The sequence below is a fragment of the Lissotriton helveticus genome, chromosome 1_1 (assembly GCF_964261635.1).
Source record: "Lissotriton helveticus chromosome 1_1, aLisHel1.1, whole genome shotgun sequence".
Lineage (NCBI taxonomy): Eukaryota > Metazoa > Chordata > Amphibia > Caudata > Salamandridae > Lissotriton > Lissotriton helveticus.
The window spans coordinates 892,954,490-893,026,578 of NC_136057.1; the positions used below are offsets into that span (position 1 = coordinate 892,954,490).

At 46.2% G+C, this 72,089-nt stretch overlaps 1 protein-coding gene across 2 annotated transcripts; it reads right to left on the minus strand.

The window, feature by feature from the left end:
* Window positions 1-22,248: 22,248 nt before the first annotated feature.
* On the minus strand, window positions 22,249-41,200 carry SLC38A2 (solute carrier family 38 member 2). 2 transcript variants are annotated; one of them, XM_078675775.1, is made up of 16 exons: window positions 40,783-41,200; window positions 39,213-39,393; window positions 38,356-38,437; window positions 38,150-38,265; window positions 34,940-35,013; window positions 34,741-34,833; window positions 34,243-34,324; window positions 31,127-31,209; window positions 30,620-30,678; window positions 30,093-30,269; window positions 29,784-29,863; window positions 28,760-28,860; window positions 27,958-28,082; window positions 26,993-27,137; window positions 26,466-26,563; window positions 22,249-24,982 (listed from the first exon to the last, which is right to left on the minus strand). In XM_078675775.1, exons 2-16 carry the CDS (start codon window positions 39,332-39,334, stop codon window positions 24,881-24,883), a joined length of 1,539 nt encoding a protein of 512 aa, XP_078531901.1. In that variant the 5' UTR covers window positions 39,335-39,393; window positions 40,783-41,200; the 3' UTR covers window positions 22,249-24,880. The 2 variants fall into 2 exon arrangements, with proteins under 2 accessions (XP_078531901.1, XP_078531891.1); XM_078675765.1 differs by having other exon boundaries at window positions 38,356-38,440; window positions 40,783-41,100.
* Between the last annotated feature and the right edge of the window lie 30,889 nt (window positions 41,201-72,089).

Sequence of the window (72,089 nt, forward strand, 5' to 3'; positions counted from 1 at the left end):
AAAAAAGTTTGGTTTGGTCTTTAAATCACTTGAAAACATTCATGTGTACAGTCACACGCACTTCCAAAGCTTATTGTCACAGCGCTATGTATCAAAATGAAACTATACTGTTTAGTGACAAGGAGGAAAGTTATTTGGGGTTCGTTGTCTAGTCCAGAAGATGTTTGGCACTTATGGTTTTTGATGAGACTCTATTTTTAGCGGTATACATTTCACTTTTCATCAACAAAATGCTAACAGTCTTGATATTGAAGTGCCTGGTTGTATTAGAGTTTGAGGGGCAGATTTATGAGGCACTTGCGCCACGTTTACGCCGCTGTTTCGTCACGCAAGGCGGTGTAAACGTGGCGCATCCCTACGAACGATTTACAACGTGACGCATCTAGGCAGATGCGTCACGTTGTAAAGCCCTGCGCCGCTTGTGGGCGTTCCGGCGCAGGGTGGGCGTTCCGGGGCAGGTGCGCCTCGCAAAAGTGGCTGAGTGAAATCTATAAGATTTCACTCAGTCACTTTCAGTCCAATGCTGCGTCAAAAGCCTGCGCCTGCTTGAAGCAGGCGTAGGTCTTGACGCAGCATTGTGGAGATGGGGCACCCCATAGCCTTGCTGGAGCTGCGTCGCGCTTGCGACGCAACCCCAGCAATGCGTCACCTTTACGGCACAGATGCGTCACGCATCTGTGCCATTTTTGCCCCATGGTGCGCCGCATCATAAATGCGGCGCACCATGGGTGGCGGAGCTGTGGCGCACTGTGGCGCATGTTAACTGGCGCATCCCTGGGGATGCGCCAGTTGACATAAATCTGCCCCTGAGTGTCTGACATGACACAACCTCCTAGACTAAGCCTTGACTGCTTGACCGCTAACTCTGAAAAGGATGAGAGTTGAAATGGATTTCACGGCATGACACAGAGGCTAACATTATGTAAATCTCCTTTATTGCTCAGCTCACAGCAGCAACAATTAAAGAATATAGAACTTCAGTAACCTTCTACCAAGCTACAAAGTCCCCCCACACGCAGTCTTCTTCCTTCTTTGTTACTGCTGCTCACAAGATAAGTACCTTATTTTTTCTCTCTCAGGCATTAAATTATTTATACTCTGTGTACATTATGCCCGTCCCCTTCACCAGCATGGTTACTCATACCTTTCTACTACCTTTTACTTACTTATTTCTCTAACTGGAAGTCATGGAGGTCCTTTTTCCCCTGCTTTTTCCCCTCTGTGCCCAGAGGGATGTTTTGATTATGTTCCCTCATATAAGGTAGGGAATGGGGGCTCAACCTCTTGGATTAGGTAAACCACCCCCCCACACCTTCTCGCTCCCATTTTTTGTCTTTTTCAGGCCAAAAATGACTTATTAAATAGGACCGGCGTTCTCTGAAAGCAGGTCCTGCGATACGGTTACCTTGGAGACAGACACGTCTTCTCACCGCATTCTCGCTGGCCTCCGACTCGGGCAGCTTCATGTGCATGTTACTATAGCATCGGGTGACTGGGGGACGAACTCCACGGTCAACGTGGCCTCTCCCCCGCTGCCTTCCACTGAGGTGCGGAACATCGCGACCGCACAGCTTAATGAATAAACAAAAAAAAGGGAGAATTAACATAGAAGACAGGACACACGGGGCTACGGACCTTAGAGGAAAGACCCATGGAAGGTGGTCACTCAACCCTCGTAATTGCCAACCGCCATTTTATCTAGTTGGGAAACTATAACAAGAATAAATGCAGCAGCTGTTTTAGCCTGTTGGTCACCGTGTTAGATAAACTGTGACAGTTAGGCAGTTACAGCTGGGTTTACCGTGCTGGACATCTGATTGCCTCAAGTTGTCAAATTCCCTATTCCCCTTAAAAGGGCAAATACCCGCCTGACATTTACTAATTTGACTACTCCTTTCCCCTGACCATACAGTCATGTCTGTAGTACCTTTAGCGGGTAAGATGGAGGATAAATTAGAAAAACTAGTGAATAAGGCACTAGACAAATTGAAAGGGTCTCAAGATGAGACCATAAATAAAAAAAATTGGAAGCCTTCTCTAAGAAGGTATGGCCTATTGCAGGTGCACACCAGCCTAAATGAAAGGATGGGGTAACTCAGGGCAGAGAAAGAGGCGGCAGGAGGAACCCTACCAAAAGGGGCAAAAAGACAAAAACCACCAATGAGGGCTTTTCATGCATATTAGGCGGTGACAAGACCAGTGCCTTGGGCACTACAGATGGGCAATAAACAGGCCCTGAGATTCTAATTGCCATTGACAGCGATGAGGCCCTCGAACCAGAGATTGAACTTTCCTGCTCCTCTGAGTTCGATACAAATAAGGAGGAAGTGGAAGTAAGGAGAATGGGACATCTGATGAGGCGTGTAAGGTCTCAGGGTCTAAAATGGACATTGTGGACCCCTTCAGGGATTATATGTTTGACCCTCTACTCATCAAACACGCCATGTCTCCAGAATGGACACCTTCTCAGCATGGTGCTGAGTACCTTTCATTCTGGCTGAGAAAGGAGGTCAGATCTCTCAGAATGTCCACGACTCTCCCTCCCTGAAAAAGGTTGCGATGACCCCAGAACTAGATCCTAAGGTGGTGGCACTCATTGCTAAGGGTGGCAAGGACCCTAGAAAAGGACTTGATAAGGGCCTCACGTCCTGCCAGGATCGTCTAATTGGCATCACTGGACCCCTAACCGAAATCTTTGAGATGGCTGCGGTAGCCTGCCTTGGCTACACACCAATTGACCCCAAGAAGTTACGCCAATGGGTCCAAAGGACCATTTGCCTTCTAGGAAATGCAAACAAAGCAATTTTGAACGAGAGAAGGAAGGGAATTCTACCGAAAATAGACTCTAAACTAGTACAACTGGCCAACAAGGATGTGGCCCCCTTCTCCCAAGGACTCCTCTTCCGAGACGACTTAATAAGGGAAATGGCCAAATATGTAGGGGTGTTTAACTCCATTCAGAAGTCCCAAAAGGACATTAAAAAGTGTTCCAGGATAGGGTTTTTGGCAGGGCCAGGAGAACGCTGGGTAAGTTCCTCAGCCGTGGTCAAGCCTCAACAAGACCCTTCAAAGGCTGTGGCACAAGGTTCTCCCAACCAACCTTTGCCAGCCACCAAAACTTCTACCTACAAAGAAACATTGACTCCGTGGGAGATCCTTCAGCGGTGACCGATAGCAGAGAGGATTCTTCACAGGTAAGAGTCCTAAAAGACCTGTCAGGTACCCCTATAAAGGTTGGAGGGAGGCTGGCCCAATTTTGTGGGAACTGGAATCTAGTGGCACAGTGCCCCTGGGTTTTGAGCACAGTTAAAGGATACAGGATAGAGTTTGTGAATACCCCTATCCAAGTGCAGATACCATAGGAAATGGTGTTCTCGCAGCCGGACCAGACGCTGGTGTCACAGGAAGTAAAAGACCTGCTAGCCAAAGGGGCAATCCGAGATGGATATCGGTTAGGTTTTGTCAGCAATATCTTCCTTGTAAAGAAGAAGGACAAAGGTCTAAGACCAGTAATAAACCTGAAGGACCTAAACGAATAGGTAGTTTACCACCATTTCAAGATGGAAGGGGTTCACCTTCTAAGAGACGTGCTGAGAAAAGGGGACTAGTTGACAAGGCTCAAACTCAAGGATGCATATTTGACCGTTTCAATTTGGGCCCAACATCATATTTCTCCAATTCATTTAGGAGGCAAAACTCTGGCAGTTTTGCAGTCTCTCCTTCGGCCTGTCGTCGGCCACTTGGTGCTTCACTAAGGTTTTCCGACCCATAGTGGCCTAGCTCCGGGAAAGGGTAGCGAGAATGATAATATACCTGTACGATATTCTGTTAATGGCTCTGTCCAAAACTTATTAGAACACTTATTAGAGCACCTAGATTTTATCACAGACAAGAAAAAATCATGATTGGTGCGAGTCAAGAAACACAGTTCCTGCGTTTTGTTATAGAAACAGTAAGGGCAGAACTAAAGTTGCCAGGAGAGAACTTAAGGAAGCTTCGCAAGGAATTGAGGAAAATACTAAGAAAAAAGGAATTCCCCTTATTTTTTTTGCAAGAATACTGGGTCTCTTGTCCTCAATGATCCAAGCAATTTTCCCAGGTCTCTTATACTACCAGGCCCTCCAAAGACTCAAGGCAAGGACATTGAGAGCAGCACATTACTCCCAGATATTGTCTTTAGATGAAGACTCAAGGAAGGAACTTCTGTGGATGCTCAAGAATGCAGAAGCATAGAATATCAGAGCCATTTTTGGGGAGGAGCGAGAAATAATAAAATCAGACACAAGTTTAGAAGGAGATGTTGCAACTCAACAACAGGGGGATGCTGGACAGATCAAGAGAAGGGATTGCACATCAACTGCTTATAATTACTAGCAAGTTTGTTTGTAATTCATTGCTTTACCAAGAAATTGCTGGAGTGCTGTGTGATGCTACGCATGGATAATGTATCACATTGTTAACCCTTATTTGTCACACAATGCTAAAGGGAGTTGTGGGTGCTTTGTTATATACCGGGCTGGTACCAATTAGTTTGTACACCCGATCGTACCCAACATTGCACATCTGATAAATGGACCGCAGCACATGTTTAAACCCTCCTCCTTCTTTTAGGTACCGATTGGAGGATAGTAGTACCTACTTTTCAATTGGAATTTATTTCAAGCGCCTGGCGGATTTGGTGTAGGACAGTGCAATTGATTGACTGATGGGATGCCATATATGGCCAACAATTTAAACTATTCGACACTGTCTCCCACTGCACCCTAAGTACGGGACTCCAAGACACCGGGATCCATGACAAAGCCCTGGATTGAATCTGCACCTTCCTCACCGGTAGAACACAGTGAGTCAGACTACCACTGTTCCTCTCAGAACCCATGGAGATCATCTGCGGTGTCCTCCAGGGATCCTCCCTGAGCCCCACCCTCTTCAACGTCTACATGGCCCCGCTCGCAGCCATAGCCAGGAACCACGCACATTGTCTCCTATGCCGACGACACCCAGCGATCCTCTCCCCCACCAACGAGGCCACAATTGCCAGAAACACCTCCGACAATGGAATGAAGGCCGTCGCTACATGGATGAGATACAGCTGCCTCAAGCTCAACTCGGACAAGACCAAAGTCATATTCCTGGGGCCCAACACCTCTGCTTGGGAAGACTCCTGGTGGCCCACCGTGTTACCCCTACACCCTTGGATGACGCATGAAACCTCAGCATCATACTGGCCTCCTCGCTCACGATGAACCGCCAGATCAATGCCATCTCCTCATCATGCTTCCACACTCTTCGCCTGCTTCGTTGGACCTTCAGATGGATTCCCATCAAAGCCCGGAAAACGGTCATCCATGCCCTCATCAGCAGCAGACAGCAAAGCACTCTATTCAGGCGACCCCCCAGAAACTCCTCAGGAAACTATATAACATTCATAATGCCACAGCCAGACTGGTCCTCAACATCCCCCACCGCAGCCACATCTCTGAACACCTGAGAGAACTCCACTGCCTCCCAGTCAATGAAAGATTCATGTTTCAACTCCTCAAATACACCTACAAAGCCCGCAACAACACCGGACCAGCATACCTGAAAGACTGCCTCTCACTCCAGGTATCCATAAGACATCTCCGCTACGCCAAACTGGCCCTGGCCACCGTTCCTCAGATCCGTAAATCCAGTACCAGAGGAAGATCCTTCTACCTCGCCAACAAGACCTGGATCACCCTGCCTCTCCGCATCTGGCTATCTCCGTCGCAGTCTCAATTCAGGAAAGCACTCAAGACCTGGCCCTTCGACTGAACCTCAGTGCCCAGAAGGACTTGCAGGCTCCTCCCCCCAGCACTTTGAGACCCTAGATGGAGAGTAGTCACGCTTAACAGATACTGGTTGATTGACATTTAAACTATTGATAATCAATGCTGAAAAAGACATATGGTATGCTTGCTGTGTACATATATGAGAGGGCAATTGCAGATCACATGTATATGACAATCATTAACATATAAACCGAATGCATTATTAGTCACATATGAATGATGGGTGGAACGCTCCAAATGTAATAAGAAGTGTGCAATTATATGATGCAGTCCCCTATATAGAGGCTATAGGGATTGTGAATATTAATCCTTACAGGCCCTATCCTCAATAAGGTTCTCTCACATATATTGTAGTCATATGTGTCAAACGCCTGGGTCCATGACATCATATAGATAAACTGGATGCCTTTTCCTCTCTTTGATGATTCTTCTTACAGACCTCCTTGTTGGCGATGTGGTTCTGCAAAAATGCTTTTGTATGGATGATCCTGTTTTTCTGTCATGGTACATTGTATTAAGAGTGTAACGCTGTGTTATTTTTAAAACATCTATAATAAGTGATATTCATGTTTCCCCTTACTAATTCACCACTAATCCTGTTTGGGTTCCGGAGCAGTGTGCTACTCGAAAAGCGATATGATGCCTCATAAGGGGTACCAATTGCTATATGAATGCAAACCCCTCCCTCTTCTATCCCTCCACTATCCTTTTCAAACCAAATAATAGACACACATGTCCGCCGCTTTCATATTTCCTTTTAGAAATGGGATTTCTGGCTAGCTGAGACTTGCGCCAAAGCAAGGGAGAAACCACCACTCTAGTCAGGATAAGGGAGTTACACTTCTAAAATAACCCCTACTCACCCCCTTGGTAGCTTGGCACGAGCATCCAGGCTTATCTTAGAGGCAGTGTGTAAAGCATTTGCACATAACCAACAGTAAAACAGGGTACGCACTACAAAAGGACACCACACCAGTTTAGAAAAATATCCAATTTTTATATAATTAAGACAAGACCAAAAACAATAAAAATCTACACTACTACATTTTAAAGTTCACAGTTCCAAAAATACACCGATTAAAAAGGGTTCCTTGTTGGGATAGCTCCGTCCGAGCTACCACGGCGTTGTGAACAACAAAATCCAACAGTTCTGGCTGGTCGCGGGGTCGCGGGCCAGCTATGGTGTCGGGAAGACCTGCAAACAGTACCTGGGAGAAATGCAGAGCACTGAGACCCTTGAAGTCACTCGAGTTGCAGGTCTAGCTCCTCTCTGGTGGAATCAGGAGAGCTGGCGCGGCAGGCGTCGGGTGCTGCGGTGTGAAGTGCAGGAATGCGGTACCCCCAGGTTGTGGTGCGAGCAGCGGCTCGGTGGCGGCGTCAGATGGGGTCATCAGTGAGACCAGGGTCGCAGTGCAAGGTGAAGGCGATGCTCACCACGGTGCTAGAAGTCCACGGTGCATGCAGCAGCGTTGTCGTTGCTGAAGCACTGTTGTCGGATAAAGAACTGGAGTCGATGGCGCCGATGTCGGTAGGCCAAGGCTGCGGTGCGGGATAAGGGCGGTGCGTCGTGTGACTTACAAACAGTGCCCTCGAACCACGGTGCAAACAGTGGGGTCGATTTCGGCAGGAAGTGGCGGCATCAGGTAGGCCAAGGCGTCCTCGTGAAGCAAAGCGGTGCAGAGTGCGGTGTCCACAGGTCGCGGTGCGAGCAGCGGCTTGGTGGTGGCATCAACAGGTGTCGTCGGTGAGACTAAGGTCGCGGTGCAGCATTATGGTGGTGCTCTCTGCGGTGCCAAACCTTTGGCGTGAAGCGAGGCGGTGCGGGGTGCGGTGCCCCCAGGTCACGGTGGAAGCAGTGGCTCGGTGGCGGCATCAACAGGCGGCGTCGGTGAGACCAAGGTTGCGGTGCAGCGGTGCCCTCTGCGGAGCCTTCAGGACACGGAGTCGGCAGCGGCGTCGTAGACGTCGTCGAGTTGCTTTTTCTCTGTTTGCAGCACAAAACACACAGTCCCCAGAGCTGCAGGCAGAAGAGCTTGAAGTCTTTGATGTTCCTCAGACTTCGTGAACAGGGGGCAAGTTCTACTGCAAGCCCTTGGAGAGACTCACAAATTGGATTGCAGAAAGTCCAGTCCAGGCCTTTCACTGCCCAAGACAGAAGCAGCCACTGCAGGTCAGCCCAGCAAAGCGCTCAGCAAAGCAGTCATTCCTTTTCACAGTTCTCCAGCTCTCCTCCTTGGGAGTCTTCTTATTCCAGACAAGTTCTAAAGTTCAGGGGTCTGGGACACAGTATTTATGTCCACAAATCCTTTGATCTTTCAGGCAGAGGGTGTTTGTGCCCGGCCAGAATTCTCCGGTGTGAATTCCTGGCAGGAGGTGGAGACGGCATTTGTCAGAGGCAGACCAGGCCCTTTGAGGTACAAGGAAATCTCCTCCCCCTTCCCCCATCGTAACCCAGGTCTATTCAGCCCTTTCCTGACCTACCTAGACTATCTGGAGCCCCTCCGGCGCCCCAGCCTTCTGTCATCCAAAACCCAGACTGGAAATCCACATTCCAGCAGAGGCACACGAGATGACTGAGCAAGAAAATACCAACTTTCTAAAAGTGGTATTTTCAAACGCAGAATGTAAAAGTCACCTTCACTAAAAGATGCATCTTTAGATTCTGAGTTCAGGCATACTACATTTTATTTTCTTACAGAATTCCCTGGGCCACTCATGTTTATAAGATGTTATAAACAACCCTCTTTTCTATCCTATGGGGAACTGGTAGCCTTGCAAAAGTTAAAAACGAAATTGGCTGTAATTGGCTATTAGGACATGCCACACACACACCAGGGCATGTCCTACTTTTCACATACATTGCACCCTGCCCACAGGGGTACCTTGGGCCTCTCCGAGGGATGTCTGACATGTAAGCAAAGGGAAGGTTAGGGACCGGCCAGTGTGTGCACTGGCCTAGTCAACATGCAGTTACAAACTGTGCGCAGGCTCTGCAATGGCAGGTCTGAGTTACCGTTTTCAGGGCTACTTACGGGGGTGGCACAACCAGTGCTGCAGGCCCTCGGGTAGCATTGGATTCACCTGCCCTGGCACACGCAGTGCTCTTTACTAGGGGCTAACAGGTATCAAATATCCAATCATGGAAACACCAATCCATAACACAATTGACACAGAGAGCACCTGCACTTTACCACTGATCAGCAGTGCGAAAAGTGCGCAGAAACATTATGCCAGCAAAAACAGGTCAACACCAGGAGGTCATAAGGCAAAAACTCAGGGGAAATACGCCAAAAGATGCCAAGTCTAACACATGTCCCCTCCAGCTGAAAGTAGGGAGAACTACCCACTCGCCTGGGAGTTCTCTTTACTAAGGCGGAAGAAACTGGACAGGCCATCTGCATTGGCGTGCTCTGTGCCAGGGCAGTGTTCCACCGTAAAGACCATTCTCTTTAGGGAGATGGACCACCTCAGCAGTTTTGGATTCTTTCCCCTCATCTGCATTAACCATCTGAGGGGCCTGTGGTCGGTCTGAACCCGGAAGTGAGTTCCAAACAGGTAGGGCCTCAGCTTCTTCAGTGCCCAGACCACAGCGAAAGCTTCCCTTTCTATGGCACTCCAACTCTGTTCCCTGGGGAGTAGTCTCCGGCTAAGGAAGACTATAGGCTGGCCTAGACCTCTTCGTTCAGCTGTGAGAGCACTGCTCCCACTACATGCTCTGATGCGTCAGTCTGCACGACAAATTCCTTTGAGAAGTCGAGGGCCTTGAGCACAGGGCCCATGCACATGGCGGCCTTCAGGGCATCAAATGCCTTCTGGCAGGACTCCGTCCAGATCACCTTTTTTGGATGCTTCTTGGAAGTCAGGTCCATAAAGGGGGCAACAATGGTGCCATATCCCTTAACAAACCTCCTGTAGTACCAGGTAAGTCTTAAGACGGCCCTCACCTCTGTCTGGGTCTTGGGAGGTACCCAAGCCAGGATGGTGTCAATCTTGGGGTGCAGGGGTGCCACCTCACCGCTCCCTACCTGGTGTCCCAAGTACACCACCGAACCCTGCCCTATCTGGCACATACAGGCCTTAATCGTGAGGCCTGCTTTCTTCAGCGCCTTCAACACTTCCCCGAGTTGCTGCAGGTGTTCGTCCCAACTGGAACTGAATACCGCAATGTCGTCCAGGTGCGCAGCTCTGAATTCCTCCAGCCCGGCCAACACCTGGTTGACCAACCTCTACAAGGTTGCAGGGGCATTCTTCAACCTGAAGGGCATCACGCGGAACTGGTAATGTCCTTCCGGGGTTGAGAATACAGATCTTTCCTTGGCCCCCTCGGTTAGAGCAATCTGCCAGTACCGCGATGTTAAATCAAACGTACTAAGGAATTTGGCAGCTCCCAACCTATCGATGAGCTCATCAGCTCGGGGGATGGGGTTTGCGTCCGTCCGAGTGACGGCATTGAGCCCCCGGTAGTCCACACAGAACCGTAGTTCTGGTGTGGCACCGGGTGCTGTAGCCTTCGGGACCAACACCACGGGGCTAGCCCATGGACTGCTGGACGGCTCAAACACCCCTAACGCCAACATCTTCGAGACCTCCTACTTGATACTGGCTTTGACTCGCTCAGCCAACCTGTAAATCTTATGTTTCACAGGGGGGCTGTCACCGGTGTCCACATCGTGGTTACACCAGTGAGTAACACCCGGGGTGGAGGAGAACAGCGGGGCACACTGCCCCAGCAACTGGGGACACTCGCTCTGTTGCTCAGCGGTCAGGGAAAAGGGAAGGTTAGGGACCGGCCAGTGTGTGCACTGGCCTAGTCGACATGGGGGTGGCACAACTAGTGCTGCAGGCCCCCAGGTAGCATTTGATTCACCGGCCCTGGCACATATAGTGCACTTTACTAGGGGCTAACAGGTCCCAACCAGGCACACCATTTTGCTTTCTTGCATCGCGAGAAGCAGAAACATAAAATAGCATTTAAATACCATTTTATGTTTCTGCTTCTCGCCCCTGTATACGAAACTGCTGGGAAGGCCATAAAATCAAGCTCAAGCGTTCCTTCAAGGACAGGACCCTGGGCATAAGATAAAAAATTAGCTAGCCACTTCCCACTGCCAGGGGAGCAGTTGGTGATATACTGCCTTTCCCTAAGTTGTCAGACTGAGATTTATCATATGACCTTATGCTTCTGAAACATCAAGCACTTGGGACAAGGATGATCCAGCCGTCCTCTCAGTAGTGAAAGGCACCTGAAGAACTTAAATAAGATCTCTGCCTATTAATGAGATAAAAGTGGTCTTTTTAGGTAGAGCATTCGGGACCTATTGTATATACTTATATGTGTATGTACTTTGTGGGCTCTGGAGATCAGCCCTAGGACTTGTATGCTTCAGCTTAGGGACTTTCTTTTCTGTTCAACTGCCTCTAGTTAACTGTCTTGCTAGAAAACGACCAGCAGAGGTCAGTAAAATACCAGAATCACTTTAGCATTCTCTAGATTCCAGTCCATAGAAATTGTTTTCCACGAGAACCCGTAGACAATAATATTTTTTACAAATATTGTATTTTCAGTGATATTACCACAGAAGGCCCCAATTTTATATTAAAAACAGAACTTAGGGCTACACCATTTCCAGCTGAAAGGCAATATTTCTCTCCATGTGTTCCCATACCTGGCATGTCACGCAGTTTGGAGCTTACTTTCCCTCCATGTTAAAGAACAGTATATGTTTCAGCACTTGGGCTAATGTGCTGCATAGCTAAATACATAAAGGTCCCAAAGGCGAGACCGATTGCATTGCAAATGGTCATTGTAATTAGCTAGCACTTTGTTGGAAATGCTCTAACCATTGAATGTAAACTCCCAAACCTTGCACTGAACCTCCATGTGTAATAAGGTACCAAGCCAGGTTTGTACCTAAAAGCAGGCTCTGGGAGACTATGATTTCGATGCAGTGCTAGCATGGTCATTCACAGATCTGGATTATGTTGGCCGCTGGAAGAACATCATCCCAGCCCAGGTCTTAATGTTTGCACCTGGCAAGAGGAATTCTCGTTGGCCTGTCTGAAGCACCATCTAAGGGGATTGATGTGGCTACTTCTGCCCGTTTATGGAGTTTAAAGCTGCACAGACCGACGCAAGATTGGAAGGCCAACTTAAGCACCTCCGATTTATGCTGTAAACCTAATGTGCAGGTCTTTATTCATTACCAGTCCTGAAAACGAAACTAGATTTTGAAAACCCTCCAGTTGACTAGAGGCCGCCAAGCTCCTCTCCTCAGGAGACAGGTGAGATCCTGTGAACCTTCGTTCTTAGACAGGGAGAGAATTCAACTCCAATGATACATCTCTTAATAATGTTAAAAGTCTCACATTTTTGACAGAATGCAATTTCCAGCCTATTGTCCTTTGTTTAATGAACGTACGTTCTTCCATGCAGCCTTAGGTTTAGTGCTTGAGGGGACGACCAAGATTACCAAGTAGCTTTAGGATGGATCATTTGCCATCAGACCTTCCCTGTGGAAACATATGCCCCATATGGAAGGCCACCCTAATATCATTGCTCCCAAGCTCTGCAAGACTGATTCCCTGGTGGAGGGCAGCATCTACTGAAGATTACAATAGGTGCAAATAATCCAATGTTGTTCTTAAGTACGGAAGAATGGGTCCAATGAAGAATACAGGGCCAGGGAACTACTCATTATTGGGGGTCCTTTAAAGTACAAGGGCGTCAGGGACCTCATACATGTAGAGTCGTAGGTGACTCAATGACCACGCGGACAACTGTTATAATAGGGAGCTTCTTTATTCATGTCTTGCAGGCATGGTGGTCAGCAGTGAACTGCCCTTTCGTCCCCCAGCTCCTCCCTTTCCTCCCGCCCTCGTCCTTCCCTCGGGCTGGTCCTAGTGCCTGACCAGTGTGGTCACTGGGCACTGTCCATTGGCTACATTAGATCTCCCCCCCGGTGGATGACGATACAGTGACATGTCCCTGGTCAAGTCACGAGTTCGTTTCTTTACGGTTCTTCAATCAGACGCGACGGTTTCTTGATCACGCGTCTGGGGCGTGCTTGATGGTCAGAGTTGTCACTCGTATTCTCGTCAGCGATCCCCATGGGTAATGAGCTGTTGGTTGTCAGTGTCTCGAGGTCTTCTGGCTCCAGTTTGGGATCGGCCAGTCGTTCGGTGACAGTGGGTCCGCACTTTTTGAAGTATGTCACATATCTGGTGAGTCTCTTCCCTTCGGTCTCCGCTGTGATCATTGTTCCTTTTTGTTGGATCACTTTGAGAGGAACCTCGTTGTATCGACAGTCCGTCTTCCGGTGCTGCTCTTGTCTTGCCAGCACCCAGTCTCCTTCTTTTATTTGCGGGGGGGCCGCATGACGTCGCTCATCAGCATAGTCTTTCATCTTTTCCTTCTTTTCTTTGTCTCTTGCCGCGATCACTTCGTGATCAGAGTCAGTATCCAGTTCTGTCGCGGTCAGGTTCATCATTGGTAGTCTGGTGCGCACTGGGCGTCCTAGCATGATGTTAGCGGGATATTTGCCCGTGGTGGAGTGAGGCGTGTTTCGATAGGCCCACAGCATCTCGTCAAGTGCTGTCTGCAGGCGCTTTCCAGTGAGTTCTGCTTGCTGGAGGGTCCTCTTGATCGTGGCCATGAAGCGTTCAATCATTCCGTTGGCCTGTGGCCAAAATGGTGTGATCTTGCGGTGTGTGAAGTTGAGGTGTTGGGCGAACTCAGCAAAGTCGTGGCTATTGAAAGGTGGTCCATTGTCCGACTTCACCACTAGGGGAATTCCCCATGCTGCAAAGACCTCTTCTAGGATGGGTATGGCACTTGATGCTTTCGTGGAGGCGCACAGCTGGGCGATGGGGAATCTGGAGTATTCGTCCATGATGACCAGGACATATTGGCCCGATTTGATTGGTCCGAAGAAATCGATGGCAATGTGTTGCCAGACGTCCTCCGGTAGTGGGGACATTTGTAGCGGTGCAGGGGGGTCTGGACGACTTACAAGTTGACATTGCAGACAGTCCTTCAATGTCGCCTCCACCATCTGATCTAGGGTGGGGAACCAGAACCTTTCGGGGAGTGCTCTTTTTGTAGCTACCACACCCCGATGTCCCTCATGCGCTAAGTCGATGACCCCTTGTCTGAGTTGTCGTGGTATTACTATTCTCGTGTTTCGTAAAATGAGTCCATTGGCGGCTATCGACAGTTCGTCATGGACATGTTTAAATGCCGCCATGTCAGTGTCGTTTTGTCCATCGTTTGACTTATGTCTCCAGCCGTTGGTTTGGATCCTGTTTTTCACTTCTTGCAAGGTGGCATCCGTTTGTGTTGCTTCACAGATGGCATCCAGTGGTACAGCCGGAGGCCTCGCTTGATTCACTACGAAGCGAATGTATTCATCCGCTATTGATGGTTCTGATTTGTTGTCTTTGATGGGGTGTCGTGACATGTAGTCTGCCGGGTTAGCGTCCTTGCCTGGCTTGTGGATGATGGTGTATGTGTATTCTTGCAGCCTTAGGCCCCACCGCTCTATTCTTGGTGGCATTTTTGCTTTCGGGTTTCCAAAGATTGTGATTGGTCCGAAGAAATCGATGGCAATGTGTTGCCAGACGCCCTCCGGTAGTGGGGACATTTGGTGTGCTTGTCCGAGCGTCCTTTCGTGTATCTCGTGTCTTTGTGCCTTCTGTGGGACTGGTGGTGATGTTTCTTAGATCTGGACGAGCGATCACGTGGCGGGGACCGCCGATGTTCGTGCCGAGACTGCATCCTGAAGGCTTGTTCCGGTCTCTCGCTTTTTCCGCTTTCTATGCTCTTTGCGTAGTCGTCATGTCCACGATTTCTGCTAGTGTGTAGCTTTTCTTCAGTAACTTACGTCTCAATGGTTCGGAGAGGCATCCTTCTATGACTCTTAGTCGCAGAGTGTCTTCTTTTGAAAACTTGTCAAACTCGCAGTGCTTTGCTAGGCGGTTCAGACGAGTCACGAACGCCTCCATTCGTTCACCTTTCTCTTGCACGGCTCTGTTTAGGGTGTATCGCTCATAGTCAACGTTCTTTTTGTGCAGGAATTTACCGTCCAGGGCTTCCCGTGCTTTTGTGTAGGACACCAAGGATTCTTCTGGCAGTTCCTTTAGGACCCGGCCCCCGTCCCTGCCAATCAGGTTCCTGAGGAAGAGTAGTTGTCCTTCCTCGTCAGTTATCTTGGATGCTTTTATGAAGTCGTCAAAGTCTTCTATCCATTCTTGCCACCTCAGGCTCATACTCCTGCCAGATTCGATAATGAGGGGTTCGGGGCGCCGCAGGAGCGATGCTCTCGACGTGCTCTCAGGGGCAGAGTCGCCCATTGTTTGCTCGTAGTGCCTGACGTCTACTTCAGTCCGTGATCACTCTCTTGGCCGGACTCGTTGCACTCACCAGTGCTTGTTTGTTGTTTGCGTTGCACTCGCCAGTGCTTGTTTACTAGGTTTGTTGCACTCACTGGTGCTTGTTTATTATCGTCGTTGCACTCGCCAGTGCTTGTTTAATATCTTCGTTGCACTCGCCAGTGCTTGTTTGTAGTCTTCGTTGCACTCGCCAGTGCTTGTTTATTCTCTTCGCTGCACTCGCCAGTGCTTGTTTGTCACTTTAGGGCCTTTTCCTGACTTCAAAATGGCCGCCGGAAATCCCTCGCAGGGGATTGGTCGATACTGCCTGACTTCAAGATGGCCGCCAGGAATCTCGTTTTTGGCGGGATTTCAGCCGATTTCATTCGATTTTCTACCGGGAGTCTGGCTGGGTCGGCGTCTTCACTCACCGAAGCCGGGGATCCGCCGCTGGAGACACCACAGGTAAGGAGGCAGTCTTCTTCCTTTTCCACCGCCGAGGTGGGCACTCGGTGGGTGGTGGTCTTGCCACGCTTCCGCCGCCGAGGTGGGCACTCGGTGGGCGCTCTTCTGGTCCGCTGTCGCCGCCGAGGTGGGCACTCGGTGGGTGCTCTTCGGGTCCGCTGTCGCCGCCGAGGTGGGCACTCGGTGGGCGCTCTTCGGGTCCGCCGTCGCCGCCGAGGTGGGCACTCGGTGGGCGCTCTTCTGGTCCGCTGTCGCCGCCGAGGTGGGCACTCGATGGGCGTTGTCCTGTCTGGACATGCAGCGCGCTCGAGCCTCCGGACGTGGGGCGAGCTCCAGGCCAGTCGGTCGCCGGTTGCTGCAGTGGCTATGCACACGCGCAGGGTGTCTTTAGCCTCGTCGCCAGTTGTAGAGTCGTAGGTGACTCAATGACCACGCGGACAACTGGTATAATAGGGAGCTTCTTTATTCATGTCTTGCAGGCATGGTGGTCAGCAGTGAACTGCCCTTTCGTCCCCCAGCTCCTCCCTTTCCTCCCGCCCTCGTCCTTCCCTCGGGCTGGTCCTAGTGCCTGACCAGTGTGGTCACTGGGCACTGTCCATTGGCTACATTACAATACACAGGACGGATTCCTGGAAAGAGGATATGCCAAACTACAGTGTAGCATGAACAGGAAGACGTAGGTTTACTTGGGTGAGACGAACACTCAATTAGTCCCAGATTAGAAAAACGTCCATGTTTACAACTAGAAACCAAACCAGAGAAAAATATGCTGGGGCCCAAGGTACTTTGGTTGAAAGTGTTCTAATGCAGATTGCCCTAATCACAAAGGGAACTGATTATCTACAAAACTCCAACTATAGAATCCTGTACAGCCTTTGTTTTTACCAACAGGGAAACATTTCTCAAAGAATCCGAGCTCTGCAAAACCACTACGCTGTTTTAATGACAAACCCTTAGTGCGCATACAGTTTACTCCTGCTTTGAAGTCTGGAGCCTCCTGTAGCAAGAAATTCTTTCAATGAGGATGTTCATGTGGCACAATTTTTAATCCAAACAATACAGTAGCAAGCACTATCTACAGACTTAAAGGCCCACTGTATATAGCAACAAAAGGCCAGACTACTCCACCCAAAGACTTAGGATTGCCAGGGGACACCAGCCAGCATGGCTCCAAAACAGAGGCGGTCAAAGTGGCTTTAGAACATTGAAGTAACTAGGACTGTTCATTTGGTCTAGGTGGCAGATCCAGGGGTCAACATGTTCAATTATGACACAAAGCACTGCAGGGGCTGAAAAGGCTCAGGTGAAACTCTAAGTGCTTTTTATCAGTTAGCACTGTGCAAGCCCACTTTTGAGATAGGCAGCACCGAAATGTATTTTGCAACTAAAAAAGCGTCACTGAAAAACACCAAGGGGTACAGCAGAGTTGCGACCCACCTGTCAAGGCATCTAATGTGCACTACGAGGCCAGTGAAGAAACTTAGAAAGCACTGAATCTCTTGTCTGGCCAGGAGCAGGGACACTTGGTGGAATAGAACTGGTAAGAACCAGACTCTACAATCAGATAGCAAAGCTAAAAGTTGGGAGGCAGTACATAAATCCAGCCAGTAGCCAAATCCAGCTCTCCTTTAAGGCTGCTGTTGCTTTCTGGGTACAGGTCCCTCAGCAGGCTAGAGCACGCTATGCAGGAGTGTTGGAAAATGAGGCAGCATCTGTGAGGCCTGCACACATGACACATTTGTCCTTCACTGGGAACCAAACACCCTAGAGCAGCGCCTGACTCTCAAAGGTAGCGTTGCACAGTAGTCTGAGGCTTACTCAAGGGAGGTGGTGTGAGCAAGTAATCGCCATTTGCAGGTGCGCAAAAATAACACTCAATAATTGATTGTGCAGTCTGTACTTTGCTTTATAAAAGTAAGAGTACATTTATTAAACACACACTACTCAATACTATACACCAATTTACAAATATACATAAGCTGATGGAATTACTTTGTGACATTGCATAACATCTCCACCCCTCCCGCACGAAGGTGGGGTCTAGTACCACCACTCCCATGTATGCACATCATCTTGCCCCCTAATGCAATTAGTTGAACATAACCTGGAGCGAGGGCCCTGCGCACTGGCACCATCCCAGTGGCGTCCCTCCCCCATTACCTCATCAAGCATTAAACAGGGGTGCACCTGCCTTGGTGACACATGACCCTGACTGACTGAGCATCTCCTACTGACCATAAAGTATGCACATCTACATCTTAAGGGCTAACAGTCTGGGGTCTTCACCTAAGTGCAGCAGCAAGAATACATGTTTATGCACACTTTAGAATGACAGTACTCCTCACATTTGGATATCATTAAAAATTCATTGCAATTACAGCCCCTAAAGGTATCACAGAAGATCACAGGATTATGCATATAAAGCCAGACACCCTAGCAGGAATGTCTGATAACATATCCCACTTTGCTTATGACATCACCTTACACCAGTACTTCACATTACTCATGTGACCTTCAGTCCCTTTAAAGGAAGTAACCATTAGTAAAAGCATGGTGTAATTACACCTCTTCACCTGCAGGGGATGCCTTCTTCCAACCCTCCCCCCTCAGCCCTTCACTCCTTAAGGCAATTATGCAAACACCTTCAGCTGAAGAACAAAAGTTCCAGCCCAGAAGGTGATAATTGTTGGCTGAGCCCTTGAGGGGTTATTCCTTTGAAATACTTAGGAAACTTAGGGTGATGTGTCTCTTCATGCAGGGGGGAGACTGCGCTTCTCCAGCAACTCCCCCAAGCACCTTTTCATCATTGAGGGTGACCCCCCCCTCCTCTGGGGAACCACCAAGGATCAAAACGGCAGGTTTCCAAATGCCTGGCAAGGCATTATGGGGCGATCGTGCTCCTTCTCATGAATAATCGATGAGCGGCTCTCTCGCTGCGCCGGGGAGAGCCGAGCTGGTGGTGCTGGTGGCTTCGCCGCATCTTCCTGCTTCGGTGGGGGGCCCGGTCCCAACCGGACCCCCAGGTGTTGGTCGGCAGCTCGGGGAGTCCACCCCCGGCCGTTCCTTCCGTTTTCTGGGGCCCCTTCTGACCCGGGCCCCTGGCACCTTCCTCGATCTTCCGGGGGTCCCGGTTCCACCCGGGGCCCCCGCATGCACATTCGATGGAGGGAAGCCTGGGGAGCCCACCCCTGGCTGCCCCTGCCGGCTCCCTGCCCCGCCAGCACTGTGCTGCAGCGGGAGCCGTCTCCGTTCTGTCCGCTCCGGCGGGCAGACGCCAGCATCCAGCGGGTCCTCCTGGACCACGGCGGAGTGCGACAGCACTCCCCCCGCCTGTTCCTGCACATCAGGACCCGGGGATGGGGTTGTGGACCCCCAAGGCCATTTTCATGGGGAAACGCGTTGGCGCTCCCCGGCCTCCGTCTTTGGTGGGGGCCAGGGTGGGCACCTTCACGGGGAGCGCGACGGCGCTCCCCGGCTTTACTACTCCTTGGGGGCAGCCCCAGGACCTGACCCACCCTGGGGGCATCTCTGAGACCGGCGGCCGAGCCCCGCGTGCTTCGTCGTCGGTCTTAGGGGTCAAAGGTCGCCTACCTACCGGGGGCCATATCACAGCCCCTGGGGGTCCGATCTGACCCATTTCCGCGTCTTCTTGCTCCTTGTGGCGTCCCCCAGCCACTGGGAGCACTATCCTTCGCCCTCTGGGTCTCCAAGAGGGTGCATTCTGCAGAGAGCGGCCTTCGTTGGCTCCCTGCGCCTTTCTTCTCCCTGCGCAGAGGTCCCTGCTTCTGCGCACAGGTCCTGGGCACTTCTTCTGGTGCAGTTAGGGGCCTGGGGAGCAGTCAGGGGTGTCCTCCTTCCAACTGCCCATTGCCGGGCTCCAGCACCTTCCGCCTCAGCAAACCACTCCCCAGAGAGAGCTTCTCTTCCTTTGCCAGTACTTTTTAAAAGTTGAGTAGGGGCTGGCAGGAAGACTCTGTGTGCCCTATCAAACAGTGACACATCACTTCCCTGCCCCTTCTCCCTCCTTCATGTCCAGCCTCTGGGTTTGTTCAAAATGGCGTTGTCCAGTGTCTCTGGCCACATGGCCCCTGAAACCCAACTCCTTCCCCCCTTACTGCCTCCACTGTGGTTCAGCTTGGTGCTTGGCTCCCAGCGACAGCAGATGATGGATTGGCTTGTAGCTCCACTTATCTTTTCTCCTTGGAGGGAAGATCTTTGCTCTGGGAAGAAAGGGTATTAATCTAAACTGCCAGGGCCAGACCCCAGCCAGGGACTCAGAGAAATGACATTTCTGGATGACCCAAAAGCAGTACAAATATGACTTTGGACTCAGCAGAATACTTATTTTCACATTCGCTGCACAGGACTTTAGTGCATGTCTGGAATCTGTAGGCCTTGTGGAAGTTACTCTAGCCATGGGTTCCACCTCCCCATAAGGGAATAATGTGGTGAACGACACAGTAAAACACACTGACTTTCCCTGGCATGTTTCCTTCCAGTGTATAAAGCCTATTCCATATCACCACCCAACTCTGCATAAGTCCTGCCACACCATACACTGTAGCTGCTCCTGGACTGTGCACGCTAGGAATCTCCCCTGCGCAGCCCCCATACGTGTGCACACGCATGTACACGTGTCTGCATGTAACCAGAGCAGTGCTCCCTACTCCAGCTGCTGTGCAGCAGCCTAGTCAAGCCAGGGGGACACCAGTAAAATCTCCATGCAGTCTCCTTCATTAGGAGTTCACTGTGGGTGAGTCTCAGAATATGAGGCTCCCCCACAGTAAAAGCTCAACAGTTAGGTGCTCAAAAAGTGAAAAATCCGGGCGGCCCCTAGTGTCAGAACCACCTTCTAACAAGGAGCCCAACACTTTTTTATGAGACTTGAGGCAAAAGTCTCAATAGATATACAGGCAAAAGTCTCAACAGATATATACAAGTACAACTCAAGAACGTTAGATGGAACTTCTCTAGCAGAGCCCAGAGTAGAAAGAATGCAAAGAACAAAAAAAAAAAGCACTTAAACTTGCCCATGAATTAGGATTATGAGGAAGGAGTAATCCTACACAAGATAAGAGAATAGGCCAACAGCACATGTAGAAGCGGGCCAAGAGATCTTGACCAAAGTTAGGTGCGAGAGGCTTGCTTAACATTGAAAAATAAGGGGCTGGGGAGAAGCGAATCAGAGATACAGGCATACAAAGCGGTACACTAAATAATACACAAGTATGGCGAGGAACAATAAAGCTGCCTGGAGGCATAACAACTTACACAAAAACACTGTTGTGTACAACCACTGGAGAACAGGACCAGGGAAAACGATAGTGGGCATATGGTGCAGGTAATGGCCACGAACACACCCAGGGAGAAGAGGACTAGATGTACCAGTACAGGACTGAGCCAAATGCACAAAAATAGACGGTAAGGCCTGGGTCCACCATTATTAATACAAGCACGTTATGGCTGCTTTTTTTATTTTTTCGTAGATTTAGCTTCTTAAGCCCTTCCTGCCCTAGAAGCGAGACTTTTCACAAACTTTAAAATCAGAATTGTTTCCAGGTTCCATCTGCAATGTTCCTATTCTCACAGAAGGAAAGGGCCATAGGGTCCCTCAACAGCAAATACACAGCCAGGTGTATGCACTCATTGAGGCACAGGGCGTGGAATATCAAGCAAGGAAGATAGAGAGGTCAATGTCGTGACCAGAATATTGACAGCAAGTGCAGATTTTCTGTACTCAAATCCATATCAACGAACCTTGAAGACATGGATCTGGAGTGCACCCCTCTCCGTGCAATTCCTGCTGAGATTTTAGCTTTCAATATTATGGTCACAATATTGTAGCCACGCAATATTCCTTTCAAGATAGTCCAGACTACGACCGAGGTGAAGTAAACTAAGAAGACTACAGAAAATAATTTACTCTAGAAATAAGTTACATTTTTAAACCGAAATACACGGAAGACATGGCAAAACACCAGTTACGTCAGTGCATGGTTCCTCAACCTCAGAAAATGTGTCGCTGAACGTTAAATAACCTTGCTGGGGGAACTCCAGGTTCTCACAAACGAAATTTGCCATGCTAATGGGCAACAATAAAGCACACCTAATCATTCGTCCCACCCTATGAAAACTTGCTCCACGTAGCAAGTTGACCAGAGGATGTACGTCAAAAAAAATACGGTCTCTACAGCCCCAATTTACGTTAAAAAAAAAAAAAACTTTAACACTCAACAGAAATGGTGGCCTACTTCCAGTGGCTCTGGTTTAACATTTAATTGGAACTTGCAAGGACTACAGCTGGTGCCAAATGTAGGTGTGTAGGGAAACTGAAGCAGTCATCTTCAGCAACTCATGCTCTCTAGTCTGATATTTCGAGACAAAAATATATATAATGGGGCGGTATGGGGTGAGAGAAGACACCAGCATGCCTTTAGGCTATAGATTCAAGCATTCATTTGGAGACACCACTGTGCCTGCCAAGTCTACCAAAAGCTTTTTCACAGCCTACAACCCATGCCTTTTCAGAGGATAACATACCATGAGTAAACTGCTCCAAAGGTTAACAACTATTCATTTAATAAATAAACACACACAAAGATTCTTGGATTATCTATGCATTTATTTCAGTTCAGTTACAAGAACAAAGTATGTTTCATTGAAACTGTGAAAGATATGGCCAACAATTCTAATGAAATTGTTGGCTTCCAACTATATGTACATATTTACAAAGGAAGTCATATATACAAGCACATTATATCACAGAAGCCGGACTTGTCTTTATTCTGCTCAATATTTAAAAAAAGGGAAGGAGAACCCAAAAGGACAGAAGTTTGATCAACTAAGGGCTTTACTGTGGCAAAATATATACAGTAGGCATGCATATAATCAACCAAAGCAGTCGATTTCAGGCTGGGCATATGCCTACTATTACTATAGTAGCTTACCCATTTTATTTTGTTTTGCTAAAGGAGCCCATTTAACGTGGGCTCAATTGTTCTTTTTTTTCGCCAAGCATATTGCCAAGCGCACTGCCACAATTCTGCACTCAAAATTTCAACATAAAAAAAACCTCAAAGGATGCTTCTTAACATCAGGGCGACCGTAATGGAATTACAATTTTAAAGATTCCGTACAGCTGTGCTTTATAAACAGCGGACTGAAATAAAGGACAGATATATACACATATGCAGTTTGACAGCCCAACTCCGTTATTTACAATATATACATATCAGATTTACATACATACATCATAAATATTGAAAAATATTGGCAAACAGTGTCATGTTCCATAAATAACATAAGTATGAGATGCCCATGGAAGACCATATGCAAGAGGCGGCGGTGGACAGTGGTTGAATACTGAGACCTGTAATTTGGGTGCTGTTTCTAGTTCGGGTACACCAGACATATTTAGACTGGATCAAAGCTCTTCGCACGCAAAATATAGGATAGAACAAGGCGTTGACAATTCATGTAAACTTAGAAAAAAACCTTATCCTTAATTTGGACTATTGTTATAAAATCAACACAACACCCACATCGGGACAATATTGGGTGTCCATCACTTTTTTCTTCAGCTGTCCAGCAGTGTTTACTTTGGAGGAACGAGGCCTTGGAGGTACACTGTCACTGACTGAGGTTAATAAAGAGCACAATTTGCAAGTAAACGTGGGCAGAAAAAACAATCCACGGTGGAAACTGCATGCTTAGTAAATTCCGAAAAATGTGAAAGTAATTTAGCACTACTACTACTGTAGATTATCTACAAATTCATTAACTTTGTAATAGCCACCACATGGGGCACAACACCACGAGCAAGGAGGCACTGTTTCATAGGTTTGATAAGCAGACTCATGTCCCACTGCAGAGACTCAAATGGTATACATGTGATTTACAGAACTTGGTCCTCGGTGGGCCACCTCTGCTCAGCAAATGAATGCCCGGCCAAGAATCTGATACAAGCGAGGCTAAAACTGCATCACACACATTGCATCTGGGTGTACCTCTTCTAGGACAGTTTACGGAAACTAGATCTACTAGGTTACCTTCGGGTTATTTATTTTCATTTTTTCTTTGCCTCACAAACTAGTTTGCATGGTGCAGCTTGTAAACTTTGCCAAGTGCGCAGTGACATGACTGCAGAGAACGTCTGGCACAAACATATTTCAGGCTCTGTGCCAAGACAGCAGAAGTGTCGAGTAATTCAGCATTCACTGTGGTGCAGAGAAATACTGTAAGCTTCTTTTAACATAACTGCAGTCAACCACGATAGGACTGTAAACCCAATCTATAGTCCGTTGATGTATAGATTGTCTCGTGGCAGAAAGGCTGTTAAGAAACAGCAAACATGCTCAGCAACCTATGTTAGTAGATGCTGCGACTGCATTCTGCATCCCATTTTGTCCAAGTACACCAACTTACATAACACAGTGCTACATTTCCAATTACCTGGCTAAAAGAAAAAAAGTGTTCTAATCTCAAATATTGTTCAAACTTGGCCAGTGTAGATCAACCCCATTCTACAATACGTCTTATTTTTCATTATGTTATTTAAAAACACGGGTTGATCAAAGGGAGCACTACAGTGTTTTGTTTTAACTGGCAAGTACAATATAATTTTCAATTAAAAAACTATCTGATTCAAAAGTATTTGGTTTTTAAACTGTGCGTGTTTAAAATGCAAGAATTTGAAACACGTTGTCTTGTAAGTTATACATATATAGAAGTGTGACTGCCATACCAGTACAGTATAAAAATTAATTACCCTCAAAATGATTGAGGCTGATAAATATATTTTTGGTACAAAAAAATGATAAAGTGTCGCTTTTTTCATCGATCAGTTCAACACTTTGCCGTGGAACATCTATTACTCACATTAATGCTTTAGGCACATTCAAGTAATAACATTATTATAACATCCAAGTAACAGTTAATGACAAAAGCCAAACTTGTGGCATAATAAAAGTCGTGTTGCGTCCATTCTCTGGAATGGAATAAATCAACACTTCCCTCAGGCAGAGCCTTTGCAGGTTTGAAGTGAACAATGTCCGTGTTCCCATGCAGAACTATTCCATAGAGTTCAATTCTACATCGAGCAGCTCGAGTCAAAGCATCTGCAAGTTCCAGGAAGTGACGCTGCAAGAAGCACTGATGAAAGTTCCATCCCCAGGAGAGGATATCCGAAAGAGTCACTCGTCCATGGTCAAGTGCCCAGTCCGCGACAGCCGGTTAGGTTAGTGTCCTTCGGTAGACATGGCATTCTTGGTCCAGTCAAGGATGATCAAGGCCATGCTGCCAGACATGACAAAGATTCCGCTAATCAGGAACACCGTGGCCTAGAAGAAAGGAACAGGGAGTCAGCAGGCAGACATGTGGTTCAACAATGACAAGAGCCCACTGCACGAATAATTTAGACCAACCCGGCTGAAGTGGCTGCCTAAAGTCAACCATGTAGTCACAATAGGTTTGTCAAATGAAATTGTGGCGCCTCTGAAGGGGTCTCCAGCCAGTAGCTCGTGAGCTGTGTAGCTGTACAGCTACCTCCGAGTAGCTCACCTGTGTGCACCCAAGCTTTTTACATTAGAAAGCTTTTGCTTGCTTGAATTATTATATATATTTAAAATAATTACATTAGACAGCACTAATTATATTAGTAGCTCTCAATGTGTTTCATTGAACATAAGTAGCTCTCAGTACAGAAAAGGTTGGAGACCCCCTTTGAAATTACAAACAAATGAATGAACAGTATTATGCATTCCAAGTGATATACAGCAGTCAAGGCAAAGTGCGTGTGAAAGCCAAGCCTGCATCAAGAACGATACAGAAGGCAAAGAAGTGCGTGTCCTATTCTCACAAGAAAAGCAAAGGCAGGAAAGTCTTCTGGCTCGGAATCTTGCCTGCTCAGTAAGATTCACAGTACTTGTAAGTACAACACTGGACACAAAAGTGTCATATCCAGACAACGAGCTATAATCTATAAAAATAGGATAACTAACACTATTTAAGTAGGAATCTCTTCTACTATGAATATGTGGTTGAGGGTTAAATAAGTAGCTATTACTTTAAGAGAGTGGCACAAAATAAAATGCTAGAATTTAATCTGGTCAGCCACTCTCTCATTCCATTGGACTTTAAATGCATCAAAGGAAACGGAACGAGGAGTTTATACAACTAAGATGTCATGTCATCCATGTGCCAGCACAGTAGAATTATAGTGAGACATGAAATAGTCCTCTCGCTGCTTTTATATTTAAAAAAAAGACTGTTCCAACAATTTGTCCAATGGCAAAAGTTTAGGTTACAACTCTAATGTTCCAGTAGCGTATTATATTTGCACCTCAAAAACAATCTCCTATTACATGAAATTATATGTAGAATTTTGGGAATACAAGGCAAGTGGGTGGAGAGGAATTTTCCCACTCAGTCATGGTCTTTTACGGACACTGAATTCCAACCTCTAACCCCCAAAATGAGGTGGTTACCTTTAGAAGGCACCACTGCTAACCCCTCAACAGCCAGAATTAACACATACTACCCCCCTTCACCAGGGTCTTCTTCCACTTACTTCATCCATTTAGCACTCAATGCAAGCCAAAAATGTGGAATGCCCATACTAAAGCAGCAGACAGAAAAAGAACTGAGAATTAGGAGTCAGAGGAGCACTATGTAAATCATAGGTTCCCCTAAAATAACTTTTGTATCTATCTGCCCCTCACAAATACGGATGTACTTTTAGATCATAAGAGGAAAAGACACGAAGCCCGCGATAGAACATACATTTAGTGCTTCTGTGAAACCTAAAGTTTTTAATGCACCTACCCCAATCTTCTGCACAGACTTCATTGGCTCTTTCTTCACTAGTTTGATATAGAAAGCGGAAGGAAGGATGAAGATCAGCATTGCAGCAGCAGAAGCCCCTGTAAAAATCAAAAAAGGGGAAATTCAACATACAAATCTGTTTAAGCATGCCTTCCTATCACCAAATTACTATTTTTAAAAGCTACATTTTATAACGACATGTGGCACAATTGCGCTCTCCTCCTCGACTCCCACCCTGACTAGCACAGACCAGATTCTGGCACCAGAACAGGTCCTGTGTAAGGTTGGGTAATTGCACTTTGTCTCATGGAGGGTGCACATTGTCTCACATATGGATTCAATCAACACTAACCCCGAACCAAACGAAAATCTGGAACTGTTTGCACCCATATGGTAAAACAAACCTGGTAACATTAAAGACACCCTAGCAAGCCACCACAGTTAATGCAAGAAAACTACAACTCAAGTTGGAGACTGCTATGGGTTAACTTATGTGACTCTGACCACTTAGAAGAAGCTAGACTTACCAATAAATCCAAAAATATCTCGAATGGTTGGAACAAAGATGACCAGAGTGTTGGTGAATGCCAAGAGGAGGACTGTGATGACAATATGGCGAATCCAGCTAAACTCTTTCTCTGCACACAGGAGCTGGTTGATGGAACTTCGGATCTGCAATGTAAATAGAAGACTGGATGATCTACAGCTCAGAGAAACTTCAAGATGACGCGCTCACTCAATTACACAAGTATTTTGCAACGAGGCCCACAAACATGTCGATACCAGTAATGTGGAGTAAGGTCTTTCCGAAGCTTTATCATGTATGCAGACTGGACCATAATACAACTGTGGTCATACGAAGGATGAAGAAACACAGTATGCAACATTTTCCTTGTCACCCTTGTAGTGACCTCACCCTGAAATTTCCTCCTGACAAAGTACTGAAAAGTTCTTGATTTCTATAACCAAACAGATCTCCGACTGAACATTAGATCAAAAGGGAAACTTAATTGTTCGAGTCGTGCCTGTCCAACTGAATTATTTCCACAAAGAACCTGCCGCCCCCACGAAAGAGGACTTCATGGAATGATGCAGGAAAATAACTGCAGCGGATCCACTGTGGTCCAGGCTAGCGAACAGCCGCCTCAGTCAAAATTCACTGCACCCTGCTCACATTTAATGCCTTTCAAAGGTAAGTGGAGTCCTTGAGAGAAGCGAAGGACTCCAGGACAAAATGAAGAGTTTCCCACAAACGCTTGCACTGCAGCAAGTCCTATTATTGTCAATATGAATTACAAGCACATACTTGGTATTAAGACACTGCCAACCACGTTGCGAAGAATGTACAGGCTACTAAAAAAGGCTATCGGTTTATTTCACTTTTAAATATTTGCTAATGAAGTATGAAATTAATTCACATTGATATTTGGGCAACAAGATCGAATCGAACCCTCTGTGTTTCGCGCCTGCAGAGTATTTGAGGAAGACTCACCGGGAATATGACAACAGGGACAGTTAGCGTAACAGCAACAAGAACTGCCAGGCGGACGATGAGGAGGACCACACCAGCATCTTTGACGTGAGAATACGTATGAAGCAGTTCAGGTTCAACGTTTCCTACAAAAGATAAAAAGGGAGACTTAAATGCCATGGCCCTATAGATACCGCGAGCTACATAAGACGAAAAAGCACACATTTTAGTCCACATACAGCTTCGTCTGGGGGTGGGGTGGGAGAAATATTGGGGTTTGGGAAGAAGCTCTCTCTTCAGTCTATGGATGGAGGTGGAGATTTCCATAAGTGGCCACAGTGCCTTTTAAGAACATCCCAAGCGGTCAAGTTCACATTTCAGAAGTAGAGCTGGCTCGGGTTATGCAATAAAATATGCGTAAATTCAACCATTTACTACATATCCCATTATCTAGGTTTAACTGTTTAGACTGCGACATCTAGTGGTAGGGAATAGGCATTTATACCAAATTAAATTGTGGCCAAGAAGGTCAACTGGCAGCTACCCATCATGCTAAAGATCTTCACCCCAACCTGACTGCAGCTGGTGAGCGCTCAGGTAAGGCTGTGCCAACCGACGCACAGAAGGTGATCAGAGCTTTCTAAAATGACCAAACAAATGGAAACTAAGAAAGCAATCTTCCAAAGTACAATATTCAACCATATGCTTATGGTTCACTGGCATTTATTTTGCAGTACAGACACTTTGACTAACAGCAAATAGTAGTCCTTTCCAGAAACTAGCTCTTAGGATAACAAATTGAGAAAAACGAATAACTTCTTACCATAGAAAGTGAGGTATCCAAACAGAGCAGCCAAGAGGTACATCAGAAACATTGCAAAGAAGGAAACATTGGACACATTCATCATTCTTTGGCGGCTGCGTCTGTTAAGGTGAAATTGGGATACATTATGAGTGAGCACACAGACATATTTACACAATTGTATAATGGCAATAAAAGGAAAGTTAATGCATGGGAAATATCAACAACGAATGACAGGAGTGTGAGGGCTGCATGCATTGGGAAACCTGGACGGGGGTGGACTGTAGAATGCTATTCCTGTGAAAGTGAAGTGACGTGTAATTTAATTACGCGGATGGCCCTAAAATCTCCAGTTAGTGCCGTAGATTAAGTGTGAACAATAACACTGATTTCCAACTAGTACCATTGCCCTGTTCTCACCCTCTTGGGTAAAGGGGAGGCAACTTTCTCATGTATTGTGCACGATTACCGATATATTCTGGGATAATCCTGGAGAAAAAGCAAGGAGCAGGACTCCGAGTTCAATCAACAAATGGGCGCAAGGATAGAGAAGCGGCGATAGCGATGCACATTAGATGGAGACACTCAACATTCATCTTCAGGCAAAAGGAAGGTAGGTGGTTTCATACTGTGAATTAATTTATTATGAAGGGACATTCTGAAAATCTATTTTTGATGAGGGAATACCAGAGGCCTTGAATGAGGGCCTGGCATTAGCGGTAGATTCTGTTGAGAAAAGACAACATGGCAGTCAACAAGGATTATCATTCCAATTATTTGGAGATCCTTATTGTACTTCAACCCAGCAGCAGCATGCAATGCCAATAGCTGGTTATTTGTCTTTGCTGCCTCTTGTCTTTTTATTTCTCTTTACTATTAGGTACCAAGTGAACTTTAGAGGCCTTGTGGGAAAAAGACTGGAGATTACAACTCTAGTTGTGTATGAGAAATGGATCTGATAGCACAGACCCTTTTAATTATCAGAATTCATGCCTTACTGAATAACACTGAACAAGAAACATGTCATGCTAGTAATGCAACTTACCCTTTGAGCTCTTCGTAAATAGGAAGAACAGCGGGGTGACAAACAAAAGAAAACGTCAAGATGGGAACAGCATAGACAGTCTGAAAAGAATTATGATACGTGAACATTAGAAAAGTCTGGAAAACAGTTTCCTACAGGCAGATGCTATGTTTATAGGTCATTTGGAGGGTCACATGCAGTTAGTGGTAGCCCAGTTCAGCAAGTGTGGGACAACAGACTGGACATGCCTCAGTCAGGTCCTCAATCGCACAAACAAAGTGACATACTTGTTTAGTTGCTTCAAACAAAATTACACATGTAGTTAGTTACCTGGGAATTCCACACAAAATATTTTGGCTTGCACAGGTCATCATCACTCGTTAAATTATCAGCTATGTCATGAAGCGGAGCATATGTAGATGCCAAGACAGCCAAGGAGTGATTTACAGTTGTATTCAGGTCATGGTCTTCTAGCGGGCAGGGAATCTGAAATTTCTTGTATATGACCTAGAATACACAAAAACAAATAAATATTCATGTTAACACTTAAATTAACATCAAACTTTCAAAACTGTAGTGAAAGGGGGGCTACACAGAAGGAAGACTATAGCTTTCATTGGCTGGAAGGGGGCATTTTACTAATAACTGGCTTTTTTACAGGTTTATTTTAAAAAATTAAAAAAACTGCCAATGAATTGAGCTTGGTTTTGACTATACCTGTGGCAAGTATAACAATGGAGTTGCAGAATGAGCAAGTTTTATTAATTCCACAGTCCTTTAAAAAGAAGTGAACTTTTAAAGCTTTGACTTCAATTTGTATTTCTCTGAATGAGAGTTTGAAGCGAAAGTGTACATACCACAATGAGAAAGAAGACCATACACATCAGGGACAAACCACTGGTGTAACCCAAGTATCCTGTAAAAGAGAAAAAGAGAAAACCAGTGTTACAGATGAAAAGAATTCAGTCAAAGAAATCTAGAGGCAAAGGCTTTTGGTTCTGACTAACACGGCACAAACAAACCAAGAGCCACAATTTACTGGTGATCAGATTTGGCGTAGTTTGTAAATCTGAAGTACAGAAATCTTGACCTGAAGTGTTGCTCTGTCTTCAAACATACTAGTTTGCTGGGCACGTCCTTCCGTTACAGTAATTCCCACTGGAGTATCTCAAAGTATTTTCTTTGCACAGAGCAATATGGTAGTAAAACACAATGTATATCCTCTCGATTGCCACACCATATTAAACTACCATTACTATATATATATATATAGATATGGACAGAGGACAATTTACTGTGCAAAACCAATACACGCGTGGCACATACAAAATGTATTTGAAAATTAGGAGTGTAATGTATCTTACCCAGGTTCTTCAACAGCGACAGGGGAAGTATGAGTAGTACAGACACCACCACGACGAGGAAATCACCATTTAGATACCACTCCCTACAATGACATAAATACCATCTTACTCGAGTCTTCACATTAATTATCAAAACAGTTTCAATGAAAACTATTGAATTTAAAAATACATTTAATGGGAGATGAAAGCCCAATGTTACCGTAGTAATGCAAGTACTTTCCGGAAGGGGGGTGTGGGACATGCATATTTTTATACAGCAGCGTGAATTCATTAGGTCCATTTGCTTTCTCTTTCACCAGTGGTATAACGCCCCCCCACCCCCACGCCTCTTTTGCTCCTGCATCCTATACAACCAGCCAGATACCTATAGATTTGTCAGTACTAGTCTCTCACTGTGCACAAACATCACCCATATCCAAGACAACCCACAAATCCAACCATTTACTACACAAAAATACATGTTTCAATACAATAATGTCATGTAGCCATCAACCACCCACTGTCACCTAGCACTGTACAATACTCGCTATGAAACAGATTTTCAATTACACTCGAAATTCGCTTTTAGCCAACTTAACAGTACATAGACCCACCATAGACATATGCCCTCATTCGACAAAACGTCACCAAAACCATTCAGTTGGCAACAGACTGCCACTGTTCACACCCTGTACAAAACTAACACTTCTTGGAACCAATCAGAAAAAAAGACTGATGCCAACAATACATCATACTGGGCTGTTAACAATCCGGTTTAGAAAATGATTTGCATTTGCCGGGATATGAAATTCAAACCACCCAGCGCAACTAAATCAAGAGCTCCTTTGGCACATGTATCCATGCACGTAATACAATACAAAGATCGTGAACAGGATCAAAGTGATTTTACTTTCACATTAACCAACACAAACTACTACTTAACTAGACATTTAACAAATCCCTACCAACCACATTCAACAAAACATAACAACCATACACGACTGAACTGAAATTCCCAAAAAAATAAAAAAAGGCACCTAGAACAATATAAGATACGATGCAACAGTAACTGTAGAAATAACTCTACAAACTTCGATAACAAAATCAGGGCCATATTAAATATGCGACTGTGCAGCTGCAGCGTTTTTTTTGTGTAATTATGGTTGTGCCACTTATATCCATATGCAGAACAAAAAATAATTTGTTTCTACCTCAACCTGTTAAGAAACTACTAAAAAACCAGCAGCAAGCTTTGCAGCGCAGTGGAGGGCTGTTTGCAAAGGTAGGCTAGTCACCTTTTTGTAGCTTATTGCTTTTTCTAGGTGCTAAATCGGTACCAATTAGGTGCAACATATGCCCAGTGTTCAAAGTGTAAAAATGAGAATATTGTGAAATCATACTATCAAAAAATGTCGCATTATGTCGCATTTGTATTTTCTTGCCACATCATTCAGTCACCTCTGCCAAATAATTCCAGTGGCCTTTCAAATATATCAACTCAACTATACCCTAAGTAAAAATACAGCCAAGTGCAAAACTAATATAAAGTATACAGCAATTCTTTGTTTAATAGAGCACAAGCTTTATCTATAGACCTCTGAAACAGTCGCTGGCGTCGAAAATAGTAGTGACCAATGAGTTGCAGTATCTCCAAGCACTAGGTGTTAATAGTAGTAATTTCTTAGAACCACTCCAAACCCACAAAGCAGCAGAAACGTTCAGAGATTACCCTACTCCAAGTAGATTCTGAACTGTTCCTAATCTAATCTTCAGGTTTATTTATATTCCACCAAAAGACGGTGTAGCATGGACAGAATGGAATGTTGATAAATATGTATGCCTTGCTGATTAAACTAATCGGGCCCAATAGCACGTTATGTGGACACATGTAGTAACAAAGTCGAATCATATGTTAACACTGTACAACTTCAGCTATTGTCAAAAAAGAATGTAGCATATTCGAGAAAAACATCACGACAGAAAACGGGATCCTCACTCCAGGCTTAGCTGTTTTGATTTCACAGCTTTAATTGAATCACTTATGCTCTATTTTAGTTAAATCCCTATCCTTATAATAACTTCAGAAATAAATGACGGGCTAAATAAAGAGTGCATGCAGATGGCCCTGAGAGTATTAATGTTTACCACTGGGGGGAGTAGGTGCAGGAGCCACTCGAGGATTGGCTTCACGGGGGGCATGGCCCCACGCCAAATACCATATACGACACTCTGCACATCGGCATATATACGGATTTTCAGCTAACCAGGATTTCAACTTGCTAGGACAATATGCAGGCGAAACTCAATTGCACGAAAAACTGGAATTATAGTATTTTCCTTTGAAAGAGCATCGTTGTGTCAAGAATGCAACTATATTTCTAATAAGTCACACATGTCTAACGTATGTGAAAATCGGGTAGCTTGTTCATTTCCCTTAAGAAGGCAACGCTACCCTTGGACCCCAGGGGACTCGGCCACTTTGAGAGACAGCCCCAGCCTAATATCACCTTCCAAGCAACAGCTACATTCTAGTGATGAGCAGTCAGAGGCCTGCGAGGAAAACAGACTTTGTCTGTTCGGTGCAAATGACGGGTGATATCTAGATAGATATGCTAGTAATGTTCGGTGTCGGAGGCGAGGTAACAGTCTTGGGGCTTGAGCAGAGAAAATGATACAAAGATGCCTGCAGCCGATTACATTACATGGCTCTCTCTTTTTTTAATGTCAGACCTTGCTAGAATATCTGCAAAGCCATTCAACCTCCGAGGACTGACGCACTGCCATGCTTACACACAAATAACAATTACAAACACGCTTCTCGTCACTGTTGCTTAACAACGGCTATCCATTCTATTCTCTGTTTACTAACCGTACCAGGTTACAACCCAAGACCTCAAAGCAGGAGAGAGCAAATCCTGTTTCCGCTTGCACACAAGTTACTCATTACCTATGGAAAGTCCACTCACCTGTTTTTTTTTTACCATTCACACAGATAACGGATTCCAGACCAACCCTCTGTAAACAAGCTCTTTTGACAACATTCCCCAGCAGGCGTATGGACCAAAACTCACGTTTTTATTAACTACTTATCAAACCTTGATGAAAAGGCTTAGACACAAACACGTTATGGTACTCACCCGCTACTCTTCTCAATTCCCATTAACTCCATGATCACCAGCGGCAATTCATATTTCACAATGTACAGGTAACTTGACATTGCTGTTAAAGAAAAAACCTCATTAAATAAATGAAATATTAAGTGAATGATAGACCAATTTACAGGCTGAGCTAAACGTTCTTATGGCCAACTGGCAATGTAGCCCCTTGGTCAACTGAAAATGTAGGCCCAATGTCTCGTAAATGTCATTGGGCTAGAAAATGCACTTAGGATCAAACGGGAATGCGTTAAATTGGAATGTGGTTGCTTGACCAACTTGAAATGAGTTACCAGAGGGAAATGACAGGCCACGCAGGGTGCAATGTTCCTTCAAGCCCAACAGCAAATACCCGTGCTGCCAGTATGGCAGGTGTGCATTAACCGGGACTTCAGTAAAGTGGAAGCAGCCCAGTTCTCATAAAAATGATGTTCATTGTATACTGGTGTCTTAGAGAAGATGTAACAATTAAATCCTCACCACCAATGTTCTGCATTGTGATGGATACCGAAGCAGCAAGTTTTCCAGGTATGCCAAAGGCCTTCAGACCCAGCTGTTCATATAACAATGACCCTAGAATTATTAAACAAATGGAACATTAAAATAGGGCCATAAAAAAACCCTGAAATTAAAACTATATGTGCATACAGAACAAATTAAGCAAAATCAAAATACATACCTCCTTCATTTGCCGTCTTTAAAAGAAGATGAATTGAATACAACGAAAATATTGCGACAAACACTAAAAGGACCCTAAAAAACAAGAGTGAGGAATATTTTCAAAAGACGTGGAAACAAAACAGAGAACTGCAAACGGCACCAAATTCATCACGGTATGCACAAATTTAAGAACTCATCAGGTAAACAACACCAAATTTGTCTTGTATCTTAACAGTTTAATACTTTTAAAATATTCCTCATTATAAAATTATGTTAAAGGTATATGTGTTTGCAGTCACGTGAAATATTTTATGTACTGTGACACCAAATGCTTGAAGAATTAAGTTATACATATAGGAATTTACAGCCAGAATAAAACAGAAATCCGGTCGCAAAGGGCCAGATTCTGAGAATCTGGCCCTTTGAGAGCGGTATTTTTTCCATTAGGGATGCATCATCCCAAATGCAAAAATCGCTAATTAAGAATTTGCTAAATTGCGATTCTTTGCATTTAAGGAATCTCACATTGAGATTCCTTAAATGCAATGCATGAAAGTGAAAAAAATAGCGAATTCGCTATTAGGGCACGCAAATTACCATGAAGTACAACTTCATGGTAATTTGCAAAAACTTTGAAAAATGCACTAAAGTGCATTTTTCAAAGTTTCATGTTGCGCACACACATGCCCTAAGGGCATGTGTGTGCGCAACATATGTGCACACATTATTTCAGGGGTGCAACAGGGTGTCCTTTGGACACCCCTGCACCCTAGAAATCGCAATCTCAATTTGCGAATCGCTATTTGCGATTAGCAAATTGAGATTGTCTTCCCATTCATTCCTATGGGCCTCTAGAATGAATGGAGAGATATTCCGTAATTGCGACTCGCAATTTGCGAGTCGCAATCAAGGAATTATTAGAAATCACTATTTTATTAGTGATTTCTTGATGCATAGCATTTTGCTATTCCTTAATAGCGATTCAGTATTTTTCGCTATAAAGGATTAGCAAAATGTGTTCTTGATGAATCTGGGGGTTAATGTGGTCGAGAATGGTTTATATACTAGCTGCAGATCAAGCCAGCTCAATGGTCTAATCAGTTTCCTCCTTAATTATGAACATAGTCTCAGAAAAATCACCGTAACTGGCCTTGTCTCAGGTTTTCACAGAACAGTATTTCTGTGAGCGTTTAGAAATAGTTCACATCCTGGTGTTGAATGTTGCATGAAAAATGGATGTTTACATTTACATAATCATGTGATTAGGTAACGCGACAAACCTGTTTTGTGAAATAGCTATTTAAATACATAGCACTCCACAAGATGCCAGGAGGTAACCCGGGGGCAGTGTACAATGCAAATGTTGTAATAAAAGTTTGACGTTTTATTTAGCAGCACAAAACAAAACACAGTAACGTTTCCCTTCCGAACCATGCATGAGCAGCAGTGTTTTCCATGGCTGTGGTGGCAACAGTTTTTGCTGCATTCTACGTGTTGACGTCACCTTGCAAGAAGCACCTTTGTGTCTAACGGTCCACTAAGGGCAGGTAGTTATTAACAAACAGGACTCCCAAGACCTTCTCAGAATAAAGCTTTAATTAAAAATGGCTTCCTGTTAAAGACACAACGCTCTCAATCTTGCAGTGACGTCAGTCTCACAGCATATTTTACTGAGACTGTCGCAAAGGAGCAAGCAGGTCAGAAGAAAACTGAACAAGACCAGACTGGTCCCACCTTTACTATCTCAAATCAATACATGTGCTGCTAACAGTACAGTGTAAGGGCACAGAGGTAGAAATAAGGCACAAATGAAGTTGGAGAAGCTGCCTCGAACAAAATAAACTATTATTCTTGTATTTAGTGGTAAAAAAAGTGAATATTTTGAAAATGAGCAGGGAGATATATTCTGAAATAAAACAACCCAGGCTGCAGACAGAAGCAATTAATACAAGCCAGGACTGTTTGTAAACTTGGACATGTTCTCCGCATCTGCTTGCCTTTTCCTGCAAAGTGGGAGACGCTTCTCAGCGCATGGACCAGAGTTGGCATTGGTTTGTCGAGGTGTAATCTAAGTGTCTCAAATGGAGTCAAGATGTCAAAGACCTGGCAGCTGTAATAGGGCTGTAGCAAGGAGCCAAATGCCTCGTTGACACACATACGCCTTTTGAAGCAGTGCTGGGGTTGCCCTCTTTAAAAGTGAAGCAGACATGCGCACTGGCGTGGCTAGTGACCCTTCTAGTGCCAGTGGTGCCGCCTCGCTTAAAGCAACGCACCACTTCCGAGGGCCGCTGTAGGCATCGCTGCACCTTCTTGCTGATCTCGCTATGAAGTACTGGGGCTGAATTTAAAAATCAACCAACCCCGGAGTGCCGAAACTATTAAATTACAAGTTCAGATTAAAAAAATGGGTAAAAAATCCCTCTGCTCTTGGTTGAAATACAGACATCCCAGCAGTCTAACAAGCCTGCCTCTTGGCACCGGTGTAGACGGTCCAACCACCCAGACAGGCCTATCAACCCACTTTATTCCTTGTCGTTCGTTGCTGCATATTTTTCTTCTGTCTTTTTTATGAAAAAGTCAATCCCCTCAAAAGGTTTCTATCCTGTGGCTAGAAAGTGTGGGCCCACTCCTGCTGGAAACCAGCACCCTGCGCCTTCAGAATTCCTTACTGTACTGATGGCACTTCCGAGCCTCCCTTCCAGCTTTGGCTGTAGGCAGAGCCGGCCTGTGCTAGGATGGCGCCCGGGCAGAAAGACATTTGGCGCCATCGCTGCTGCGTGTGAATACAATGAGGCTGAGGTCACTTTTGTGTTCACAGGTCAGCTCCTGACTGACCACATCACAGCAGGAGCCGCCCTCTGCACAAAACAACTTGGCACCTTCCCCATAATCACCCAGCCCTTTCACACTGCAGCAAGCGCTTGGGTGGGTATTCGCGCGTGACAGCACGGGGTGAGAAGGAACAAGCAGGACACACGGGGTGTTGACAAATCACTAAAAGGACGTCAAACCGAATCACTGGAGCCAAGTGAGATGGCCGGAGCTATTTGCATGGCATAATGCAGATAGGTCTGGGCCTCTGAATATTGGCGCCTTGGGCCGGAGCAAAAGCAGGCCCTGGTTGTAGGTCTGCCCACGGAACCATCTGGTACCAACATTGACATATGTAATAAAGCATGAATGCCAGGGAGAACCCCTGCACTTCCAACACCCATCAAGGGGCACTTACATAAAGAGCGCGATCCCCGTGTTGGCCATGGCGTAGGAAAGCCCCAGGATACCGCTGCCCACAATGGCGTTGCTGAGGTTAAACACCGACATTCCAAAGGAAGTGGTGCCCGGACGCTGCACAAAGAGGAAAAAAACGGTGAGTCACAGAGAGAAGTCAAGCGAGAGTTCTAAAAGTTATCGAAGAACACTTCTTTGTGCACTTACATATTCGGTTTCGTACTTCTTTTTCATCATGTTGTTCTCAAGTAAAAAGTTCTCATTCTCTTCGTCCATTTCTTCGTACCTACTGCTGAACAGAGGAAGAAAACAAATGTTTTACCGATCAGAAGACTCCAGTGCTTGTGTTCATTTTTTCTGGGCCTAACTACCACCCTTTCTGTAGTGATTACGCACTGACACGTTAATGACAGAAGACGCACCATGCCCAAGCATGCCCCCCACCCCCCGATGTTTGTTCAGCCGTTCTTTCTGCGTGACAACTAAATTGCCCCTAAAAGCAGTCAAGCGCCTCGCTGAAGCCAGCTTCTACTTCCATATTATGCAGCTGACCACACTGTCAGTAAGACCCAGGGTGAAAGTGGAGTAGGGTTTTGGTTTCCCTAGCACAGGGAGAACGTTTACAAACAGCCCGAACGCAAGCATTCACGTCCTGAAGAGTGGCATTAGGCTAGCTATTAAAAATAATTTCCAAAGGCAGAGCTAGGGCCTCACATACTCTTCATATGGAATAATGCTGCCTATCAGTTTCATTTCTGTTCATACGAGCATAATTTTAGCTATCTTCAGTACTGCTTTACCATTTTTTAACGCAGGATTATTCATATTGTATTTGGGGCGATAATGAGTATATCCCTCGGTGACGCGACCTTCTATCCCCTATTAGTATAACAATTATTATTATTCTAATCGTTTTCAAATTGCATTTTCACATATATATTGATATATTGGAGCATATCATTCATAATCCATAACATTACTAATCGTCTCAACCTTTACTGTGACAATTAGGATGAGGATTGGCCTTCTCCTAATCCTATTAAGATAGCCAGGAAAGCACTGACCTCTTGAGGGCGATCTCGGGGGCATACTGTCCACTGTACTCGTTGTTGGAGCTGTTGCTGCTACATTCGTCCTCGTCCCGGGTGGGCACAGTGCTGAAGCGGCTCATCTCCTCCCGGGGCATGGTTTCGGAGGATGCTCGGGCTCCTAGATGCTGATGTTGCTGTCAGTGGTCCACAGCGCCTGCGTAGAGCGGGGGAAGACATGGTGACGTCGGGTACTGCAGTGGATTCGCGCAGCGAGCACGTGAGTCAGCCCCCCCTACCCCGCCTCTTCCACAGCAGGCTGGCGAGTGGAAAATTACCAAGCGGAAAAGTACCAGACAGTGAGCCGCACTGCGCGTGCGCCTAAGCGCCCACACCTCCCCTCGCTGCGCCCAACAATAACTGGAAATGTGTCAGCGCTGCACAGGAGACCTCTAGCGGGAAATTTTTTCTTGCATTTAAAGATAGAATTAAAACATGGGTGGCATTCTATAAACCTTTGTATCTCTGTCCAGCAAGCTAATGGCTAAACAGCCATTGACAATTACAGATATAATAGTCTTCGCTTACATTCAGATATGTGCAGACTGACAACTTGTGTAAGGTAATTGAACGTTATACAAAATGAATGTACATTCCACTAAAAATAAGCAATTCATTCTTCCGATAGACCGTATCTAGAACGCCACTCGTTTCTTTCAATGCAGTATATTATAAGGCCTTTCCTTGACCAATAAAACTCGGTGGGGAAAAAACTGAAGGCCTCTCTGTACTACAATAATTGAAAACAAAGGGGCAGGAAGACGATGACAATATTGTGAAACACCCCTTAAATGTAAATAGATATGCGGTACCCTAAAATGAAATATTCACAGGTTACAAGCAAGGCCCTTGTACACTCGCAGTGCTGGTCATTTACATCTAAGCATAGCAACATGAGGCCCGCGCCATGTTCTAAGTGCTGGCTTTTATTAATATGCGGGTATCAGTACCCTGCCTGGTGTATCTGGGCACACGACGTGCCTGCAGGGAGGCATCGGCTGGCTGCCCGGCTGCCGGTGCGCGGCCACTCCCTCCTCGGCCGCTTCAGGCCGCTCCCGAGGAAGCGTCTGATGCAACTCTGCTGCGCATTGAGGCATCTCCCCCGCGCCTCCTCCTCCCGCACCCGGCTCAAGTTAGCTCGCCAAGCGGGCCAAAGGGCACGGGTGGGGAAAGACCCGAGGGCGCTGCGCGAGGGTGGTCCATGCAGAGGGATGCAGCGTGCCGCCACAGGGCAAGGTAATGCACAGGTGACAGAGTGGACGGCCAGACACAGGGACAGACCCGAAAGGTATCAGACATCGGGCGCAGAGAGCACCAGACACAAGGGCGGAGGCGCCCACGCTACACAGGTGCCCGACTAATGGGCAGCTCACCAAAGCAGCGGGTACAGGGTCTCCTCGACTTCTTATTGCACCCGATGAATAGAAAATCCCACATTCCAGTATCCAGCTAACCGCATAAATCATTCATACGCCTCTTTTGGTTAACACTTATATCAACATATAAAAATAGATTCAACAACCCGCATGCCAGACGCCCGACTCACCTTAATTCCTTGTCACCGCAATTTATTTCTTCAAATGTGTCGGTGTATTCGGTGTAGTTGTATATAAATAGATAACGGCAGCGACTGCTAAAAAAAATAAATTAGGCGTACCGTAACGTCGATAAAAGAATACACACCAACCAAGATTAAGAATTAAAATAAATAACACAACGAACACCGATTAAGAACACGAGGTAAATAAAAAGGGAGATTCCCGCCGGTTTAAGTGCAGGGAAGCGCTGAGCACTAGCATAAGATCTCGCCCTTCTGCCGGCCGCTGTCTAACAACCGCAAGCCGGGGCCGTCCTTTCACTAGAAGGGGAAAGGGGCGGGCAGGTGGCGGGGGACGTCAGAGGAAAGGCAGGGCCGAGCCAGCATGTTGCGTCAGTCTACTCCATTGACAACAATAATAAGAGAAGGCATCGTGCTCGAGGCTGCTTCGTACGCCTTCCCCCTTTGTATATCAACAGAGCACACCCCTCCCTTAGAGGCATCACGACTCCTCCCCCTGCTTAATCGGCGGCCAGCAATTGGCTGGCTGCTCATAACCAGATTCCCTAACACTCCCGCCCATCTCACACAGAAAGTTCAAGGCCATCCCTGGCATCAAGGGTTCTCTCAGGCTGGGAGGGCGGACACGTGACAAGTTCAAAAATGCAGAGTCGCGAATGACTTGCCCTTTTTTTGTCTGACAGAGGTTCTTAATTTCACTGCAAGAATGTGAATAGAATGTTACTTTACGCCCTGGTTACAAAGATGATCTTCCTTGATTTCAGACCTACACTAAGCATGGTTTCGACGCTGAGTTCAAAAACGTCTCCCATGCAGCTTAACAGCTTCCCTAATGCTGCATTTAACCACAACATTTCCCGAACAGCATGCCAATGATTTACAATCTATCTCGAGTGTCAGTTCTATTTTTTCCCGGTCCCACATCACAAGAGGCTATTCTGATCTACAGCGATGTATAGTTTCTGTTTTGAACCATATATGACAAGTTCATGCATCAGTGATTGTGAGCCCAGCAAGGTGGTTCACAGCCCCAAAGAACACTCTAAGAAGAAACAGCCGAACAATACCCAGAGGTTTAGAAATGTTGACAGCCCGGACAGACGAAGCAGACCTACCTAATGAACACACGACTAAAGGTACAGCTGTCGAAACGCACCCAAGGAAACGGCAGACAAGCCATGCTTTATTGACTTAAAGTTAAGTAGTCAGCGGCGCAACGAAAATGTGGGCCCCACCCCATGCAAGATACTTGGAGGGGCCCCATCCAGGCACAATCAGGACTCTCCGGCCAGCGTACTCTGCTGAGGGGGTCCCCTGGAGCTTGGGGGCTGAGGGGCCTGTTTTACGCCCCTGTAAGTAGTTACATTCAAGGAGATCGACGACATGCAGTGGAGCTGAGGCCCTTAACTGTCCTCACACTTCTCTCGCCTCTTCACCCCCAACGTTTGATGAGCAACAAAACGTTACTGAGTGATGTAGCACACACCTTAAAATCAGAGTACACTTCTAGACACACACCCTTCGATACCACAAAACAAGCATTTGAAATGCAATAGGTCTCGCATTTATGAGAGTTTGAGCTATTGGAATTGTAAATGACAATGCCTTTTATTTATGTGTTGTTTTTAAAACAGATAACTAAAAGGCATTGCCATGTACAATGCCAACCGCTTAAACTCTTGCAAATGCTAGACCTAGTGCATTGCAAATGCGTTCCTGTTAAAAATAAAATAAAAGCGTTAGGAAAAGGTTGTCAAGCTATTGAGAAAATAGTGCTCGGAGGCTGTAATTAAAGCCTACTGAGAACAACACTAGAAACAAGGGGTGTCTTCATGGGAGGTTACAAAATTAGACTAGGCGGCACTAAAGAGGGACTACTGAGCCTTTTGACCAATGAGCCACAGTTCACAGTGGGCAATGACATAAGCAAATGAACAATATGGGCTGAGAGTGGGTGGGTCTTCAAGTTCCTACCTGAATGCAGCATGCCTCCCAGAGCAGCGCATGCACTGCCCAGGCTCTTCCTAAAAAGCAGGAAATGATAAAGGCATTTATGGTATAGGTATTCGTTCCATTATGTTGGTGCGGTCCCCATTCACGACTGGGTCTCTTGTGTTTTACACTGCTGGTTACATTTGAATTTGACTCTGCATTGGGTTCTTCTCCATTCCGTAACCTTACTGGTGATTGTGTGGAATAGATCTTCTATGAGCTCGTCAAGAGAAACTTTTCAAATAGTGAAAAAACTTTTAAAAGTCCCAGACCCGCCCTGCCAGGTAGCCCCTTCGGACAGCCGCTGTAATGAACTGGCTGAGTTCTTCAATCAGAAGATCCAAAACATTCTGAAGCACCTTCCTATGGATAGCCATGCTGATCTAGATGTCCCTCCCCCGTTAGCAGCACAGCAAGTCGAGCATAGCTTGGACTCATTTGCCCCCATCACAATAGACATCCTCTCCCCCATCTTTCAGTCTATGAAAAGCGGTTCCATGCTCGACCCAGCTCCATTACATATCTTAAAATTAGTTGCTCCTACTATCCTCGCCCCAATGGCAAACCTGATTAACACCTCTTTGTCACAGGGAGTCGTACCTCCGAACTGGAAGAGGGCGGTAGTCAAAGCCCTGTTAAAAAAAACAATCTCGACCCCCTGGAGCTGAACAACTTTCGGCCTATTTCCTTACTGCCAGGTACCAGCAAGATGGCAGAAAAATATATCAACCGGCAGCTATCTGACTATCTGGAAGCAAGCAACTTACTTAAACCCTCACAGATGGGCTTCCGACCTGGCCAAGGTACGGAGACCGCGATGATAGCAGTGGTGGAAGAGGCGAGGAAGATCTTAGATTCAGGGGGATCAGTGGCAGTGATCCTCCTGGATCTGAGCGCGGCCTTCGACACTGTTAACCATCAAACGCTGGTTCAGCGGTTGAGGGACTTGGGAATTTCAGGACTTGCTCTGTCTTGGCTGAGATCCTTTTTACATAATCGGTCATTTCAGGTGGCAGAGGGCAATTTTATCTCCAATACAACTCCAATACACTGTGGCGTCCCCCAGGGCTCATCTCTGAGCCCCACGCTTTTTAATGTTTATATATCCCCTCTTGAAAAAATTGTTACCCCCTATGGCATTAAGCTCTTGACTTATGCCGACAATACCCAGCTGGTGGTGGCACTCAGTGAACAGGACTGCCCTTCTATCGATCTGTACTCCTGTCTCGGTGACATAGCCAGCTGGGTGAACAGTTCCCATCTCAAGCTTAACAGCGACAAGACGGAGATCATGGTTATGGGCAATCAGTCTTATTTCCGCCCAGAGACGCTGTGGCCTCCGTGTATGGGATTGCCTCCAACTCCTAAATCAGACATTAAAAGCTTGGGGATCTGGCTCGATCAAGGCCTCACACTTAATACTCAAGCCAGAAAAACTGCGGGAGCCTGTTTCGGCCTCCTTCGAACGGCGCGAAAAATCCTTTCGCTGCTGCCCATTCAGTCCAGGAAGCTCTTGATACAGGGCCTTATACTATCCAGACTGGACTACGGCAATGCGTTGTATTTGGGCGCTCCACAGAAAGTGACAGCTAAACTGCAGGTTGTGCAAAATACTGCGGCTCGGATTTTAACGGGCGCCAACAACCGCAGCTCAGCTAAGCCGGCCCTCGGGTCACTGCACTGGCTGCCCATCGTCGAAAGAGTACATTTTAAGGCCATAAAATTCTGCATGGCAAGGCCCCGCCTATTCTAAAGGACCTTATCTCCCCATACAAAACAAATAGAACTCTTCGATCCACGCATCTACATTTAACCGCCATACCAAGGCTCAAGAGGGCCCGGTCAGGAGGCCGCCTCTTTTCGTACAAAGCCTCCAAACTCTGGAACTCACTCCCACAGGACATCCGCACCCAACCCAATCTCCTTTCCTTTCGTAAGCTTCTTAAGACCTGGCTGTTTCCCTAATTTCCCCGCATTTGCCCTCACACATTCTATTACTAGCACTGGGACGCTCACGGGCAGCCATGCGCTCTAGAAATCTGAAAACATAAACATATTGGCATACAAGTATGGGTAAGTTTACAAAGAAATCTCATCCATACAGTGCTGTGCCTGTGGGCGAGAAGAATAAACCTTAACTCACATATAATATATATTTGCAAGACACTGCGCCCTTTAAGAATGTATTGGCTTCGACCCATCTGGCGCATTTTGAACATCCGGACAGGCCTGGATGCCCTGGTGGAATGCTTGAAGGGTGACTCAGCACAGTTGTCCGCATGCTTTTTGAAATTTCTGATGGCCGTAAAGGACAGTTTGGTCTCTGAAAAACTCATAGACTCATAAAGGTCATATAACCACTATCAGTTTTAATCCTTTTCAATGTAAATCCTAAAAACCTTTAATATTGAAGCTCATGCATTTTATTTTATTTCTCAGTATTTGTGATTGCAATGATTTTAATTAATGTGCAACAACATTCTTTTCTATTCTATTCGAATATAGGACCAGTCTTCCTTAGATATATTAAACGTCTCTACATTAATTTCTTGGCACAGATATGAGTTGATGGGATACTATTAGCCCATAACCATACTGAAACAAGCACACACAAGGGATAACAATTGTCTCCATTATTATACGTTATAGTTATTGAACACTTGGCAAGATGGTTGGCTTGAAGAGAAGACTGTGATTCCCTATATGCTGATGATTTGCTATCATATATAAGAACCGCCAAATTGTCAGGTAAGGGACTTATGGAGCTACTAGAAAAATTGGCCTTATTGTTTGGATTAATAGTAATTAGGGGAACTCTGTAATCTATCTATCTGTCAATAATTTGGCAGTTTTATTTACAAGTTGCAGAAGAATATTTAAAATGTCTTTGGATATACATCACAAAAGACCCCTATATAGCCGTGCTACTATCCTTTAGACGACATTCTCAGAAATGCAACACTATAATTCATTACAAATCTCAATTACGGGTAGAGTAGCCTTATTTAAAATGGTCTATCTTTGTACATTTTGATATATTTTTTCAAAACTAGCACCACAAAATCCCAAACGGCTTCTCTAAAAGATAAGGGAATACTCCTGTACAGTCATTTGTGGGCATGAGTCACAAAAGGTGGATTTTAACAAATTTGTCCTGTCATGGTATGACATTGGCCTCAAATTGGCAGACGTAGGGACCAGTAGGGCCACTTGCACTATATGGAGGCCCAATGCTGGGTACACTACTCACAGCAACAAGAGTAGAGCTGAGCAGCTGGATCAAGTCAATTCAAAGGGGGGGATTGAAAAATGTATAAGTGCAGTGACTCCTATTTGGCAAGTGACATGACTTAAGCAAGTTGGTAGATTATCGTTATTCTCAGATTGGGATAATGGAAACATCTAGAGAAGGAGTTATTTGGGAAGTGAATCATATCACATGCTTTTAAAATCTTTTAGCACCACACGATCTTGACTTAGACATGGACTAAATGACCATAAAGCAGCTTTAGTCAAAGTCCCTAAGTATAATCCATTGAAAAATGGAGGCACGTACACCAGAGATTCCAACCACCCTATTTCTCATCCAGTAGAAAAGCAGGCACAAAACCCACCACACGCTCAAATGCCACTGGCATATGAGGCGAGGCATCAGATGTGGTGATGGGACAGGAGACTTCTTCAATTTAACATGGCCTTGCCCAATAATTGAGAGATTGTGGTCCATGACAGCTGAGACATTGACTGAAGCTTTGCAGCTCTCTATCTCACTGTCCCCAAAATTTGTTTCAGTGGAAATTATATAAGAGGGATATCCAAGATATGCTAGAATATGAATACAACTGAGATTTCTACTTACCAATAGAACATTGGATATCCTAATATTTGGCCACAGCGGTGAGGAAATGGCTCCAAGGAATAGACAGATGTGCAGTTATGAAAAATGCAATTCATTTGGCCTGACACTTTTCACAAAAACACTTAAAAATCTGGAGTCTATGCAGGGCAGTCTTAACAGCATTATAGGCCCCCCGGGCCAAGCAGTGCACTGGGCCAGGCCTACACAACCACTCACTGGAATAAAAAGGTTTAACAGCGATTAGTGTTAAATCCTGGTCTGCATGGGCCCCTTACGCTCATGGGGTCCTGGGCAACTGCCCAGCATGCCCTAGCATTAGGATGCCACTGGGTCTATGGATATCGCACACTGATTTAAGTGTATAAAGTAAATAGATAATACGGGCAAAACCGTAGGAGCAATTGCAGCTGTGTGTTATTGTTTGATTATGATTGTAAGAAAGTTTTATTAAAAACAGCCTTATGATGTAGACAAACGTAATAGCTACCCTTGAAATTAGCCCAAAGGAATGCGACCGGGGTTGCCACCTGGCCTTTTTTTTTTACAGGCATAGCCAGTAAAATTTGAAAAATCACTTAAAGCCGGCATTTCCCCCCTTAATAGCGAATACTTGAAACAGTTAATATAAGAAGAAAGCACTTTAAAATGTGTTCTTAAGCCATATCAATGATTGCTAACTGATTAATAAAGTAACCAAAGACCGCAAATCATGTTAAAAATGATTAAAGACAAGTTTATATACAATCCCATAACGATTATGTCCAGGTCTTTGAAGAATCTTAAAACATAAAAATGGGCAGTATTTTTCTCTGGGGATGATGGCAACCCTAAATGTGGCCGGAATGAGTAACTTGTGAGTTACTGGTAGATCACCAGCTACCTGTAAATACTGTACCCGTGTGCCGTCCAGCCTAGTAAATTAGAAGCCTTTGTTTAGCTGAATTAATATATGAATACCAAAATTGAAAAGTGTGTCCATTTTCAGAACTCAAACTTGATGTTTGAAGAAAAATGGTTGAATTTTCAAAATATATTTAAAAGTACTAATTAAGTTATAAATCATATGGCATTGGGGACTTATTATTAATATTAGCATATCGGTGCCAAGGTCATTGCTGCTATAGCTGTTCTGTATCACTCACATAGAGGCATTCCGCATTGACAATGCCTTCTTTACTGCTGGCAACTGTTCCTGATGAACTGAGGCGATCACTGCTGGTAATGTTGCATATAGTGGCTACTAATGTAATCTTGTCTGATGTGGCAGCTATTTCACCTCTAATATTTCTAATAACATTAATACCCAAGAATATTGTAGTGGGTAACATGACCCACGACGTGATGCAGACACACATTCACACATCCTGACATCAAGTGCGGCGTCAGGGCTAATAATAAATCATGAAGCAAGGTTGCCTCGAACTCGTCTCCTGCATTCCATGAGTCTGCCTTGTTTATCACTGCCGCCTATACTGGCAGGACAAGAGTCCTCGTTCAACTCTGGCAACGACATATGGGATCGACAGGTTAACCTTGCGAGAAGGGTGCAAAGAGTGCCCAGGTGGTCAAAATTACTGTCAGCTCAGATTACAATCAACACATAGCCATTTCAAACTTGGCGTCATCGCAACCTATCTGAGCCCCCCTACTGGAAGAGAAGCTTCAAACCCACCTACGTACACTACAGAGAGACCCAGCCGAGGGCCAGTAGTCTTGCAAAAAGATGTTGAAGCAATGACACATATGAAACACCACACAAATGACACCAAGTGCAGCATGGTGCAGTAAGAAGGATTCGCCACAAGGGGTAGTAAATAATTACAAAAATAAATACAAAATTATAGTCATAACTTTGTGACACCACGCTGAAGTGTACTTAGGGGATTGGGCTAGGCGCACTGCGTGGTTAAATCACATTAGGTTAAACCGATGGTAGAAATGAATTATCAATGTTAAGGTGCTCCTACAGGTGACGCAACTGTTCAGGTGCGTCCTAAAAGGTTGAAGAGATGAGTGTGCTACTGGGGTGTAAGCACATCCCTGTGGTGGGCACACTTGTAAGGTTCAGTGTGCAAAAACACAATTGATTCCATAAGAAGTTTCTGTACAAGTTCCAAAATCTCAGAGTTTCAAGGTTTATTGAAAATATTTATATTGAAGTGTGTTTCATATTTTCATCATATGAATCATCAACGATTAATGGTAGCGACATCAAAGCGCTACAAAAGGCTCCAATGCATTTCGGACAAAAGTCCTTTTTCAAGGAGCACTGCAACAAAGAAAATGCAATGAAATAAAATCAATAAAGGTACTAGAACAACAGCGTCACAGCAATTGCAGTATGGCAAACAATTATAATGGTGCCTGAGTGAATCAACCTCATGCGCCCTATAGAGAAGATTTTAGAAAAAATGGAGAAATCCCCAGGTGTTTGAAACGTGATGGAAAAATTGAGATAGAGTGTGTAGGGGAAGGTATCAGTACCGAGCATGCAAAAACGGGTGTGAAAGGGACTGTAAACGCGAGGGATTATGTGAGCAGGTTAGCGAGGGTGAACCAAACGGCTCGATGGAAAGCGAGGCTTACGTGATAGGAAAGGAAAAAAGGGAAGGTAGTTAAAACGGTAGGGCAAAAACTTACTAGGTTTAGGTGATCAAACAAGGCTTCGAAGAAACCGGTGCTGAGTGCAGGAACTCCGCGGAGTGAATGCGGAGTTCTGAAGAGGGTAGGACGAGAATGGAAATGAAAGAAGGACAGTGAGAGAGACCAGGATCCTAAGGAAAAAAGCGGCCATCTTAGAATGGAGTGAAAGTGAAATAAGGGAAACGGTGATATGAATGTGAGACACAAACAGAAGAACGGAAATATATAATGCATCATTGAAAGTCCGTTTATAAGTAACAGCTCAGTTCGGTGCGGTCATTAGGACCGAATGGTTTCTGCGCCAGATTACAGGCTACCTACCCTCTTCAGAACTCCGCATTCACTCCGGTGAATGCGGAGTTCTAAAGAGGGTAGGTAGCCTGTAATCTGGCGCAGAAACCATTCGGTCTTAATGACCGCACCGAACTGAGCTGTTACTTATAAACGGACTTTCAATGATGCATTATATATTTCCGTTCTTCTGTTTGTGTCTCACATTCATATCACCGTTTCCCTTATTTCACTTTCACTCCATTCTAAGATGGCCGCTTTTTTCCTTAGGATCCTGGTCTCTCTCACTGTCCTTCTTTCATTTCCATTCTCGTCCTACCCTCTTCAGAACTCCGCATTCACTCCGGTGAATGCGGAGTTCTGAAGAGGGTAGGTAGCCTGTAATCTGGCGCAGAAACCATTCGGTCTTAATGACCGCACCGAACTGAGCTGTTACTTATAAACGGACTTTCAATGATGCATTATATATTTCCGTTCTTCTGTTTGTGTCTCACATTCATATCACCGTTTCCCTTATTTCACTTTCACTCCATTCTAAGATGGCCGCTTTTTTCCTTAGGATCCTGGTCTCTCTCAGTGTCCTTCTTTCATTTCCATTCTCGTCCTACCCTCTTCAGAACTCCGCATTCACTCCGCGGAGTTCCTGCACTCAGCACCGGTTTCTTCGAAGCCTTGTTTGATCACCTAAACCTAGTAAGTTTTTGCCCTACCGTTTTAACTACCTTCCCTTTTTTCCTTTCCTATCACGTAAGCCTCGCTTTCCATCGAGCCGTTTGGTTCACCCTCGCTAACCTGCTCACATAATCCCTCGCGTTTACAGTCCCTTTCACACCCGTTTTTGCATGCTCGGTACTGATACCTTCCCCTACACACTCTATCTCAATTTTTCCATCACGTTTCAAACACCTGGGGATTTCTCCATTTTTTCTAAAATCTTCTCTATAGGGCGCATCAGGTTGATTCACTCAGGCACCATTATAATTGTTTGCCATACTGCAATTGCTGTGACGCTGTTGTTCTAGTACCTTTATTGATTTTATTTCATTGCATTTTCTTTGTTGCAGTGCTCCTTGAAAAAGGACTTTTGTCCGAAATGCATTGGAGCCTTTTGTAGCGCTTTGATGTCGCTACCATTAATCGTTGATGATTCATATGATGAAAATATGAAACACACTTCAATATAAATATTTTCAATAAACCTTGAAACTCTGAGATTTTGGAACTTGTACAGAAACTTCTTATGGAATCAATTGTGTTTTTGCACACTGAACCTTACAAGTGTGCCCACCACAGGGATGTGCTTACACCCCAGTAGCACACTCATCTCTTCAACCACGCTGAAGTGAACAACATCTAATAAATAATGATCTAAGCTCTTTAACCACACAGTGGATACAAAAAGAATGTCCCTTGTAGCCATCGCTCCATCTGGCAGCGAGAGACTGAAGACAGAAAAGGGAGAAATAGACCAGGCAGACACCAAAAGTGATGCTGCTTCACCAGCACATCCTCCTACTGCACAAAGTCCGGATGTTCCAGCCCAATACACACCACTGGGGGGACCCTTTGCTTCCTTCAACGAACTGTGTGATCCAGTAACGACTGCCCCCTCCCCCCCACTGGCGGCATATCTGGGTGGTGCACCTTAATAATTACTTCAATGCCGCTAAAAAGATGGAAAGTGGAATCAAATGGTTCCTACATCTCTACTACACTGGAGAAGAAATCTTCAGGCTATTTCAAAACCTGCCCAACACAGGTGGTTACAACGATTCTCAGGAAAGCCAGGTTGGGCGGGAAGTCCCTGTCTTATCTGGGCCCCAGTTATTGGACCGAGCTTCCACTGCACTTGAGACAATGTTTGGATCATATTCAATTTAGGAAACAGCTCAAGACTAATCTCTTTTGTTTCTGATTTTCAGCAGATAGTCCTCCATATGCTGCCCGTCCAAGCGCAGAGATACCCCTTTGGGGGTCGATTCTGGCGCTATACAAATAAAATAATAAAATATCCCTTGTGTAAGTCAATCTAACTCTTGGTCATATATGATGAACTCACTCATTCATACCGCACCCTATCCTTGTCAATTGTACCATACAAATATCTAGGATATCCTAAATACAAACCACCCCTCAGTTTTAGATCATGGAAAAAACCTGAACAATTCAATATCACAGTATGTGCATTTATTGATATCACAAGTCAATTAAAAACAATTAAAAAAATTACAGCAAAAATATTATTTTGTCAATATAAAAACACATTACACAATTCTTAAAAACAGGAAAGAGACTTGAAATCCGTGATGTAATATACAATCATCGGTACGTTAATTCATAGGAATCAAAATCACAAAAACCAGATTCAAATGAATCCGTCCTGGCACATACTTCCTTGAATTTTAACTGGCAACAGAAGCGTCGACGCGTTTCGGTGTGTTATTTAATATGCACCACCTTTATCAAGACTAAATGTTCTTTCTGTCTCTTTCGTACCCACAATTTGATAGAACAAATAATATCAAATAAACTCCTGAGTTGCCGGATATCAGTCACTCCATGGGGAAGTTCCACAATATTTTAACTTCCATAAACCCACAGGATCCTGATCAGATCACAACCCGTAGATTACTGCTTGCATTCTTCTTATTTAATGATGTACACTCTTTACTCAGTTCTGAAAATGATATCCCGTGGCATATGGTAAATCGCCGGTAATTTTTCTTTTTGTTTGGCTACGTGGCCTTTTGTATTGACCGTTTATACTTTTCAGAAAAGCAATCCGTGGGTCCCCATGTACGGCGGATCCTGTAGTATAATCCGGTTGCGTACTCGGTCCGCGTGCTTCTTTGTTCAGGAAAGATTTTGCCTGATCGAATGCCCGGCTATACAAATAAATAAATACATGATCGGCATGCTAGAAATGAGGTTTGTGGTTGGCAGAGGTATGCATCCTGTCTAAGTAGGATTCCCAATCCTAGACAGGGTAAGTAAGAGACACAGTAAAAGTTAACCTGTGCTCACCAACTGGTAGCTTGACACAGAGCAGTCAGGCCAAACTTAAGAGGTAATGTGTAAAGTATTTGTGCAACAAAACACACAGTAACACAATGAAAACCCCACAAAAATACCCCACACCAGGTTAGAAAATAGACAATAATTTTATAAATAAATGAAGACCAAAATTACAAAAATCCAATAAGTAGAAGTGGAGATATGAATTTTTAAAGAACAAAAGTGTTCTTAGTTATCTCTTAGAAGCAATCAGCGTCTATGGGGGGTTATCTGATCAAGCTGGACTGGGGCAAAGTCAGAAGTTCAGTCCGATCATGATGGAGCACAGGCCAGATACAGGAGCCATGAGGCCTGCCAAACAAATTATCTTGATCCCGGTCACAACAGCGAGATGTGGGGTTCAGCAGAGTGATGCATCGTTGTCGATCCTGCAGTCGAGGTGATGCTTCAATTTTCTTTACACAGTGGTGCCGATGTGGTTCCGAAGGTGAAATGCCAAAGCTCAGGTGCATGGGTTCTGAATGCGATGCATCGGGTTTCTATGAACAGTGGAGGGAATGCGTCAATCTTCCCACACTGCTGCGGCGGTGATGTGCAGTTTCGATGCATCATTTTCTGGAGGCGATGCACCGGTTCCGAGTACGATGCACTGGGTCCCCTCCTGTAACAGGAGCGATGCTTCAGTTTTGCTTCATGCAAGCAGAGGATGCGTTGGTTCCGCTGGAGCAAGCACCTGGCTCCACTTCCAATGGACAAGGCACAGGAGCAGATAATGAGACTTTGATATCCCTAAGTCTCAGACACCCGAAGGCAAACCGACAAGCCCTTGGGGATCACTCTTGGTTCAAGAGTGAGTTGAGATCTCCTTCAGCTGGGTCATAGAGCAGGAGCAGCAGAAAAGCAATTCTTCCAGGGCAGCAGTGCAGCAGAGTGACCGTCCATGCAGCAGCACACCAGTCCTTCTGACAGAGCTTTCGTACAGGTCCAAAACAATCTGATTTGATGGGGTCGGATACCCAGTACTTATACCGAGCTGTAACTTCGAAGTGGGGTTATTTCCAAGAAGGGTCTATGAAGTGCAAAGAAGTCCTTTCTTGCCAGCCCTGACTCCAGACTATCTGCAGGAGTTAATCAACCCTTTTCTTCTTAGGACACTGCCTATTCAGGTGTAATTATAAGCTCCTCCCTCCCATCCTGCTCAGGATGAGCCATCAGGATGTAAATGGGCACTAAGACACATCTAACCTTCCTTTGTGTGTGGTTCTCTAGAGGGAATGCACAAAGTCAAGCTGTCATCCACCCCAGACGTTTATTGGAGACAGACTGCAGGCACACAGAGATTTAAGAGCAGAGATATGACACGTTTCTAAAGTGGCATTTCTAGATTAGTAATGATAACTACAACTTTACCAGTAAAGATGCTTCATCATTACCATTCCAAAGATATAAAACATGCCACAACTGCTCCTTCTGAATCACAAATTGCAGCTTAGAAGTAATAAGGAATTCCCAATCTTAACCTATAAGAAGGGTAGGCCTCACAGTAGTGAAAAAAGCATTAATGTGTTTTTCATCACCAGGACATACAAAACTTAAAAGTACATGTCCTATCTTTTACTTACACAGCACCCTGCTGTACGGGTTACCTAGGGCAAACCGTAGGAATTACTTTTCTGTAATAAAAGAGGAGTTTAAGACTTGGCAAGGGGTTTTAAATGCCGAGTCCAAATGAAAGTGAACTGCACACATAGGCTCTGCAGTGGCAGGTCTGAGACATGTTCGAAGGGCTACTTGTGTGGGTGGCACAATCAGTGCTGCAGGCCCTGGGTATATGGTATACCACTCTACAAGGGACTTACAAGTAAATTAAATATAGCATATGTGGACAAATCAATGTTAGCATGTATAGGGGGAAACACATGCACTTTAGCACTGGTCAGCAGTTGTAAACTGCTCAGAGTCCTAATTCCATTCCAACAAGAAGGATAATCAAAAAGAGGATGTAAGCAGGCAAAACGTCTGGGGTAAGAGCATCCTAAGTCTGGGAGGTCTAACAGAGCCATTACTACCTTGAAGAGAGACTTTGATCCGCAAATGAACCCTAATTTTGAATGATTGAAATTCAAATAAGCTTGCTAATGTGATATTGAACCCATTCGATTTTTCCAAGCTATCGAGTTACAAGATTCACAAAGTGTCACATGCTCCCCATGTCCAGAGTCACTACTAGGGCCAGTATACAGTCACAATTTGCACCTGTGTTTGAATCATTAGAGGCCTCTCATGCATGGATGTAGATAACCTCCTCCCACTAGAAGCCCATACTAAACAAGACATCTTGAAATGGGCGCACATTAATCTATCCCTCTGGGGAAGGGTACAGATGGTTGTGGTTTTCTGGTTTAATTATCTTTTTGGTATGTTTTCTTTTTGAGTTGTCCGGTGGAGCCTTGCTGCCATTGATGCTAATGTTAAGGTATATATCTGGAGTGGGCACAAACTCAAGCTACAGGTACCCAGGCTGTGGGCAGACACTGAAGCAGGGGGCCTGTGGCTGCCCCACATGTGGATCTATAATCTTGCATTATATCTGCCACAACTAATCTCCTATCTGTGTGCCCTGAACAGGGCGCCATGGTAGGTCTCTCTCTCTCGAGAAGCCTCATTGTTTGTCCGCCTTTATCACTACACCTGTATCTTGACACCTTGGCTTGTGCAGCAGCCACAAACCTGATTTTACAGGCCTCGCTTGTGACATGAAAAGAGGACCACAAACTCATGGCGCTGCCACCTCTCCTGCATCACAAAGCCCTGCTGTAGAACAATGAGGCCCTATAAAAAGGCCAGAAACCTTTCTTCTGGGCACCCTCGCATAGAAAGGGCTTGAAAAGTATAGATCAACTATATAGTGACAAGACCCTCAAACAGTCCACACTCTGAGTCTGGAATGTGGGCTTCGAACCACTGATCACTGGTGGTTCCACCAACTGGTGTATTGCCAGGGAACAACCCTGTAGGTGCCATCCATATGACTTTATCCTTCCCTTTTCCTTTGCTATCTTGATTCCATGAGCCAATTTAGAGGAGTCATCTCTAGATTATGTGGGGTGCTTATTAAAATTATACACACAACCCCCAACCTTATTGTGAACAGGCTTAGCTAGCAGATGCCACTACATAAAGATGACACCCCAGAGGACGGGGCTTCCCTTCTCCTTGACCATGACTGGGTAATCCATGAATCTAGACTGAAGGTTTTATATTTTAAAATCCTCCATGATTGCCATTGGCCCACCTGGAAGTTGACGAGAGCTAAATTGCTGCCGCAAGACCTTTATTGGAAATGTAACTTAGACAACTAAATTCTGTGCTATATCCTGTGGTCTTATCCAGCCTTGTTTGAATATTGGTCAAAAGTGAAATCACAAATGTGTCACTACAGCTCTCTTCCGCTCCTCCCCCCCGACTGGCCAACGTCCAAAATGTATTGAATATCACTGATCTGATGAAATACCCGCACCACCGTTTGGCATACCCCCTGCAGTAGTCAAAATTTGTATTCTCATTCACTGGAGACTGGCCTTCTTCCTGACATGCACCCAATGGCTCACTAAACTATGTAAGGTAGCAACCCATGAACAAATCAATTACAGGATCAATGATAGACTGGACACCTTCTACAGCATTTGAGATGGCTTCTTATTGTCTGGTGCCCTGCCGTCTTGATCCACCCTTCAGTCTGCCACTACATAACCTACAGAACGGTGCATAATCATGCTACCAGAGGGATTAGTTTAGGTCACCCCCCTCTTGTGACTACAGGTATGGATTTGATGGGTCACCGCCGGATAGGTACTGAGAGCAACATTCACTGCCCACCTGTATTATGACTTCTAGGCCTGCCATCTTTTTCGCCTTCGCACCCTTGTCCTTGCACCTCCAACTCTCCCCTCTATCTACACCCCCTCCTACATTGTTTTAGGGTATACTTTTGGGAATCTTGTTGTCGGGCGATGACAGTTGATTTGTGAAGTTCTCCATTATATTTCCCCAATGCTGTTATTCCCCCTTCTTATGCTTGAAAATTTTAATAAACGAAGATTTCAAGGTTACAAGAACTTGGGAGCACTTGCACAGACAATGATTCCCAAAAAGAAGTGATAGCACAGATAATTCAAGGATACAGGTCATCCACCCTAAATGGATGGATACATCAGAAATGTAGGCTTGACGCTTGGTAAAATTCTCACTCTTGCTTGGCCCTTAAACTGTCAAATGTTTGAGTGGAGCAGATGGAAGTTGCCCTTTAAAAGCAGTCTATCAAAGGAAAAACGCCTGTCTCAAGGCCTGAAACAGTAATGACCGTCACCAGAAGATAACCACCAAGACTACCTCCAAGAACCCCAAACACTGCACCTTCAACAAGTAAGATGTGTGACTATTAGGGGCTTAGCCATCAATTGTGTGTCTTTTGCTTTCTTGCCCTAAGTGCGCTGGGTATGCCCAGACATGGGTCCCGGGCTCACTGTGCCACTTGATTCAAGCTTTTCTGGCTGATGAGGGGTGAAACCCCGAAACTGATCCTAGGATGCTTGTTTCGGGTCCAGGGAGGACCTGGCTTGGCAGTTTGGGCTGGACTGTCCCCATGAGGCACAGGGTCAAGACTTATTTGCATATGGCTAGGTCCAAACTGGGGTGGCATGGTGAGCAAAAAAACGAGGGATTCAACCCAGATCTCCTGAATGGGGGTGAATATTTTGATTTGTTCTGCATTCCGTCCATCAATTGTGTGTCTTTAATTAAGGGTTTGCGGAATCGTTACCTCATGACTGCTTGACAAATGGTAAGATATGCTCCACATGCTAACTCCTCAACCATTTTGCCAGAGTATGCAGAGGAGGCGCTAGATGGTGATTTCAAGAGGGAGACCTCAACACCAAGATGCATGCCTTGTGACAACAACCATGGACATACCAGCCAACTCTTGATATTGCTAGTTCCCACCTGACAACGTTACATAAGGCAAAGAAGTAATCAAAGTATTTCTCATGTCATGCAGGGTTGGATAAAAAGAGAGACTCTGCAAACTGCAGCTCATATACATCCCGAACATCAATCACATCCTTTCTAGACACAGAGGCTTAGGTTAATATGATGAGCAACAGTCACTCCAATGACGGGGGTCGTGGCTTGGAGGCCAATGGAGTTGGCTGCGTGAGCGCTGAGCTCCGCTTCCATCCCCGCATAATCCTGATTTAAATCAGTTCTCTGGATTGCCCGATGTCACCGAGCAATATTGGAGGAATGCAGACCTGCTCCGGCTCCTGCCCGACGATGGATGGGCTGCGGGTTACGAGTTTTGGGCAGTTTTTCGGCCTGAGAGCGCTGGCAGTGACAGAGCTTAAAATGGAGGCAATGTTGCTGAGGGAAGATCGAGTCTGCACTGAAGCTGCAGGGACCTGCCCGTTGGAGGAGTGGAGCGCAGCAGGGTCCGGCACGCTGGTGCACTGAGGTACTGGCTGGCGGGCTGTCCGTCGTGGAGCGCAAAGAGATCGTGAATTGAGGCACCCGGCGTCGCGGTACGAGGCGTAAAGGCGGACCTCAGAAAGTAACAGGTGAGCGAGGAGAGTGCGGAGCCTGCGGCCCTGACCCCCGAGGGCGGCGCCACTGAAGCAGCGAGACGTGTGGAGAAGAGCAGCTGCTGGGTAACATACGGCAGTGCGGAGGCGACCTCAGACCTGCCGTGGCAAGTGAGGCGTGGCCTGAACTGCGTCGTGGAGCACAAGGAGATCCTGGGTTGAGGCACCCAGCATCAAGGGTGCAGACCGCAGAAAGTAGTAGAAGGACGGGGAGAGCGCGGAACCTGCGGCCCTGGTCCCCAGAGGCGGCGCCATTGAGGCTGCGGGACGAACGGCGGAGAGCGGCTGCTGGGCAATACACGGCGGAACGGAGGCAACCTCAAACCTGCCGCGGTGAGTGGGGGGACGGCCTGAACTGTGGCCCTCGGCCGCAGAGGAGGTCGTGGGACCGAGGGGACAGCTGCGGCCTACAAGCTCTGGTGGGGGTCGGGGGAAAGAGCTGGCAGACAGAAGGGGACGCCGGCTGCGAGGACCGATGAAGCCGTTAAGCAGGACCGGCGATTAGGAGTGGGGAGCACCCCCGGTATTAGGGGGACTCGCGCCTGGCCCCTGCGGCCGTACACTTCATCGGGGAGGAGCGCGGTGAACAATAGTGAGGAGCAGTGGACGAGTGGCGAGTGCCCGGATTTGTGCACTGATGCAGTTCAGAGCGGACAGGATCGGGTGAGGCTCCCGGTTGCCCGGGAGAGGAGAGTGCAGATACCAGCGTTTACTCCCGTGGTAGCGTTAAAGGACGGGAAGAGCGGACCCTGAGTTGGCACGTATGGAGGAGCATGCAGAGCGGGGTGCCGAAGGCAACAGAGAAGCAGGGTATTAGCCACCTGCGGAGATCCGACTCGTGGCTCCTTTGCGCTGGCAGCGGCTAGTTTGGAGGGGTGAGATACATTGCTGATTGAGGCCGGGAGTGCTGGGCCTGGTTCTGTTCGGGATCTCTGGCCCAGAACTGTCGACGGAGACAGGCATCAGATGCATTGGAACATTTGAGTAGGTGAGGGGGGCTCTCCCGGCGAGCAGGACATCAGAGCTTGTTTGTGAAGGACTAAGCCATTGTCAGTCCCCCGGGGAATCGGGGCACCGTGGCAAGCCCACTTGTGCCTGACCACGCTCCAGAGGCCCAGGACATGGGGAAACCAAGAGGGAAGCAAGGAGCGGGACCCCAACCAGCGGATAGCGAAGCGCGATCTCAGGCTGAACTAGATGAAGCGGGCACATCTCAGGATCCTGGTATGCAGCAGCAGTTTGACAACATACTGGCGGCAATAGCGGATTCGCGCACAGCCCTGCAACAAGACATTGCACAGGTGGCGACGGGGCTGGGGCTCCTGAGAGCGGACCACTCTAAGCTGGTGGACAGAGTGAAACAGGTGGAGGTTACACTGCAGGAGGTGGCGCCGGCCCACACTGTGTTGGACAACAAAATGACGGACGCACTGGAACGCATACAGGCGTTGGAGATAAAGGCGGAGGATGCGGAAAGTCGGAAAAGATGAAATTACATCCGAGTGGTGGGCCTGCCTGAAAAAGTGGAGGGGGCGGACATGGTGCGGTATCTAGAACACTGGCTGAGCACAGTAATGGCGACGGACGGGTTGTCACCCTTCTATACACTGGAGCATGTGCACAGAGTACCAGCTAAACCGCCGCAGCCGGGGCGTCTCCCCCGCCCAGTGGTGGCTAGGCTCCTGCATTATGGGGACAGGGATTTCTTGCTCCAGAAAACACGACCACATGGGCCTTATCAAGTTGAAAATAGTAAAGTGACGATATTTCCGGATTATACATTGGAAATCCAGCGCCGTCGCGCGTCCTTCATGACAGTCAAGAAAGAGCTGCGGTCGGAAGGCCTTCAATACTTATTCCCAGCGAAGTTGAGAATAATGTTGGATGGTGGCATGCATTTCCATAACACTCCGGAAGACGCATGGACGTGGCTGGAAACCTATAGAGCTGGGGCGGACCGCATGGAGCGGCGCCTTCAGGAGTCCTTTGGGGGCCTTTCCCAATGCCAGTCGCAGCGCCTTCGATGCAAGCGACAGGACAGGCTGAAGCCATTGCAGGCACAAACTGAGATGGAGAGACAGGAAGTGCCGGGCGCGGTGATGGCATTGTCAGGTGAACCGGTGCTGCAGTCACCCGGAAGTACAGACTCAGAGAAGGACAAAGAGCAGTCGGATGCAGAGGCTTCGGAGGCGGAGAGTGTTAAAAGGAAGCAGGTTACCCCGGCAACGGTGGATGGACTCCTGGATGAATGATGGTGTACTTTACAATAAAAGGTGGAGTGGGATGTGGGTCGGATGAAGGAGACTAGCTCGTGGGCCCTGCATCAGTTGTGGAGGGTTATCGGGAGGAGGGCCTATGGAGCTTCTCGGGTAACTTCATCGGGGTGGGAAAGCACCTCTATAAGCAATGTATAGTAGGGTGCACGGGTCAGAGGAGTTAGCTGTGTTTAATTGGGGGATGGAGGCGAGGTTACTATTTGGATGCCAGTGGTCACCCGTTTGCGCTGGGGCCCCCCTCACAGCCCATAAGGCATGCCTGCAGTGACTACTGATAGGCTTAGGTGTGTGTTACGAGTTGGAATGGTTTGGATGGGGACTAGCAGTTTTGTTCTAAGTCCTGTTCTTGGGGGACTCGGGGAGAGGGGGCTCGGGGAAGGGTTGGGGAGTGGTATTCACCGGTGTGTTCAGCTTTTGGCAAGTAGGGGAGGATCGATTGCTGTATGGCGATGGGGGCAGTACCTGATTTGCGTTGTGTCACATGGAATGTACGGGGACTACACACGATGACAAGACGCAACAAGGTCCATGAGTATTTAGTTAGGAGAGGTATACATGTAGCATTGCTTCAGGAAACGTACCTCACTAAAGCGGAGGGACTGGCATTGCAGCGTAGATGGAGAGGGCAGGTTTTCAGTACCTCATATTCAGCATTTGTGAGGGGGGAATTGATCTGGATCAGGGCGGGGGTTCCCTTTCAGGTGAATAGGCAAATGATGAACTCTGAGGGTAGATTTGTGGTGGGTGAAGGGCGTTTATATGGCAGAGATGTAGCGCTCTGTAGTATTTACCCACCGAATGTGGATCAGGCGCGCTTCCTGGATCGGATGTCTGGCTCATTGGCGCATTATCTGGCAAGCCCGATATTGCTGGGGGGAGATTTTAACTCAATAGTTGATCCCTCTCAAGACGGGTCGCATCCCCCCTTGTCGGATTCCCCTGTACACAGGCTATCCAAATATAGGTTGGATTGGCAAACTAGATGGAACCTGGTGGATGTGTGGAGGTCGCATCATCCGCAGGACCGAGATTACTCCTATTTTTCAGCACTGCACAAACTTCATGTTCGACTGGATGCGATATTATGCTCAAAGACGGTAGCGTCCGCCATAGCCCACTCTGAGTACCTTACTAGGACACTATCTGACCACAATCCATTGTTGGTTACCCTGCACTGGACGAGGGAGAGGTCTGACAGTCCTACTTGGAGACTGAGCCCTGAAACATTAGAGAACCCAGTGTTCCAGAGAGAAATGGGAGAAGGGATAATGCATTATTTTACTGAAAATGCAGGCACAGCTTCTACCAGAGCAATGGAGTGGGATGCTTTTAAGGTGGTGGTAAGGGGACTCTGTATTAGTAAATATGCTGGAGTGCAGAGGGTCCTGTTGCAGACGTAGGCAGAGCAGAACTTAGATTAAGATTGGCAGAACAGGCAAGACCTGAGCGGCCGGATGTGCAAACAGAAGTGGAGGAAGCGAAGGAAGCAGTGGCCACGGAGGTAGAGAGATTGCGCTGCTTTGATTTTAGGAGTTATGTTGAGAAGACCCATGCGGAGGGGGATAAAGCGGGTACACTGCTGGCATGGCTGGCTAATCTGACTCCGAGGGGCTCCCCGATCATGGCACTGGCAGCGGGGGATGGGGGCGCACTATACAGGCGGAGAGAGATTATGACTTGGTTTCAGAAGTACTACGAGACGCTGTATGAGAGTAAGTTGGAAGTAGGAGAGGTGGATATCGACTCCTTTTTGGAGAGTGTGACATTGCCATAGCTGAAGGAGGAACAGGCGAAGCACCTAGGTAGAGATATAGCGATCGAGGAAGTTCGGGGTGCAGTCAAACATATGGCACGTAATAAGACCCCAGGGGTGGACGGATTGCCGATAGAGTTTTACTCGCAGTATATAGACTTGCTGGCACCAAAACTGCTGGAGGTCTATAGTGAAGCCCGAGAGTTGGGCCAACTACCGATGTCGATGCGAGAGGCACTCATTATTCCACTGCTGATGCCGGGTCGGGAAGGTATGGATACGGCTGCGTATCGCCCGTTGTCAATGCTACGGATTATAAGATCCTCAGTCGAATCCTGGCTTCACGCCTGCTCTAGCTTATGACCAGTTTAATCCATGAGGATTATCCCGTCTAGGAATACCACCACGAATATACGGAGATTGGTGAGGATTTTTGGGGAGGCCCGCACTGATTCGCCCATGGCCATGATACTGCCAGTAGACATAGAAAAGGCATTTGATAGCTTAGAATGGCCATTTCTCTATAAAACAATGGGGTGTTTTGGGTTGGGAGACGCGTTTGTGGGATGGACAACAGTGTTGTATACCTCTGCAGTGGCGAGAGTAAAGGTGGGGACGATGATCTCGCCCCGGTATGGAGTGGCTTGTGGGACTCTGCAGGGTTGTCCACTGTCCCCGGTACTATTTGCTCTGGCTATAGAACCTCTCACAGCGCGCGCCCGGCTAGGACAATGGTACGAGGGCCTGACGTTCAGGGGAGAGCAACAATATATTTTGTTATATGCGGATGATTTGCTGATGTTTTTGGCGGACGCGGAGAGCGCACTAGCGGGGGCGACACGGTTACTTTTAGATTGTGGCAGCATTTCCGGATTAAAGGTGAATTGGACTAAGACATGCTTATTTCCAGTACAGCCGGGGAGGGCAGCGCCTACGATGCCGCGGGCCATGTGGTGGGAGCCGTCTTGTTTGGCCTATCTTGGGGTGCATATTTATGATGAGGCAGATGCTATCCTGGAAGGAAACATAGGGAGGTGTATACGAGCGCTGAAGGGCAGCATGACATTCTGGAGTAACCTGCCTGTCCGTGATGGGGAGGATAGCCTTGCTGAAAATGGTGGCGCTTCCTAGGTTGTTGTACTTGTTTAGAACGTTGCCGGTGTGGGTGCCGTGCTCACTGTTCAAGCTATTGAAGTCCATGGTAGTGGGGTTCCTCTGGGGATCTGGGAGACGCAGAGTGGCGCAAAAGACACTGTTGAGGCCGAAAGCAGAGGGCGGGCTGGCGGTTCCTGATCTGGACCTTTACTATATAGCAGCGCAGCTCCAGATTCTTACACAGGCGGTTGCAAAGGAGTTTAGGGGTCCTGAGAATTTGAGGGGCAGAGGCATACCATGGCATATCCTATCCTTTGTATAGTCAGTGGCGCTTAGGATAAGTGCCAGCTCCTTGAGCACAACGTATCAATATCAAAAATTGTACTTTACACCAAAGTTGCATCAAATATTGTTCATGTTTAATTCACATGATTTAAGTGTCACTCATTGTGTGATTTCATTCAAATTTTTTCTTTCAAATCCATTGTCATATATGCATAATAACACCATTTCCCGATGCATTTCGGACCAACGGTCCTTCGTCAGGGGAATCCTGAAAAACAATAATTGAATCTAAGTATTGTTCCCCGAGGTCCAATCAACATATAAATATACATGTAAGCACGACATAAATGATTAAAAAATAGAAACGTTACAGTGCTAGCATATCAAGAGACAGTCGCGGTTTGCAATTTACAACGATCTGTGTTTGCCTTCATGCATGAATGCCTTAGTGATTAACGATTAATCAAACGACTCCACCAATTCCCGTGTCATTTTACCGAGACGCTCTAACCAAACTCAACCGCATTCAAGTCCAGTGTTCAGAGTTAGCAAAGATAATGCCCAAGATTACTATCGGCATGCAAACAAAACGAGTTCAACGACTTACGAGAAAAGTAGAGTAAGAACCCGCGTCCCACTCGTGTGCCCTTCGCCGGTTGATACAAACAAAGTTTAGCGTGAAGACAGGAAGTATATGGGATAAAGCCAGAGACATGCAAAGCGGACTGTGCAAGTGGCGGCCATCTTGTAGAGGTGTTGAAAGACAAGTACAGCACCCCACACCAGTTAATCAACCACGTGGTGCGCTAAACATACGGTGTGTCAGAATGATGCAATTTCAATCTTAAGACATAAACAGATGATGATATCAAGGTGCCTGCAACGTAGAAACACGAAAACATAAGTAAATAAAAATAAACATATACACATAAAAAAATGATTTGTTTGAATATATAAAATAAATGTATCAGAACATGTCATTATCCACAAGGTGCTCTACAGATAGCATGTAAATTCCATACGGTCATTCAGACCGGCCGGTTTCATAGATTGAAGGAATTTTATCCAGTGATTTTCACGCTGTAATAAAAAGTCATTATTGTCTCTGCCATCCCGTTTACTGACCACTTCCACAGCAGGGAATCTCAGTTGACTGATATTGTGTCTATTATCTTTGAAATGTACAGCCAGGTTAGATTTCAAATTCACTGTTCTTATGTTGCTCTTATGTTCATTCATATCCTATCCTTTATCATATTACAGCAGCGGTTGGACCTTAGGGATCTCTCATTGGAGGAGAAAACGCTGCGGTTGTGCTAGAATCGGAGTCAGCGGCGAGCAGGTGTATCACACCCATATGCCCCTGAAATTCCACTGGGGATGGCTACAGCATTGCCCCATGGTGGAGACTGGTCGTCCTTGCAGGAATGGGCACAGGCTGGGATCCAAGTGCTTGGGGGCTTATATGAGGATGGAACGCTACTGCCCTATCAGGTGCTGCAGGAGTGATACGATTTCCCTAGGGGAGGATTCCTGGTGCACGCTGCCCTGGTGCGGGCGCTGCAAAAGCATTGGAAGGGGGGATTGGTAGAGCCTACGACAACAATGGCTTGTCAGTACATGGTGATGGCTGCGGGCACATTTAAGGCAGTTACATGCCTATACATGAGAATGCTGACTGAGGGACTGGCTCCTCTGGATACATTAAGACTAAAGTGGGAAGAGGGTATTGGGAAACCCATACCGGAAACTGTATGGGGACAAATTTTGTGCAGAGCGTGGAAAAGCACCAGAAATGCATGATTTCAGCTGGTGCATTTTTTCATAATACACAGGGCATATTTGACGCCTGGTAAGATCATGAGACATTTTAACATTGATAATGCGGTTTGTCCTAGGTGTGCTGGGGTAGGAGTGGAACTAGAGCACATGTTGTGGGAGTGCCCGCGCTTGGGGGATTATTGAAGTGAAGTGGGAGATCTCTTGAATCTAGTTACAGAGCGCGACTTAGAATTTGACATGGCCACGTGCATACTACATTGGTTCCCACATACCCCCAAAATAAAGGTAACGAGCAAATTTATAGATATGGGACTGGTGCTGGCGAAAAGAGAAACAACAATGCACTGGAAATCCAGCGAGGGTCCTAGTAGTAGGAGATGGAGGGCAGAGCTGCTTAAATGGGCTAGTGCGGAGGACACGATTCGGATTAGGCAGGCGCGACACTTGAACAAAGAGAAAGCATTAGAAGAGGCGAGGGCTTGGGGGGGAATAGTCCAATCCCTGACCGACCAACAGTCAAGGGAAGCCCGGGTACGAAGCGATCTGGCACAGGAAGGACACTGAAACACCCAATGGGGGAATCCTGACTATCGGTTCATACATCCCATGCACAATACATCTGCAGATAAATGACACACACCGGTGATGTGGAGGGGGGTGGAAGGAAGGGGGTGGAAGGTAGGGGGGTAGGGAGGGAGGAGGGGGGTTGGTAAGGGGGTTAGCATAGTTGATGGTTGGAACTGTTTAATATAATTTTGAGTAGGAGGTATATTGCAACTGTCAACAGAATGTTTAGATTATAGTTGCAGCAAGACCCGAACCATGGCGGAATAATTGGTATAATATGTGGACCTATTGGTTACCATGGAGGGTTTGGATGGGTCATGGTTGAATTAGTAATATATTATCTGAATATTGTGCTGTAAAACAATAAAATATGTTTTCAACAGTCACTCCAATGACCTCAAACCTGGCCACACACTGCAACTGACAAGAGTAAAAATATTATCTTATGGAGGAACAGACCCTCTTCCACTGGAAGGTGTACTTCAATGCTCGGCATTCTATGGAGGCACATCAGGGAATGCCAGATTATTTGCTGTGTGTAGGATAGAAACTTTATTCAATTGCTTCATGGCTGAAGTTGATAGAATTTGCTGCAGCTATCTATTTGAGGAGTGTGGAAGAAGTACTGACAGACTTTCTACACCTTTTCGAAGTCCTTTGCTAACTAAAAGCTCCTTCTGTTTCACTGCACATCAATAAGCAGTGAACCTATTTACAATACAGGACCGTCAGATCTTGCTTCACCTTTGTCCCGCTATTGAAGCTGACCTAGTTTGAGGACTTTTAGGTTATCAAGAATGTCCCATGGCCCACCCTCTGGGTCTCCCCCATGGTAGTTTCCAGTAAACTCAAACAACCTGGACATATCAGAATTTGCATTGACATGTGACTGTCAAACAAGGCAATAAAAAGAATGAGGTACATTACACCAACAATAGATTAACTCATGAATGACCTAATGGAGCTTTCTGTCTTTCAAAACTTAACCTAAATTCTGGAAACTACCAGATTGAGTTCAGCAAAGTGTGCCAGTCCAAAACCACATTTCTACCCGCATTGGCCGCAGGTGATACCGTCGTCTCAACTTCGGTATCTCATCGGTGGTTGAAGTTTTTCACAATATGATCAGGGAGGTCCTACCTGAACTAGTTATATTATAAATGTCAGCTATGATATTGTAAATTTTGTTTGCGCTGTTCAAGAACGCCAGAAAATATTAAAGGCCGCGCCTCAAAGAATTGAGGGAATGGAATTAATGCTCAACTGCAACAAATGCTGCTTCTTACAGCAAGAAGTAGAGTTTTATGGTCTCACTTTCTTTGGCAATGGCATAAGAGTAGACCCTGCCAAAAATGGAGACATCAGAAATGCTGTGGCCCCATAATCCTGTGCTGTGGTTTGCAGTTTTCTGGTTCTAGCCACTTACTGCAGCAGGTTTATATACAACCTCGCCTCTTTAGCTGTGCACTCAGAGAGTTTACAAAAGCATCGACCCCATGGGTCTGGGAAGCGAAGGAAGCGAAGGAAGAAAAAGCCTTTTGTGATATATAAATGCTCTGCTACAAAATACAACATGGCACACTTTGACTCAGGCAGGGTGCCGGAATGTATTATGGATGTGAGCTCCATCAATGCAGTTATTAAACAGCACACAAAAACGGATGTGTGGAGACAAATTGCCTTTGCAAGCCGGGACCTCACAAACACAAAGAGACCCTACATACACATTGAAAAAGAGGTGTTAGCCATCAAATGGCTGCATCCATTTTCTTCTATATCAATATGGCCAATCATTTAGAGTAGCAACAGACCACAAACCACTAATACAATTGTTTGCAAGGACAGCACCCCCTGCGACTAAAGAAGCGGGTACTGCAACTTCAAATATTTAAATTACACCAGGATTTAACCCGGCTGTATCAACCCTGCAGACTATTTATCCCAACACCCCTGGACGTTACAAGACACACAGTCAGAAGCCAGGGCAGGAGCAGACGAATATGTAGAGAGGATTACAACTTTTAACTGCACATGCAACTTCTGACTTGAGGAAGTAACAGAAGCCACAAGTTATGACTCGTGACTCCAGAGTGCATGCGTAGCAGGAAGGTCAAATTAATGTAAACACTTTCTGCAGAATGTAAGTGATTACAAAGACAAAATGTTATAATGACCGTAAGGCACTCTGGCCTGTGTACAATGAGATCACCAATGATGGCATTCTGTTTCGAGGGCACAGGCTAGTCATTCCAAAAACACTCAGATGTCAAATTGTGCTAATTGCCCATTCAGGGCATTAAGGCACTAACAAAACAAAAGCATGGTGTTGTGCAAAGGTATGGTTCCCTACCAGGGACACTAGTGTTGATAAACTAGTTGTCTGGTGCCATTGGTACCAAGCCCACAGCATGTCAGACAGACCACCACCTGTTCTTACGAAAGAACCCATTGCGGATCCATGGCAGAACCTAAGTGCAGATTTTGGATCACTGCCAGATGGTCACCATTTGCTAGTTATAACTGATGCCTCTTTCAATTCCTGGTCATTGTGCTACTCACCAGTTCAAATTTTAAGCTAGCACGAAACTGACCAGATAAGATATTTGCCACTTTCTGCCTTCCTAAAACTTTCAAAACTGTTACTAGTCCATATTTAAAGGGGGCGACTTCAGACCATACATTTTGTGGGTTTGCTCATCAAGAGATAACACCCTGGTGGCCCCAGGCCAATAGTGAGGTTTGAAAAGCTCATGAGAACTCTAAACAAGGCCATTTGCATAGGTCCGGAGCAACAGGACAGCGTAGATTTAGTGATCCACAAATTCCTGGGAGCCTATCAATGGACACTTCACAGCACCACTCGGTGCTCACCAGTAGATGTCATGCTCATACATGTTGTACAAGATGCTATTTCTCATGCAGACTCCTGGGTAACTCCACCCCTCATTTTGGGTGTGAGTCAGTGCAGGAGAAGAAGCAGCAACGCACAAGCCAACCAAGCCCACCTCTCAAGATAGTCAGCCATTGCTGTTGGAGATCTTGTGCTGGTGCGCAATAGACAAAGTTGGGGCAAATTCTGCCTACCATTTGGAAGGCATCCATGGGTGATTCACACCAGACAAGGCACTCTAGACACCGCAGCTAGGGGTGGCAAGCAAGTCACAAAAAACATTTCAAACTTTAAAATGTGTGATGGTGACACTCAACTAGAGGGCATAGGCCTCAGTTGGTAATGGGCATGTGATGAGAGCTGGCAAATCCAGGGAACAGTATCATCCCTTGATCACCTGAAGAGCCCCAGTTGAGAGGGGGGAGTGCACCTCATCAGCTGGAGAGACAGAGTGAGCTGAAGGAGGTCTCCTCTCGACCAAGGGGCTATTCGTATCAGTTGAGGCCACATACCCAGAAACCATGGAAGCTGAGAGACTAAGTATAACTGATATTTCTAGCCTAATAGTTATATTTTTTCAAAGTTATGATACATGTAATTTGAACTCCAAAGGAGGTAGTTTTGCTTGATGTAAAAGGAAAATTGGGGGTTTGAACGTAGCGGATCAGGTGATCCACAATGTGAGTGAACACACACTCACACATCCTGACGCCAGGTGCGGCATCAAGGGTTAACAATGAAAAACAGAGCAAGGGCATGCATATACACCTTAGATTCCTCTCCTGCATCCCATATGTCTGAGTCATTTTTTTGCTATACTGACAGGCCCAGGTCACCTCTCAGCAGATGCTTTTCATTGAACTTAAGTAGCTTTTACTATAGAAAAGGTTGGAGACCTCTGGTAAGGTATTTGTAGATCGCAATGTTTGGACTCTTGATGCCTGATCACCTGTTCTCTAGAGCAGTGCTTCCCAAATGTTTTAGAACCACTATCCAATTATTAGAACATCAAACGATTGCAACCCACCTAGCTTTAATGGACAGGATGCAAGCAATTATTTAATGTAACTAAAGCATCGTGTGGTAGCGCACTCGTATTTACAGACAGCACATTTTCCATGGAAATGGACCCAAAATTTGCACAGACATACCGTTTTACTGATCAAACTATATTGGACAAAAATGATAATATCATTAGTCAATCACCAAATAAATGGCCTTTAGAAAAAAAAAGCGTTATCAAATATTTGTGAAAAATACAAACATGAGTCATTACAGAATCAGGTATGACTTCCCATGCAGTATTTAACTGTAGAGCATCCCATGCCAAAGAGTTATCACATAACCGTAAATATAGAAGCATTGGATCTGCAGTGTAATAGTAGAACGAAGATAGTATATTTTGAATTAATGTGGGATGATCCATTAGGTTGGTTATCGCAAGTGCTTAAAGTTGCAAGACTCAACTGGAGGTAACTACCCAAACATGGAAAAGTGGGGGAGGGGGGACAGGGGCGGGTCAGAGAGGTGGGGAGAGGACTTTGGATAGGGAGAGAGCAGGGGCACGCTTGCACTTTCCCCCATGTGGAGCTACAGCTTGTGTGGTCCGTTGGTCCTTGGGGAATTCAGGGGTGAGGAGCTATCCATTGTGGTAGGCGTTCTGGTTGGTCTGTCACCTACCGGCCCCCCTGGATCTCGAGGCCCCCTCATATTGCTCGGGTAGGATTACTGGTTGGGGCTGTTTGCTGGCGAGAGGGGTTTGCCAGGTTTCTTGGGTTAAGTCAACATTGCCAGACATGTGCTATTGGTCAGCGGCACAGGCCCCTCACCTCCACACTGTAGAAGACCGTTCTTTCAGCTTCTGCCCATCTCCTGAAGGAGTCCTCTTAGGTAGCCATGAACAGAGGTGAGGGGAGCTTCAAATGCATTGTGATGGATTATTTAGCTAGGATGAGTGCCATAGCTAAGAAACACAATACTTTCTTGTGTTTCATGGGGTGTCTATGGATTCCTAGGGCACAGACCTCCCATGTGTCGCCTTGTGGCCCTCTCCAGGTGGCGTAGAATGCTCTCTCAGAATGGACAAATGCTGATACAGTCCCACAGTGTATGGCATAGGTCAACAGCTGGGGTGCTACATTTGGTGCAATTGTCCGTAGCTCCTGAAAAGATTCGGGAGATCCATTGGAGAGAAAGATAGGTTCTATGCAATATGTAAAGCTAGAACAACTGGTGGCAGGCCTTTCTGGAAATCTTTTTCAGGTAGGCCCGTGCCCCGGCCCACTCCTTCTACTGGAAGCCCTGCCAAATTCACTCTCCGATGTGTCTCCCAGCTCCTTTAGTGAGAGCTTTGTCTGTGCTGTGAGGGCTCTGGCCAACCAACTGATCAGCCTATGGCCTTCCCCGAGATTATATAGAGTGTTTGGTCAGCTGGTTCAGAGTCCTGGATTCCCCAGAGTCTTGGAGCAGCCCAGTGAGCACCACATAAAGTAGTCACTGACCTTCATGAAGGCTGCATTGTTCATCAGGGCTTCAAAGGACAGGCGCTGTCTGTTTTAGATCTCCCACTGTGTCTACGCCCACCTGTGCCCAAGGTGCTGGTGCTGTGGCCACTGCAGGTTTTCAGGCTTAGCACAGGGGTCGCCAGTGGATAAGGGCCCAGTGGTTAGGTAAGCTGTAGACCTTGCTGTGGCACCCCAAAGTCACCTGCAGGAGTCATTGGGACTGGGGCCGCGACCTTGTGTTGGGAAGTATCCACTGCAAGAGGGTTACTCGAGAGATGGGGATGTCAACGCTGCTGGAGTCTGTCAGGTAACTTCCCCCCAGCCAAAATGAGACTCATTGCAGTTGGTCCGCCGAGTAATAATGCTCGAAGTTAGATGCTCCCAGCCCTCCCATATCTGGAGGAAGCTGCTGCTTTGCAACAGTGACTCGTCTCTGCAATTCATTTTCCAAGGACGCTTTGGACGTTCCAGAAGAATGAACAGCGAAGCATAATCGGGAGGTTCGCAAAATAGTAGAGAAGACGTGGGAGCATCACCATTTTAGAGATCAATATCCTGCCCATGACTGACAGGAACAATGACCTCCAGAATGCCGCCTGGGAGCGAAGGGTCAACAGAGCTGACAAAAGATTAGTGCTTAACAGATCAGGGGTAGAGTGAAATTTTTGGATTCCCAGATACATGAAACAAGGGGGTTCCCACAT

Coding starts and splice junctions, on each gene's coding strand:
- SLC38A2 (XM_078675765.1), bottom strand. CDS start 39,334: ATGCCCCGGGAGGAGATGAGCCGCTTCAGCACTGTGCCCACCCGGGAC. Junction 34,325..34,740: donor CACAATGCAGAACATTGGTG/GTGAGGATTTAA, acceptor TTTCTTTAACAG/CAATGTCAAGTTACCTGTAC. Junction 29,864..30,092: donor ATTTTGTGTGGAATTCCCAG/GTAACTAACTAC, acceptor AATTCTTTTCAG/ACTGTCTATGCTGTTCCCAT.